We start from the raw sequence: 72,089 nt of genomic DNA on the forward strand, positions 1-72,089 counted from the left end.
GATGAAAAATATCATCTAGGACAAGAAAACAAGTATATCAAATACGACACACACAAACAAACACACATGGGCATGTATAAGAAACAAAACACTCACTAGTTTATAAAATCAATTTATTAAATGAGTGATAATTAGAAAATATTAAATTATTTCAGAGACTAAGAACATATTATATAAGGAGAGAAAGGTAAAATTAAGCGCAAAATTTCAGTTAGAAACAATGCAAGCCCATAGATCATGAATCAACATCTTTTCAACGTTAAAGGGACAAAACACTTATTCAGAAAATCATGGCATTTACTAGTAACTAGATGAAACTGGAAAATATCCTGCTAAGTGAAATAAGCCAGTCCCCAAAAAAGCAAAGGTCACATGTTTTTCTCTGACATGCAGATGCTAATTCACAATAACTAGGGGGAACTAGAGAAGATAGGGTTACTTTGGATTAGGCAGAGGGGAATGAAAGGAGAGGAGGGGTCTGGGGGTAGGAAGAATAATAGAGTGATTCTGACATTATTACCCTGTGTACATATATGACTACACAACCAGTGTAATTCTACATCATGTACAACCAGAAGAATGAGAAGTTATATTCCATTTATGTATGATGTGTCAAAATGCATTCTACTGCCATGATAACTAATTAGAACAAATAAAAAATTAAAAAAATATATAACAAAATATTGCCTTCTAAAAGATTCTTTAAAATAACTTATCAAATCTGAAGATGAAGTGGAGATGTTTTCAGACAAGCAAAAAATGAGAAGTATTTGTTTTCAAAAAGAATAGTAATCCTTTTTTCAAAAAGGTGAAAGAAAATTCTCAACCGGGTGTGGTGGTGCATGCTTGTAATCCCAGAAGCTCTGGAGACTGATGCAGGAGGATCGCAAGTTCAAAGCCAACCTGAGCAATGTAGCAGCAAGAACCTGAGCAACTTAGGGAGACACTGTCTCTACATAAAAAATAAAAAGGGCTGGGGAAGTGACTCAATGGTTACGCAACCCTGAGTTCAATCCCCAGTACCAAAGGAAAAGAAATTCACTAGGTTAAAGAAAAAAGATGTCAGATAGACACACAGATTTAAGCAAAGTAATGAAAATATTCTCTAGGTTAAAGAAAAAGATGTCAGAAACACAGATGTAAGCAAAGGAATAATGAATGTAAAAATAATGAGTATCTTATTGGAAATAAAATAGTCTTCTCATTTCTGATATCTTTAAAAGATAATTTGCCATGTAGGGATAAAATAATAATAAGGTATTTATCACATGCAAAAGTTAAATGCTTAAAAATGAAAGCACAAAGCAGAAGGAACAAATGAAAATTTGCTGATTGATATTTCTAATGTATTAATTTTTATAATGCTATTTCAAAATATATTTTGATAAAGTAAAAAACACATTGTAAATCCTAGAGAAATCAATGAAAATAGTTATGTCAAGTTATATATTGACTTACCTATACCAAATAAGCTAATAGTGTATTTGCAAACTCATAAATAAAACACTCAAAGCAGCAGAAGACAAGAAAATAGAGAAATAAATTAAGAATACATAGGACTTTTACTAGAAGAAAAGCAAGATCACAGACTTAAACATAATAATCACAATAATTACATTAAATAAAAGTGCTCTAAAACACTAAAAGCAGACAATACAGGAATGATAAGGCTCAACTACATGCTTTCTACAAGAAGGCATTTAAACTATGAATCTACAGGTAATTTAAAAGGAAGATTATCTCACAAAAATATCTCACAGAAACACTAAATGTAAGTATAAATCTGGGAAAAGAGACTTAGATTGAGAAATGTTATCACAGACAAGAATAACATTTCTTTTTTTTTTCAATTTAAACTTCTTTAATTCTTTTTTTTTTAATTGTAAACAAATGGGATACATTTTGTTTCTCTGTACATGGAGTAAAGGTATACCATTTGTGTAATCATGAATTTACACAGGGCAATGTTGTTTGATTCATTCTGCTATTTTTCCCTCCCCCCCCACCCCTCCCACTCCTCTTTTTCCCTCTATACAGTCCTTCCTTCCTCCATTCTTGCCCCCCTCACCAACCCTAACCCTAAACCTAATCCTAACCCTAACACTAACCCCTCCCACCCCCCATTATATGTCATCATCCACTTGTCAGCGAGATCATTCATCCTTTGGTTTTTTGAGATTGGCTTATCTCACTTAGCATGATATTCTCCAATTTCATCCATTTGCCTGCAAATGCCATAATTTTATCATTCTTTATGGCTGAGTAATATTCCATTGTATAGATACAGCCACATCAATGTTCATTGCTGCTCAATTCACCATAGCCAGATTGTGGAACTAACCTAGATGTCCTTCCATTGATGAATGGATAAAGAATAGCATTTCTTAGTGTCACACAATTCATCAAAACATCATGGAAATTTACCCAAAGATCTTTTATAAATATAAAACAAAAATGTTGAAAACTGAAGGAAAATTAAAACAAATCTGCAGCTACTTTTTCAGATTTAAGTACTGTTTACTCAGAAATTAATGGTATATTAGGTTTAGAGTGACTAAAAATACAGAATAACTAAATAATTCTGTAAGATATTGGTCTACTTGATATGAACTTTACCTGATAAAAACAGAATACAGATTCATTTCTTAAAAATGTGGAATAGGTAAGTAAATACATACTGACTCCTGAATCAAGTATCAATATATTTAAAAAATTGAAATTCAAGCTGTGATAATAATGATATTAATTAGAAATCATTAACAAAAGCATATAGGAAATTCCCCCAAAAAGATGAGATTCATTACACAATTCTGTCTACACTTCAATGTCAAAAAAGAAAACACAGGGAATTTGAAAAATATTTTGAACTTAATGGAAATTAAAACACAACATTATTAATTTGTAAAGTGCAGATAAAGAAGTGCTTGTAATGAAAATTATTCCATTAAATATTTGTATTATAAAAGGAGACATATTTAAAATAAACATTTAGGCATTAGTATTGATCAGCTGGGTACCATGAAAATACTTGTTAGAAATACTTGTTAGAAATACTTGTTAGAAATACTTGTTAGAAAATACTTGTTAAAAAACTAGAAACAGGCAGAATAGTGTAGTCAGAGTCAGCAGGATGTAGTAGCATAGAGGAGAGGGCTATATTGAAATAGAGTCCTAGAAATTTTCTGAGTTCCCCCTGGGCATTCAGATACATGCTATCGGAGAATTTACATGAGATTACTACCTGAATACAAGAGAAGAATCATACTAAAGTACTAGAACAAGATAGTGTTCATGCAGAAGCAAATTCACTTCTTGTTCCAAGCCAACCAAATAGGAAAACCTGATGATCACAACACTTTGGGCACATGATTGGAAAAATAATATAATTCAAAGAAGGTATGTGAATAGCAAGTTAACACACACACACAAAAGACCTTAAAAGTTGAAAGTTATTGGGGAATTACACAGACTACATATTAATTAGAATAGCTAAAATTAATAAAGACAAGCCATCGAGGTAACGATGCAAAGAAAATAGAATTGTCATACATCGCTAGTCAGAATATATTGAAAACTAACTTGGCAATTTCTTAAAAATGGTTAAAATATATGTACCATCTGATCCAGATGTCATACACCTAGATATTTACCCAAGAGAACACAAACCATTTGTCAATAAAAGATTTATATACACATATCCACAGCATCTTCATTTGTAATGGGCAACACCTATGTTCAATTATTGGACACACAAGATGTGAATCATTCATGCACTGGAGTACTATGCAATAGTACAATCAATAAACAAAACACTAAGCAAGAACAAACTATTAAAATATGTAAAAACATGAATGAATCTCAGAATAGATAAACTGAGTAAAAAAAATCAGACAAAAGAATAATTCTATTTTTGTAGATTAATGCAAATTAAATTAAAAAGTAAATTAATACATAGGTACAATACACAGACCATCACTTATCTGAAAGCAGATAGGTAGATTTTTCAGAAGGGTATAAGCAAAAGAATGCAAAAGGTATGAAGGAGACAATGAGTATGCTCATTGCTGATTGTGGTGATGATTCACAGGTAGAAACATACATCATAATGGAATAAAATTTTTAAAATCTTTATGACTTTGAGATAGACAAAATTTCTTAGCACACATAAAGAACTGATAGCAAATGACAACATTAAATTGGACTTCATATATGATACTATTAATAAAATTTTAAATAGCTGGATAATTATTGAAAATATTATAGTCACATACTTTTTGACAGTGGATTTTACCTAGAAAATATTACAAACATTTCTTCAACTCCAAAATATTAATAAACAACCTCATGCAAATGTAAAAATAATTTAAGCACAAAGTTGAAAACAAGAAGATAACATAATTGCTAATGAACACATAAGTCAACATCATTAGTTTTAAGGAAATTAATTTTAAAATTATAGCAATGTACCATCACTCTCCAGAAATAACTAAAATTGAAAAGTTTGTCCATACCAAGTGTTGATTATTATGTGCAATAAATAGAAATGCCCTAGAAAGCCGATAGGATAGAAAATGCTATTTTGACCATTTTTTTTTTGTAATTTATCAAATAGATAAATATACTTATATATGACTCAACAGTTAAAATCCTTTGTATTACCAGAGCCGGTGGCACAGGCCTGCAATCCCAGTGGCTTAGAAACCTGAGGTGGGGGGCTGGGATTATGGCTCAGAGCTTGCCTAGCACGTGTGAGGCACTGGATTCGTTTCTCAGCACCACGTATAAACAAATGAATAAAATAAAGGTCTATCAACATCTAAGAAAAATTAAAAAAAAATAAATAAAGTGAGGCAGGAGAATTGTGAGTTCAAAACCAGCCTCAGCAACTTAGTGAGGTCCTAAGCAACTCACCCAGCACCCTTGGGTTCAATCCTTCTTAACAGAGGAAAGAAAAAGAAAGAAAGAAAGAAAGAAAGAAAAAGAAAGAAAGAAAGAAAGAAAGAAAGAAAGAAAGAAAGAAAGAAAGAAAGAAAGAAGAAAGAGAAAGAAAAGAAATCCTATGAATTACAACAAATTAAAACATATATCCATACACAACAAGGTACACAAATGTTCATATCTACTCTATCAACATAGCCACAAAGTTGAAATACCCAAAGTTTATCACTCAAGAATGTATTGTCAGATTATGGTATATTTATGCAATGGTACACAACCAATCTATAAAATCAATTATTTAAAACTATTTCTACAACTGAATTAACTTTATAAGTATGTACATAAAGTTATACATTATTATTCCATTTACTTAAAATTATTTTAAAAAGTCAAAATTATTTGCAACAGAAATTATGTCATTTTCCCTGTGGTTATTTGTAGGGAAGATGGACTGAAGAGTACATGAAGGAATATTTGGGGGTTGGTGGAAGTATTTTATTGTGGTAGGGTGGTTTTATGGGTGTATGATTTAGTCAAACCCTTCAGAGTATATATTTGACATGGGTGATTTTATTATATGTAAGATATATCTTCATGAATTTGTGCAAGATTATATGTACATATGCTAGAATAACAAAGTATAATTATCTAATGACATAAAAACATGACTTAATTTCATCTTGATACCCTTCAAATTTAAAAACTCTTAACTAACATATGAAATTTCTTCATGTTACCTTGTCAATGTTTATGGGGTTCTTTCCTATTCATGGAACCCCAACTTCTTACCTCCAGAGCCACATTTAATCTCTTCCAGCACAGTTAAATAGCAGGATCTGGAAAGCAATACAACAAACCATATAACACACTGTGTAATTGAAATGGACTATAATCACTAATATTAAAGACAGTGAATCATTCTAATAGAGCTGTGTTCAGCAAACAATGAAAAATTATGTGCCAGAAAAGCTAATGCTGGTTTTAAAATGAACAGAAATGAAGTGAAATGGAACCTCACTTGTTATTCATGAAGGTCAATTTAACGTGATTATTTGTTCCCAACATCACAGCTTTGTGATTACTGTTGTATACCTTAGTGCTATTTTATCACCTAATAAATGTATAACATAACCAGCTGGTGATGATTTTGTTTAGAATTGAGTCTAAATGCCCCCTAACCAGCATCAAGTTAAACATGCTACTAGTTGCAATGCAAACAAGTTTCAATGTATCCTGTCAAAAACAGTATGGGGCTTTCAAATATTAGATTTTATTTTAATGATTTCTGTGGATAGAAGCAACCATGGGTTACCCTTGGGTGAAATATTGCCTTTAAAAACCAATGATCACTTGTTAACTCTGCTTCTTACATAATATTTGCCTTCAATACAAATCCACTTTGTAGTCTCAAAGAGGGTATGTAAGTTTAGACCCTTATTTATCACAGGATGCTTTCTGACATGGAAACTTGTTGATAATTTTAAAGAAACTTTCAAGAACCTCATACAAAAATTTATATAAATGTTAATTAAAATATGCCTAAACAATTTCATCATCAACAGCTCTCTGAGAGAGCTAGTGTTTGAATGGCAAATGAACTATTTGGTAAATGAAAATTTCCATAAAATTTGGCCTTACCAGCGTCTCAGTAGATTCTATCAAAAATTTTACTGTTTTTTTTTCCTGTGAAGTTCATCCCATTTTGTGCTTATCTCATTTTTAATTTTACTAAAATCCCAGAGAGACAAATTAGTAAGGTGGCAGAGCCTGGCTGAGTGCCTTCATTAGCTCAGCGCTAATAACTTCTTTCAGCACCACGGATAGCGCCTGACATCCCAACTCAAGCTTATCCAAAAGCTAATTATTTTCCCTGTTATAAAACAAAGGTTCTATATCAAAGGCCCATAATGCGACACAGTACACCCTCTAGATGCACTGATTTGCAAAATAAATCAACTGTGTCAGGGAGGAATTTAAGCAGAAATTACAACAAATTGCAATTATACTTGCAATGGTGCACTATTTAAATGCATTATCAGTTGTTCATGGCAAGAAGACATCCATGCCACTCTGAGGGTTGAGGGAAAAGGCTGAATTCTCATCTGTCACAGTAATAAAAATGTACTCTTTTGTTCTTGCAAGTTATAGATTCTATTATAGCTTAGTTCATAAATATTTAAATGATGTGTGAAGAGAGGAGACCCAAGGACCTCTGATAGATGGCACAAAGAAATATATTAATTATACACATGCACACACAAACACATGTGCATACCTAAATACACGACTATTTTTAGACAGATTTGTTTTTGTATATTTTCTCCCCTGAATAGATGTCTCTTCTTTCTTAAACAACTCCTAAAATGTATACTCTCCCTCACTTAGAATAACACAGGCAGTTCATTCCCAAAGGCCACAGAGCCTATCCTTCAGATTACACGATGTCCTCAGAGGTTTAGGATAGAACTGAAAAACAGACCAAAGTTTACTGAACTGGAAATTATACTCAGATGCTAACTATCACCCCAAAGAATTTCCCAGTGGGTCTATGTCTACAAAATTTCAAAACTAGACTTGAGGAAAGAAAATAATATTTCCACTCCCTCTTTCTCAAGACAGAAGCTGTTAATTTGGAGCAATACTTGTATATCTTGATTTCCTTGGGGTAAACTCTTTAGAGGTCTTTCTGACTTCAACTCATTTTGAAAAGGTAGGTGGAAGAGAAAGTAGATGCCTATGTGTCCCCTTGGATAAACAACATGCAACCTAGAAAGTTCTGAGTATGTGCAGGTGATTAGAAATATTCTACACACCTGAAGAAATCTGTGTCAGTTATTTAAAATATTTAATTTTCCCTTTATTCTGTTTCACCTTGATCATGTAATTACAGTTGCTTCTTATTGCACCATCTCTCACACACATATTCTTTTTATTCCTTGACTTAAAAATGAAAAGAAAAAAAAGTTGATGTTCTGTCATCTGTAATTTTGTCTTGTTTCCTCTTTGAACTTGGCTTATGGAACCTCTTTTCCATATTAATGTTGGCTGTTTGTTTTACTCACCACAGATTCTCTCCCTTTAATTTCCCTTGGTTTGTTTCCTAGGTTTTTATCTTGAAATCTTTCGTTATATGCTGGGCAGAAGTCTGCCCCTTGAGTTCATTTGTTATTCTGGTCTCATTCACCTTATTGAGTTATTTTCTTTGCTGCAATCAGTCTTTAAATACAATCTGGTAAAGATACAGCAATGATTTTTGACAACCTGACCTTTCTCAGCTTTCTTACACTTGTTTAATTAGGTACTACGTGCAGCTGTGACTTGATCTTTACAGTTTTCCTCTGGAAAAAAGAGAGATATGTTGTTTAAAGAAGGTCAGATTTGGCAGGTTTTCTACTTACTTCAGTAACTGACATGGGAGCCTTAGGAGCCAAAGGGGCTTGGGAATTCTATACCAGTTTCTTAAAAATAATTTATAAAAATAGTTTTGGAAAAACCATTCGAGTTCAAGAATAAGTTATGAGGGGAAGAGATTTTCACTTCTGGGCTGACAGCCTGAAGTGATTACAAGTCATGATTCTGAAAGTGATCATTTTGGTTCATATTCAATGAAGCGATAGGCCAAAGCTCAGATTTTAATAGGAAAAATATTTCCACATCAAGTAGCTCAAAAATCAAAGATATTATGATATTTTCAGGTGAAACTGGAGTAGACAAAGTCCAAAGTGTTTAGATATTGAGTATGAGTCTGTCTGAATTATTGGAGGAAAGTAATGCAAGTGTATCCCATCAATATCATGTCCTACAAAACAGTGAAGTAGAATTGCATATAAGATAAGGACATCGATTTCAAGTTCCTAAAGCACCACCAACTCTTTGTAATTTTAAGGAAGTCCCTTAATTGTTATTTTAAGTCTTTATTTACATATTTTTAATTAGCATATGTAAAGTGTAGAACATCTTAATATTTTGTGGCATTCAATTGTTTTATCTCATATGTAGGACTCATTAGTATCTTTTCCACATCAGTGAGTTTGGGTAATGGTTCCAATGTAGCAAAAGGAAAAAAAAAAACTATGATTTAGAGCCAGAAATAATGGTAAAAAATTATGTGTTTCTCATCTGTTATTAGATACTGATTCTACTCAACGAGGAATTTCCTTTATGTGTGGTATGTTCTCTAACAACTTTAAAATTTGTTTTTATATTTCATTATATCATTGATACAAAGAAGTGCCTGTGATTTTAAATAAAACACACAGTAACATCTACCTCTGGCGGGTTGTAGCCCATTTATGTTTATATGCGCATTGTTTCCCTTTGTTGGGGACAATATATCTTGAATCCAGTTTTTAAAAAATTCCACTCTGTGCATCAGAAAAGTATATTTTCTCAGAGTAAAATAACTCCATAGCAGAAAATGCTGATGGTCCAGAAGAATCAATCCAATTTGATTTAATTCAATTCAATAAGTAGTTTTATTGCATGCTTATCTTGTAATCAATCCAATAATAGAGTTATGAGAGATACAGAAAAATGTGATGGTTTCTGCCTTACAAGAATGTAATATTTCATTGTAATAATATGATGCTGACATATGCCACATCTCAATAAAACTCTAGGATGGTTACTGATTATGTTCTGAGAGAAGTAATCCTGTTATGCAATTTCAAAGCAGAGAGAATGCAGTAGTAGATGAATTGGTCATGGAACACTATATGGAAAGGCTGGAGTCGAATATGTGATCTGAATGATGAATAAAATATGGCTAGACAGATGTGTGAAATAAAGTAATTTCTGTCTGTATTAAAGATTTTGAAGCGGGACTTTCATAGAGCTCACACAGCATAGCAGGAAAACATTCTTTCCTGGTGAGGAAAGCACATTTGAAAAGTTAAGTTGGGGGAGAAAAATCTCAGTGAATTCTGCAACCATTCACAGTTAGTGAAACTGTTGAAATAAGAAATAACATGTGCTTGTGTTTTTTTATTGCACTTTATTTTATTCTTCAGATAATTAGAAGACAGTGAAAAAAAAAAACACACATTCTTTAATAATGGCCTGACTAAATACTATATTACTACAATGGGATACTATTAAAGAGCACACAAAGAATAAATATGATCTTTTGATAGAGACTGTGTCATAGTTCCAAGATATATTGTTAAGGAGGATAGAAGGGAGATGCCACTTTCAATAGATGTGATAGGAAATATACATGCCTGCACATGTGGACACTTGCAAGCACACCCACACAGAAATGAAGAAGGATAAATCAAATCCAAGAAAAATGATTAACTATAGGATCAGTGAGGAAACAGATCAGAAGGAGGGACAGAGAAGAAAATAATACTATATAAATAATAAAATACTTTATTCGACAGTATGGAGATATCTTAGGAAACTTGGAATGGAACCACCATTTGACCCAGCTATCCCACTCCTCGATTTATACCCAAAGGATTTAAAATCAGCATATTACAGTGAGCAACAAAGCCACATTAATGTTTATAACATCTTAATTCTCAATAGCTACACTATGGAACCAACCTAGGTGCCCTTCAACAGATGCATGGATAAAGAAAGTGTGGTATATATACACAATGTAATATTACTCAGTCACAAAGAAGAATGAAATTATGGTACTTACAAGGTAATGGATGGAACTGGAGACTATCATGCTAAACCTAATCCCCAAAGTCCCAATTCCAAAAAAAAAAAAAAAAAAAAAAGACCGAATGTTCTCTCTGATATGCAGATGCTAACACACAATAAGGGGTGAAGGGAAGAATGGAATTTTATGGATTAGACAAAGGAGAATGAAAGGAAGGAAGGGGATGGCAAAAGGAAAGACAGTAGAATTAATGGGATATTAATTTACTATGTTCATATATGAATATATGATCAGTGTAACTACACATCATGTACAACCGCAAGAATGGGAAGTCGTATTCCATGTATGTACGTCAAAATATACTCTATTATCATGTATATCTATAAAGAATTTTTTAAAATATCAAAAAAACACTTCACGTAATTTGAAATCATAAGTATTCTACAAATTAAGAAAAAATAAAACTTGGTAGTAATTTTTTAATCATGAAAACACAAGTATAGACAACAAAAACAAAGATGGATAAGTGAAATTTCACAGAACTATGAAACTTCTGCACACTAAAACAAACAGTGAACAAGGTGAAATGTAACTTATAGAACAGTAAAAAATACTTGCAAGCCATAAATCGAATGAGTCAATATCCAAAGGAAAAGAACTCATATTACTCGATGGCAAATAACCCATTTGAAAATCAGGCAAGGCACCAGAATGGACATTTCTGGAGGAAGATACACAAATGGTGAATAAGTATGAAGAGATGTTCAACATCACTAATCATCAGGGAAATGCAAATCAAAGCACCATGAGTACCATCCTCTCCCTAACAGAATTACTACTTATCAAAAAAGATGAGATAACGTGTCAGTGAGGATGTGGAGAAAAGAAAGCCCTTGCATACTGATAGCGGGAAGTAAAGTGGTACAGACCTTATGGGAAACAAAAGTTACTCAGAAAACTCAAAAGTAGGACTACCCTATGATCCAGCAATTTCAATATCACGTATATATCCAAAGTAACTAAATGTGCATGTTTAAGAGGCATCTGTACCACCATGCTCTCGTGGTGTTGCAGCATTATTTACAACAGCCAGGATGTGTGTGAGAGTGTATGTCAAAAATGGGAATTCTTCATTCACAATAGTATGGATGAGCCCAATGGATATTGTATTAAATGAAATAAACCAGATACATTTTCTGCATCATCTCATGGTTAGAATTTAAAATACTCAGATTCAGAGAAGCAAAGACTAGAGGTATTGTTGCCTGGTGCAAGGAGGAAGAGCAACAGAGAGCTATTGCTCAAGAGGCACAAGTTACAGTGTGACTGAGTTCTGAAGAGTCAATGTACAGCAAGGCAGCTGTAGTGAAAAGTTGTGTACTGCATATTGAAATTTGTTAAAAGGTAGATCTTTAGATTCCTCACGACAAACACAAATAAAAATGAAAGAGAAGCAAAGGAAAAGAAAATGGTTTCTATATGAGGTGATAGAAAAAGTCATTAGCTTGATTATGTCAATATTTGCATAATGTATGCATATATCAAATCACCAAGTTGTGCACCATAAATATGTGTAATTCTTATTTGACAAGTGTACCTCAAAACAGGCAATTGAAGTGGAAAAGGAAATAAAGGAAAATATTTTAACAACTAAAACAAATTGCAAATCAAGTTGGTAGCATTACAACAAAAAAATAAAAGATACTGGGATAATTTTATAACACAGAATTTCAATTCATCTTTTTTCTGATGTATATATAAATAAAGTCAAACTGTACAAAGTAAGCTTTGAATCACATTTGTCAGTTTTTTTGGAAGTTATTTTTGAAGTGATTTTATGCCTACAAACATGCCTATATGCATTAATACATAAGGAAAAAAACATTAATATTAAAATTGAATCAAAAACATAAATTCATGATATTTTTTCTTAAAAAAAAACTCCCTGATTCTGTCTAATAAAAACCTAAGAGCAATGGCAACACTGTAGATGGAAAATAAATCTATAGTACACAAATAAGGAAGTCCATTTCAATATCGTCCTTGAAACTCTAGCCAGAGCAATTAGACAGACCAAAGAAATTAAGGGGATACGAATAGGAAAAGAAGAACTCAAACTATCCCTATTTGCTGATGATATGATTGTATACTTAGAGGAACCAGGAAATTCCACCAGAAAACTTTTAGATCTCATAAGTGAATTCAGTAAAGTAGCGAGATATAAGATCAAGGCACATAAATCTAAGGCATTTTTAAAAATAAGTGATGAATCTTCAGAAAGAGAAATTAGGAAAACTACCCCATTCACAATAGCATCAAAAAAAATAAAATACTTGGGAATCAATCTCACAAAAGAGGTGAAAGTCCTCTACAATGAGAACTACAGAACACTAAAGAAAGAAATTAAAGAAAACCTTAGAAGATGGAAAGATCTCCCATGTTCTTGGATAGGAAGAATTAATATTGTCAAAATGGCCATACTACCAAAAGTGCAATACAGATTCAATGCAATTCCAATTAAAATCCCAATGATGTACCTTACAGAAATAGGGCAAGCAATTATGAAATTCATGTGGAAGAATAAAAAACCCAGAATAGCTAAAGCAATCCTTGGCAGAAAGAGTGAAGCAGGGGGTATCGCAATACCAGATCTTCAACTCTACTACAAAGCAATAGTAACAAAACTGGCATGGTATTGGTACCAAAATAGAAAGGTGGATCAATTGTACAGAATAGAGGACACAGGACACAAAAACAAATAAATACAATTTTCTCATACTAGACAAAGGGGCCAAAAATATGCAATGGAGAAAAGATAGCCTCTTCAACAAATGGTGCTGGGAGAATTGGAAATCCATATGCAACAGAATGAAACTAAACCCATATCTCTCACCATGCATGAAACTAAACTCAAAATGGATTAAGGGCCTTAGAATCAGACCAGAGACCTTGCATCTTATAGAAGAAAAAGTAGGTCCAGAGCTTCAACATGTTGGCTTAGGACCAGACTTCCTTAACCGGTCTCCCATAGCACAAGAAATAAAAGCAAGAATCAATAACTGGGATAGATTCAAAGTAGAAAGCTTTCTCTCAGCAAAGGAAACTATCAGCCATGCGAAGAAAGAGCCTATAGAGTGGGAGAAAATTTTTGCCAATCATACTTCAGATAGAGCACTAATCTCCAGAATCTATAAAGAACTCAAAAAACTCTACACCAAGAATGCAAATAATCCAATCGACAAATGGGCTAAGGATATGAACAGACACTTCACAGAAGAAGATCTACAAGCAATCAACAAACATACGGAAAAATGTTCAACATCTCTAGTAATAAGAGAAATGCAAATCAAAACCACCCTAAGATTCCATCTCACCCCAATTAGAATGGCGATTATCAAGAATACAAGTGGGAGGCGGCTCAGCACAGCGCTTGGACTCGGAGCAACCACTGGGGCTCCGGGTGGCTGCTTGAGGAGGAGCTGCGTGGCGAGCTGTTTGGACTCAGAACCACCGCATCTGAACACTGGCGGGTTGCCCGGAGGAAGAGGAGGAGCATGGCGGGTCGCTTGGTCTAGGAGTGACTGCATCAGAACCACAGGCGGTTGCCAGAGGAGGAGCTGCGTGGTGAGCTGTTTGAACTCAGAACAACCGCTTCTGAACACCGGGGGGTTGCCCAGAGGAAGAGGAGAAGTGCGACGGGTCACTTGGTCTAGGAGTGACTGCATCAGAGCCACAGGTGGTTGCCAGAGGAGGAGGCAAGTGGTGAGTTGATTGGACTAAAAGTCACAGCTCCTGAACACCGGTGGCCTACCTGGAGGAGGAGCGCGGTGGGTCACTTGGTCTGGGAGCCACCGCTCCTGAACACCCCGGGGGGTACCCAGGGGAGGAGGAGGAGGAACAGGGTGGGTCACTTGGACTTGGAGTGACTGCCTAGGGCTACGGGCGGTTGGCGGGAGGAGGAGACACGAAGTGAGTTGCTTGGACTCCTAGTGACTGCGTCGGAAACCGGGCGGCTGTCCGGAGGAGGAGGTGTGTGGTGGGTCTCTGGGTCTTGGAGCTATTGTACGGGGCTCCAGGTGGTGGCTCAGAGGAGGGGCCGCATAGCCAGGCGATTAGGCACAGAGCAGGGTCCCAGGAGATAGGTGACTTCTTGCTGGAAGAGCTGCACAGAGACACGCCTAGGGGCAGAGCGAAGTTTTCAGGACTGCGGGCAGATTCTCTGGGAGAGGCAGCCTAAGGAGACTAGCCTGCGAAGGGTGAGGCTCCCAGGCCCAGGAGGTAGGTGCAGGCCCCTGGGAACGTTGCAGAGGAAGACAGCCAAGCCCAGGCGGTATTTGTAGATTGAGGGGAACCTCTAGGAGGGGAACTGACCAGCGAGACGTCCTCACCGGGTGAGTCTTCCCTGCCGGGTGAGGTTTTCCCACAGGGATGGTAAAACCAGAGACACAGGCACAAACAGGCCTTGCCTCAGCCCGCAGCCTAGTTCCCCTTTGGATGACCATTGGTCAACAAGTGGAGGCACCTCTGCCCACTAGCAGGGAATATACCCCACCTGAGTGTCACCAACCCTAGAGAGGAAGCTTCTTCGTGGAGCTCCGCATTATCAACTTCCTCCAAGACTTCAGGCTACTGAAGGATAAGAGGGGATATACTAGCAATCTTCAAGGAGATTATAAGTCGATAGAGGAAATCTGCAATATCTTAATGACCCACTGATTCCTGAACAATATGAGAAAAAAAGGGAAGAAAATGTCCCAAACAAATCTAGAAGTTACATCAATAAAATCCAACGACAGCATGGCAGAAGAAATGACAGAAAGGGAGTTCAGAATGTACATAATTAAAATGATTAGGGAAGCAAATGATGAGATGAAAGAGCAAATGCAGGCATTGAATGATGAGATGAAAGAGCAAATGCAGGCATTGAATGATCGCACCAATCGACAGTTAACAGAGCAAATTCAGGAAGCAAAAGATCATTTCAATAAAGAGTTAGAGATATTGAAAAAAAACCAAACAGAAATCCTTGAAATGAAGGAAACAATAAACCAAATTAAGAGCTCCATAGAAAGCATAACCAATAGGATAGAACACCTGGAAGGCAGAACTTCAGATATTGAAGACAAAATATTTAACCTCGAAAGCAAAGTTGAACAAACAGAGAAGATGGTAAGAAATCATGAACAGAATCTGCAAGAACTATGGGATATCATGAAAAGGCCAAATTTGAGAATTATTGGGATTGAGGAAGGCTTAGAGAAACAAACCAAAGGAATGAACAATCTATTCAATGAAATAATATCAGAAAATTTCCCAAATCTGAAGAATGAAATGGAAAATCAAGTCAAGAGGCTTATAGGACTCCAAATACACAAAATTACAACAGACCCACACCAAGGCACATTATAATGAAAATACCTAACATACAAAATAAAGACAGAATTTTATAGGCTGTGAGAGAAAACAACCAAATTACATTCAGGGGAAAACCAATACGGATATCAGCAGATTTTTCAATCCAGACTCTAAAAGCTAGAAGGGCCTGGAACAACATTTTTCAAGCACTGTAAGAAAATGGATGCCAACCAAGAATCTTATACCCAGCAAAGCTTACCTTCAAATTTGACAATGAATAAAATCATTCCATGATAAACAAAAGCTAAAAGAATTTACAAAAAGAAAGCCAGCATTACAGAACATTCTCGGCAAAATATTTCATGAGGAAGAGATAAAAAACAAAGAAGCAAATCAGAAAAGGTTGGAATTATCCTAAAGGAACTGTCAAATAAAGGAGGAACCAAGATGTGTCAAAAAATAAATAAATAAATAAATAAAATTTTAAATATGAACCAAATGACCGGGAATACAAATCCTATCTCAATAATAACCCTGAATGTTAATGGCCTGAATTCATCAATCAAAAGACATAGACTGGCAGATTGGATTAAAAAGAAAGATCCAACAATATGTTGCCTGCAAGAGACTCACCTCATAGAAAGAGATACCCATAGACTAAAGGTGAAAGGATGGGGAAAATCATACCATGCACATGGACTCAGCAAAAAAGCTGGAGTATCCATCCTCATTTCAGATAATGTGGACTTCAAGCCAATGTCAGTCAGAAGGGATAAGGAAGGACATTTCATACTGCTTAAGGGAAGCATAAATCAGCAAGATATAACAATCATAAACATCTATGCCCCAAACAGTGGCTCATCCATGTATGTTAAACAAATCCTTCTCAATTTTAGAAACCAAATAGACCATAACATAATAATAGGTGATTTTAACACGCCTCTCTCACCACTGGACAGATCTTCCAAACAAAATTGAACAAAGAAACCATAGATCTCAATAACACAATCACTAATTTAGACTTAACAGACATTTATAGAATATACCATCCAACCAAGAGCGAATACACTTTCTTCTCGGCAGCACATGGATCCTTCTCTAAAATAGACCATATATTATGCCACAAAGCTAATGTCAGCAAATACAAGAAGATAGAGACACTACCTTGTATTCTATCAGATCATAATGGATTGAAGTTAGAAATAAATGAAAGAGTAAAAAACAGAAACTACTCCAACACCTGGAGATTAAACAATATGCTATTATATGATGAATGGATAACAGAAGATATTAGGAAGGAAATTAAAAAATTCTTAGAGGTAAATGAGAACAAAGAAATATCATATCAAAATCTCTGGGACACTATGAAAGCAGTACTTAGAGGAAAATTTATTTCATGGAGCACATTTAATAAAAGAAGTAAAACTCAAAAAATAAACGACCTAACACTACAGCTCAAAGCCCTAGAAAAAGAACAGACCAACACCAAAAGTAGTAGAAGACAGGAAATAGTTAAACTCAGAGCTGAAATCAACGAAATTGAAACAAAAGAAACAATACAAAAAATTTACAAAATAAATAGTTGGTTCTTCGAAAAAATAAACAAAATTGATAAACCATTAGCCACACTAACAAAGAGAAGACGAGAGAAAACCCAAATCACTAAAATTCGGAATGAACAAGGAAATATCACAACAGACACGACTGAAATACAAAACATAATTAGAAGCTATTTTGAAAATCTATACTCCAACAAAATAGAAAATTTCGAAGACATCAACAGGTTTCTAGAGACATATGAATTGCCTAAACTGAACGAGGAGGACATACACAATTTAAATAGACCAATTTCAAGTAATGAAATAGAAGAAGTCATCAAAAGCCTACCAACAAAGAAAGGTCCAGGACCAGATGGGTTCTCAGCCGAGTTCTACAAAACCTTTAATGAAGAGCTCATTCCAATACTTCTCAAAGTATTCCATAAAATAGAAGAGGAGGGAACCCTCCCAAACTCATTCTATGAAGCCAATATTACCCTGATACCTAAACCAGACAGAGACACATCAAGGAAAGAAAATTTCAGACCAATATTCTTAATGAACATCGACGCAAAAATTCTCAACAAAATTTTAGCAAATCGCATACAAAAACATATTAAAAAGATAGTGCACCATGATCAAGTGGGTATCATCCCAGGGATGCAAGGTTGGTTCAACATCAGGAAATCAATAAATATAATTCACCATATCAATAGACTTAAAGTCAAGAATCACATGATTATTTCAATAGATGCAGAGAAAGCATTTGATAAAATACAGCACCCCTTCATGCTCAAAACACTAGAAAAAATAGGGATAGTGGGAACATTCCTTAACATTGTAAAGGCCATCTATGCTAAGCCCATGGCTAATATCATTCTAAATGGTGAAAAACTGAAAGCATTCCCCCTAAAAACTGGAACAAGGCAGGGATGCCCTCTTTCACCACTTCTTTTCAATATCGTCCTTGAAACTCTAGCCAGAGCAATTAGACAGACCAAAGAAATTAAAGGGATACGAATAGGAAAAGAAGAACTCAAACTATCCCTATTTGCTGATGATATGATTGTATACTTAGAGGAACCAGGAAATTCCACCAGAAAACTTTTAGATCTCATAAGTGAATTCAGTAAAGTAGTGGGATATAAGATCAATGCACATAAATCTAAGGCATTTTTATACATAAGCGATGAATCTTCAGAAAGAGAAATTAGGAAAACTACCCCAATCACAATAGCTTCGAAAAAAATAAAATACTTGGGAATCAATCTCACAAAAGAGGTGAAAGACCTCTACAATGAGAACTACAGAACACTAAAGAAAGAAATTAAAGAAAACCTTAGAAGATGGAAAGATCTCCCATGTTCTTGGATAGGAAGAATTAATATTGTCAAAATGGCCATACTACCAAAAGTGCAATACAGATTCAATGCAATTCCAATTAAAATCCCAATGATGCACCTTACAGAAATAGAGCAAGAAATTATGAAATTCATGTGGAAGAATAAAAAACCCAGAATAGCTAAAGCAATCCTTGGCAGAAAGAGTGAAGCAGGGGGTATCGCAATACCAGATCTTCAACTCTACTACAAAGCAATAGTAACAAAAACGGCATGGTATTGGTACCAAAATAGAAAGGTGGATCAATTGTACAGAATAGAGGACACGGACACAAAAACAAATAAATACAATTTTCTCATACTAGACAAAGGGGCCAAAAATATGCAATGGAGAAAAGATAGCCTCTTCAACAAATGGTGCTGGGAGAATTGGAAATCCACATGCAACAGAATGAAACTAAACCCATATCTCTCACCATGCACGAAACTAAACTCAAAATGGATTAAGGATCTCGGAATCAGACCAGAGACCTTGCATCTTATAGAAGAAAAAGTAGGTCCAGAGCTTCAACGTGTTGGCTTAGGACCAGACTTCCTCAACAGGACTCCCATAGCACAAGAAATAAAAGCAAGAATTAATAACTGGGATACATTCAAACTAAAAAGCTTTCTCTCAGCAAAGGAAACTATCAGCCATGCGAAGAAAGAGCCTATAGAGTGGGAGAAAATTTTTGCCAATCATACTTCAGATAGAGCACTAATCTCCAGAATCTATAAAGAACTCAAAAAACTCTACACCAAGAATGCAAATAATCCAATCGACAAATGGGCTAAGGATATGAACAGACACTTCACAGAAGAAGATCTACAAGCAATCAACAAACATATGGAAAAATGTTCACCATCTCTAGTAATAAGAGAAATGCAAATCAAAACCACCCTAAGATTCCATCTCACCCCAATTAGAATGGCGATTATCGAGAATACAAGCAACAACAGGTGTTGGCGAGGATGTGGGAGAAAGGTACACTCATACATTGCTGGTGGGGCTGCAAATTAGTGCAGCCACTCTGGAAAGCAGTGTGGAGACTCCTTAGAAAACTTGGAATGGAAACACCATTTGACCCAGCTATCCCACTCCTTGACCTATACCCAAAGGACTTAAAATCAGAATATTACAGAGATACAGCCACATCAATGTTCATAGCTGCTCAGTTCACAATAGCCAGATTGTGGAACCAACCTAGATGTCCTTCAATTGATGAATGGATAAAGAAACTGTGGTATATATATGTACAATGGAATATTACTCAGCCATAAAGAATGATAAAATTATGGCATTTGCAGGCAAATGGATGAAACTGGAGAATATCATGCTAAGTGAGATAAGCCAATCTCAAAAAAACAAAGGACGAATGATATCGCTAATAAGTGGATGATGACACATAATGGGGGGTGGGAGGGGTTAGTGTTAGGGTTAGAGTTAGTGTTAGGGAGGGGGGCAAGAATGGCGGAAGCAAGGACTGTATAGAGGGAAAAGAGGGGTGGGAGGGGTGGGGGGAAGGGAAAAAATAACAGAATGAATCAAACAACATTACCCTATGTAAATGTATGATTACACAAATGGTATGCCTTTACGCCATGTACAAACAGAGAAACAACATGTATCCCATTTGTTTACAATAAAAAAAAGAAAAAAAAAGGAAGTCCTATTTTGAAGGTGCAATATTATATTGTTTAATAGCAAATCAATTACTTTTAAAAGTAGAAGTTTCAGTTATAGAGAAAAAGTTTCCGAAGATGAGATAAATGCAAAGTTCTATTTGTATTTATTTGTATCTTGAATCAAACATACCAAAAATAAAGGAAATTTGAATATGCATTGAGTTTTGGATAATAACTGATAATATTAAGGAAATTTTCTTCAGTTTAGAAAACTAGAGCAAAATATTTCCAACAGAAAAGATATGATGCCCACGTAATAAAATAAATAGTTGGTTCTTTGAAAAAATAAATAAAATTGATAAACCCTTAGCCACACTAACAAAGAGAAAGAGGGAGAAAACTCAAATTACTAAAATTCGGAATGAACAAGGAAACATCACAACAGACACGAGTGAAATACAAAACATAATTAGAAGCTATTTCGAAAATCTATACTCCAACAAAACAGAAAACCTCGAAGACATCAACAAATTTCTAGAGACATATGAACTACCTAAACTGAACGAGGAGGAGATACACAACTTAAATAAACCAATTTCAAGCAATGAAATAGAAGAGGTCATCAAAAGCCTACCAACAAAGAAAAGTCCAGGACCAAATGGGTTCTCAACCGAGTTCTACAAAACCTTTAAAGAAGAGCTCATTCCAATACTCCTCAAACTATTCCATGAAATAGAAGAGGAGGGAACCCTACCAAACTCGTTCTATGAAGCCAATATCACCCTGATACCTAAACCAGACAGAGACACATCAAGGAAAGAAAATTTCAGACCAATATCCTTAATGAACATCGATGCAAAAATTCTCAACAAAATTTTAGCAAATCGCATACAAATATATATTAAAAAGATAGTGCACCACGATCAAGTGGGTTTTATCCCAGGGATGCAAGGTTGGTTCAACATTCGGAAATCAATAAATGTCATTCACCATATCAACAGACTTAAAGTTAAGAATCACATGATTATTTCAATAGATGCAGAAAAAGCATTTGATAAAATACAGCATCCCTTCATGCTCAAAACACTAGAAAAAATTGGGGTAGTGGGAACATTCCTAAACATTATAAAGGCCATCTATGCTAAGCCCATGGCTAATATCATTCTAAATGGTGAAAAACTGAAAGCATTCCCCCTAAAAACTGGAACAAGGCAGGGATGCCCTCTTTCACCGCTTCTATTCAACATCGTCCTTGAGACTCTAGCCAGAGCAATCAGACAAACCAAAGAAATTAAAGGGATACGAATAGGAAAAGAAGAACTCAAACTATCCCTGTTCGCTGATGACATGATTATATATTTAGAGGAACCTGGAAATTCCACCAGAAAACTTTTAGAACTCATAAGTGAATTCAGTAAAGTAGCAGGTTACAAGATCAATGCTCATAAATCCAATGCATTTTTATACATAAGTGATGAATCTTCAGAAAGAGAAATTAGGAAAACTACCCCAATCACAATAGCATCGAAAAAAATAAAATACTTGGGAATCAATCTCACAAAAGAGGTGAAAGACCTCTACAATGAGAACTACAGAACACTAAAGAAAGAAATTCAAGAAAACCTTAGAAGATGGAAAGATCTCCCATGTTCCTGGATAGGCAGAATTAATATCGTCAAAATGGCTATACTACCTAAAGTGCTATACAGATTCAATGCAATTCCAATTAAAATCCCAATGATGTACCTTGCAGAAATAGAGCAAGCAATTATGAAATTCATCTGGAAGAATAAAAAACCTAGAATAGCTAAAGCAATCCTCAGTAGCAAGAGCGAAGCAGGGGGTATTGCAATACCAGATCTTCAACTCTACTACAAAGCAATAGTAACAAAAACGGCATGGTATTGGTACCAAAATAGACAGGTAGATCAATGGTACAGAATAGAAGACATGGACACAAACCCAAATAAATACAATTTTCTCATACTAGACAAAGGTTCCAACAATATGCAATGGAGAAAAGATAGCCTCTTCAACAAATGGTGCTGGGAAAACTGGAAAACTATATGCAATAGAATGAAATTAAACCCCTATCTCTCACCCTACACAAAACTCAACTCAAAATGGATCAAGGACCTCGGAATCAGACCAGAGACCCTGCATCTTATAGAAGAAAAAGTAGGTCCAAATCTTCAACTTGTTGGCTCAGGATCAGATTTCCTTAACAGGACTCCCATAGCACAAGAAATAAAAGCAAGAATCAACAACTGGGATAGATTCAAACTTAAAAGCTTTCTCTCAGCAAAGGAAACTATCAGAAATGTGAAGAGAGAGCCTACAGAGTGGGAGAATATCTTTGCCAACCATACCTCAGATAGAGTGCTAATTTCCAGAATCTATAAAGAACTCAAAAACTCTACATGAAGAATACAAATAATCCAATCAACAAATGGGCTAAGGAAATGAACAGACACTTCACAGAAGAAGATGTACAAGTAATCACCAGATATATGAAAAAATGTTCAACATCCCTAGTAATAAGGGAAATGCAAATCAAAACTACCCTAAGATTTCATCTCACCCCAATTAGAATGGCGATTATCAAGAATACAAGCAACAATAGGTGTTGGGCGAGGATGTGGTGAAAAAGGAACACTCATACATTGCTGGTGGGGTTGCAAATTAGTGCAGCCACTCTGGAAAGCAGTGTGGAGATTCCTCAGAAAGCTTGGAATGGAAACACCATTTGACCCAGCTATCCCACTCCTTGGCCTATACCCAAAGGACTTAAAATCAGCATACTACAGAGATACAGCCACATCAATGTTCATTGCTGCTCAATTCACCATAGCCAGATTGTGGAACCAACCTAGATGCCCTTCGGTTGATGAATGGATAAAGAAACTGTGGCATATTTATACAATGGAATATTACTCCGCAATGAAGAATGATAAAATTATGGCATTTGTAGGCAAATGGTCGAAATTGGAGAATATCATGCTAAGTGAGATAAGCCAATCTCAAAAAACTAAAGGACGAATGATCTCGCTGATAAGCGGATGAGGACATATAATGGGGGGTGGGACGGGCTAGCATTAGGTTTAGGGTTAGGTTTAGAGTTAGGCTAAGGAGAGCGGTAAGAATGAAGGAAAGAAGGACTGTGTAGAGGGAAAAGAGGGGTGGGAGGGGTGGGAGGGGTGAGAGGGGTGGGGGGGAGGGGAAAAATATAATAAACATCATTACCCTATGTAAACGTAAAAAAAATAAATAAATAAAAAAAAATAAATAAAAAGTGAAAAAAAAAATAAATAAATAAAATAGCATTTTATCCATTGTCATATTGATATATTCAATAACCACCCGTTAAAAGGTTTCCTAGAGAAAAGGAAGAGGTTAGACTTTGTATAATTAGAAACACAGGACGCTACCAAGCTTATTAATAGCAAAGTTTTACTTCAGAATATTGGTGAATAAAGATTGGTGCATGAATATAACTCAAACTTTGAATATAAACACTAAGATTCACAAGATTAAATTTATTGATTTAAAAATTTCAAAAAAAAAAAGAAAATTTAGATGGCACAAGATTGATAAAGTATCAATAATTATTAATGATGAATTATGTGCATTTTAACGTTCATTCATATACTATGTCCACTTTTGGGTATATTTGACACTTTTCAAGAAAATAGAAAGGTAATGGAGGAAAAGGGAGTTCACGTCTCCCTATTTTGTGTGACCAATTCCAGGTGGCAATATTGGAAACATTCTGTGAGGAGGAGTAATATCCTTCCAAGTGTTTTCTCAGTCCTTCCCATTTCATCATCCAGTATCCAATGTGCCAATAAAATAATTTATTTTAAATTCTTATTATTGCATTAATAAGTCATGCAAAAATATATATTAAGAGTTCACTATATAAGGTACTAAAGATGTATCACTATACAAAGCGAAACCCTTCCTTTGACTCACGGAGCTTGCATTGGTTAGGGGAGAAAATGTTTAGAAACAAGCAAACAAAATGAATGACAAGGAATTTCAATAATTAAAGGAAGAGCTGAGCTAACACTATTGGAAAAGATGATGTGGTGATAGGGAAGAATGGAGGATTGTCCCTCAAGGTTCTGGGTCTCTGATGGCCACACAACTTTTCTTCATCATTCAGTCAAATCATACTCTTGGTGGGTGAAGGAAATTTGCAGATATATTAATGACCCAAATCAGTTGACCTCAAGATTGTCCTGATGGTCCCAAGCTGGTTGGTGGCCAAAGGGAAAGTCAGGGATGTTGAAGCATGAGAATGACGGAGGCGTTGCTGCTGGATGGAAGACAGAGGTGGCCATGTAGCCACCAATGTGTCAACAAAGCTGAGGACTACACCTGCTTGACAAGCAGCCCGCAAAGAGGGACCTCAGTCCTATAACCACAAGGAACTGATTTTGTCAAGAAGCAGAACGAGATTTTAACAGAGGTATTTTTTTCAAAAGAAAATTTAATTCAATTTTCTATTTTATTTACAAGTTCCAGAGTAGAACTCAAGTCTGGTGAAATTTTAATTTTAGCCTGGTGCTACCCTAAGTAGAGAACAGCAGTCTGGCACATTGTATCCAAGGTTCAGTAAACATTCGGCGGGAAGTGGAATATTCTCACCTTTGGAAAAACTGGCTCCTAAGAAATATGAATATAACATTTGTTAAAGAAGGTGTTTGAGACAGGAGAACAGGTTTTCTTTCAGGCAGCCAAATAATTTAAGAGTGGAGAGAGTTCTAATGCAACAATTAATTGGTATGCAGATTTAATATATCCTAGGTGCTTCTCAGACATGGGGGCACAGTTGAATAAAAGTCAAGGGTAAAGGGTGGGGCATCTCAGCCTTAGTTGATCAGAAGGTTGGAGATGCAGAAAGTGGCAAATCAGAGGAGACAGAGTCATTGAAGGAGGACAATCTTTTGAGTCAGATGCAGATACAACATGAAGGTACAGCAGAGAGTGGGTAGAAATGCTGGAAAGAAAAGAGAAATTCTGACCTGTAGGGAAGTACCTAGTAGTCATTTAAATAAAATTGATAAGTATGAAAATAGATAGATTTGTGGAGACAGAAAAAAAAAATGAGAAATCTAGGAATTGAACCTAGAGAGAGATGACCAGTTTATAGTGGACCTGTCCTGCCCAGGCTTGCCTGAGTGGATTTCACATTTCTTCCTAACTCTGTGTGTTTCCTGAATTATCACATCGATGACTTGACCAGAGTCACAGTGAGGGTATTTAAACCATGAATATCAATAAGCACAACAAATCATTCCAAAGTCCTCCAGCACCTCAGAGAGCCAGTTGCTATCCTATCATACAGAACAAAAGGGACAGAGGCATGAAGAGTGAGCTCAAAAAAAATCCAAGGTAGTTGATTGCCAGAGAAGAAATTAACACAAAATGTATATGTATCTGCCAGACACAGTAGGGCATGCCTGCAATTCCAGTGGCTCAGGAGGCTGAAGCAGAAGGACCGTGAGTTCAAAGACAGCCTCGGCAACTTAAAAGACCCTTCAACAACTTATCCAGACCCTGTCTCAAAATAAACATAAAAAGTGCTGGGGTTGTAGCTCAGTGGTTAAGTGCCCCTGGGTTCAATCCTTGTTACAAAAACAAAATAAAACAAAATGAAACACAAAACCTGGGTATCCACTGTGCAGATGGTTCAGGATGTCTGAGAAGTGTGACTGATTTTGGCAACTGTGGATTTGTCCCAAAGGTAAGAGAGAGAGTCAATGAAGTACAGCCAAATGGCAAGGAATGGAACAAAGATTATATGCTGAGAAAACATCGTTAGTTGTAGAATGTTATTATTTCACTCAAATGTTGTGACTTTGTTGATTGCTTGCTGGGATGAGAATCAGAAGGTCTGAGGTCCTTTATGTTCTCAGTATCAATTATCTTTCTGGTACTGAGTTTATTGTTTGTAAAATCAGGGGTTTAGACTGAGTTTTCTATGAAGCCAATTCTAGTTGAGAATTGATGTTTCAAGACTTCCTAGGAATCAGTTAAAACAAAAGAATAAAATTCAGCATCTTCATACTCACCTCAGTCTCCCTAGACTACACTTTTATAATTGCATCCTTTCTCCCAGGAACTCCATATCTACAGCCATCTCTTCTAGGAATTAAACACATGCATCATCTCATGTTTGGTTGCAGGTATTATTTAAAAGAGGAATGAGACAGACAGTCAACTGAAGCTGATTAATGTACTGTCTAGGGAGTGGGGGCAAGAGAGGCAAAGTTGTACCCCTCCCCCCTCAACCACTTTAAATCAAATTATTCAATAAGTGCTATTAAGAAGACTGGAGTGACTCCTTGTGGTTGAAAAATTTGACTTTTTTTCATTTCATGCTAAATTTTTAAACATCTTGAAAGATATTTCCCTTGAATTTTTATCTAAAAAGTCTTTGCTTCTTTTCTGTAAGGCCTTCAAGGGATGCTTGCAAGTATGGAATCTGCTTGGGAACTGATGGACTGGTCAGGTTTTCTTTCAGTTTCTGGTACTTAACACTTTGGTCTGCTGCTAGCTTCTCCGTCTGATACTGGTCTCAGAGATCTGTCGAAGGATGTTCTGGGACTTGTGACTGAACAGGAGAATGGGAAATCAAATAAGGCTTCCGCATTCCCAGAGGGAGAAGATGGGGAGCAGGGAAATCTGAGTCCTGGAGTTGGAGCAAACATACCTAACAGCTGTCTCTCAAGTAGTTAGGTGGTGAGGGGATTCATGAGCTGCTCCGGTTGGGATATGGTTTGAGTGGCCCCCAGAGGATCACATGTCGGAGACTTTTATCCAGTGAGGCAATTTGGGAGCTGATGGAATCTGGAAGAGATGGAACCTAGGGGGTACATCCTTAGGTCATTGGGAATGCTGGTCTTAGAAGGGATTAAGGTAACTCTCATGAGAGCGTTGATTTAAGAACTTGAGTCTGACCCCACCCTGTTCTATGGCTTCATGTATCAATTTGAGATCATGTTCTCAAACTCTCACCATTGCTATCTGCCATGTGGTGATACAGTTCTGGCCCTAGCCACAACTAAACTGATGCCAGCACCATACCCTTTCATCCCTAGAAATGTGAGCTACATATACTCCTTTCCCCTTATAAGTAGCCTGCTTCAATTCTTTTATGTTAGTAATGAAAAGATGAGTAAAACATGAGCCCTAACCTATCTAGATGACTCTAAGCTTTCTGACTACAGTGCCTGATGACACAAATGGCAGAATAAAAAAGCATATGAGAAGGTAGAACTATTAGAAATATTGAAAATATTGGCTCTCCCATGACCATGATTCATCACTAGCTCCTGTGAGAATGTCTACAAACAGCTTTTTTATGTTGATACGGAATTCAACAGGGTGATCTGGAGAAGTATAGTGTAAAGAATGGCCAGAATTTTAGTCAATAAAACACCCAGAACTCATCCAAGGATGTATAGATAGAGCAAATGTGGAAAATTTAGGAGGATGCTATTATTTAATAGGAACAACTAAGTCAAAGGATCACTAAAGGCCTTTGATAAGTGGAATGGTCAGACAGACCAGGGAAGTGCCAGGTTTGTGTGCTGTTAGGAGGGCAAAGTTAAGGTGTTGTAACAGTGTCAAGTTCACTAAGGGTCAAAAAATGTTCAATGGATGAGAAATTAGGATATATTTGGTTTTTGTGGCTTAGCCTAATAATTTTTAGTTAAATCTGGATGTGGAGAAAGGAAAAAAGGGAAAAAACTTAAGAAATAAATATAATGAAGCAAAGGTAATTTTTTGGTGAGGGGTGATTTTCTTTGAATGGAAGAATTAAAGATGGTTGCTAGAGTGGAATACAAGGTGAAGGAGGTTATCTGTTTATTCATTTATGTATGTTTGTTTGTTTGAGACAGTGTCTCACTAAATTGCTGGGACTGACTTTGAACTTGTGATCCTCCTGCTTCAGGCTCCTGGGTCATTGGGATTACAGGTGTGTGCCAATATACCGGACTCATTTACTTTTGTAATGCAGGATTTTACAAGCAAATTGGTTGTGAATGCAGTGGATTAACGTTAGGGATGGGAAGCAAGATAGTAGAGGATATTAATGAATAAAAGGCAGTCAAATCCTACAAGATATCAGAAATTTCTGGGTGAAAGTTAGTGGGGTTCGTGGATTCATATATGACCAATATTTATAACTAAAATTTGAAGTGAACCAATAGAGGATTAAAGAAGGTAATACCTTCAGATAGTACTTGATATAACTAAAAAAGAACTTATTCTTCCAAATAACTTTCAGGCATGAAATGTCCTGTTTCATAAACTTAAATTCTTATTATTTATTTGTTTTTGTTGTTGTCGTTGTTGTTGTTGTTTGTTTTTTGTTTTTTCCTAGGAATCAAACCCAGGGCCTCATGCATGCCAGGAAAGTACTCTACCACTGAGATATACCCCGAGTCCTGACCGCTTTATTAGAAATATTTAAGAAGAGAATGGATATACTTATTTGCGGGAAGAAGATTGGATCAAAGGATAATAAGAAACTTCAAAACTATGTACATATTATTATTTTATGTTAACCATATCAATTGCCCCCATTGACTGAACTATATATAAATTATTAATTACTATTATTTTCAATTAAATTTATTCAGTTATTCTTTCAACAAAACTTTATTGACCACCATTTTATAATTTGGAGATATAAAAATGATGTAAAACACACTTTCTTGTCCTTAAGGAATTTATATACAATAATGCAGAGAAAATCACATAAATATAAATGTAATGTGAGATATTACTCTGCTTGGCTTGTCTTAAGAAAATGTAGATTTGCAGTTTAAATTACAGAATTTGTTTTCTCATAGTTCCAGAGACTTGAATTATAAAGTGAATGTGAAAGCAGGGTTAATTTTTTGTGAGGTCACTCTCGTTGGCTTGTAGATGACAAGTACTCTATCTTTCCTTCCATGGCCTTTACTCTAGTATGAGAGAGAGAGAGAGAGAGAGAGAGAGAGAGAGAGAGAGAGAGAAAGAGAGAGAGAGAGAGAATGTGTATTGGTTTGAATCTTTAAAGCCTCCCAAGTGCTCATGGGTTAGATGATGCAGCAATGTTCAGAGGTGAAATGATTAGATCGTGAGAGCTAATACCTCATCGGTGGATTAATCCATTTGATAGATTAATACTTTGAATGGACTACTGGGTGGAACTATAGGTATGAGGGATATTGCTGTAGGAAGTAGGTCCTTGGGGATATGACCTGGATTATATCTGTCCATGGACTGTTCTCTCTGCTTCCAGGCTGCTATAAATGAAGTAATTTTCTCCACCATGTTCTTCCATCATGATGTTCTGCCTCATTTCAGACCCAGAGCAATGGAGCCAGCAGACCATAGACTGAAACTCTGAAACTATGAGCCTAAAATAAAATTTTGTTCCTCTAAGATGTGAAGTATTTTGGTAACAGCAATAAACAAAGGACTGACATGGAGACAAAGAGTACAAAGGAGAAATATCTGGTGCCTCTTTTTTTTTTTTTTTTTTTTTTCTTTTTAATGAGGACACCAGTCTTAATCAGGGCACCACCACTATGGCCTCAATTTTTGCCCTTAGTCTCCTCTTTACAGACCCTATCTCAAAAAAAAAAAAAAAAAAAAAAAGGCACATGGGCTGTTGCCACTTCAACATATGAAACTGAGAGTGATGCAATTCTGTTCATAAGACATAGTTACAACTGCTGTGAAATTAAAATGAGCAAAAGAAGAGGGGCTATTTAGGTTGTGCTGTAGCAAAAAGGCTCTCCTGGGGGGTGACTTTGAATGAACAAGTGGGCAATGTGGGAAAAAAGGCTAGGGAAGAGCATTCTTACCCAAGAACAAACAAACAAATAAAAATACATGGACTTTAAAGTAGTTACAAGCTAGATTTTTTAAAAGAATATCAAGAAGACCAAGATAAATAAGAATAAAGTGAATTTTATTTTTAAGTTATATTTAAACAACGCCAAGAACTTGCTATTTATATATATATATATATATATATATTTAGTAAATATCTACTGAATTTCCAATATATGCTATATCACACAGTCATCCTGAGTATAAAAATTGTGAATAAGACATGCCCCAAAAACTCTAAATAAAGACCAAAGGTGACCACACTATGACATACACATACGGACTTTTTCATCCAAAGACTGTTTTATAAAAAGTTAAATTGGGTGAAAATTTTCTTGTTTTCATTTTTTTAATTTGTTCTAATTACTTGTATATGACAGTAGAATGCATTTATACATTTTGATAAATCATACATTAATGGAGTGCAGCTTCTCATTTTTCTGATTATACATATTGTAGGATCACATTGGTCATGCAGTCATATATATACATGAGGTAATAATGTCTGTTTCATTCTACTATCCTTCCTACTCCCAAACCCCTTCCCCTCCCTTCGCTCTCCTCTACCTAATCTAAAGTAACTCTATTCTTCCCTGTCCCTGCTACTTATTATGAATTAGCATCTGCATATGAAAGAAAATATTTGGTCTGGTTTTTGGGGTTTGACTTATATCTCTTAGCATGATATTCTCCTTCTCCATTGATTTATTGAAAAATGCCATAATTTCATTCTTATTTAAAGTTGAGTAATATTCCACTGTGTGTGTATATACTGTGTGTGGAATATTACTTTATCTATTCATCTGTTGAAGGGCACCTAGGTTGGTTCCATAGTTTAGCTATTGTGAGTTGAGCTGCTATAAACATTGATGTGGCTGCATCACTGTAGTGTGCTGCTTTTAAGTCCTTTGAATGGAAAATTTCTGATGTGTAAATTTCCCCCACTACTCCACAGCTGTGTAAATTTGAGCAAATTACTTCATGTTCCTAAACCTCCAACTCCTCATTTATAAATCATTATAGTAAAGTTACATTTCTCATAAACTGGATTAAATATCACTTAGTTTAATTGAAGCAAACTACCTAGCAAAGTGTTGGCAATGAACATGCACTTAATAAACGGGAGTTCTTTTTCACAAGGTACTCCATATACCTTTGGAAACATTGATTCAAACATAGTTGGGCCAGTAAAGTAATTATGAAGGAGAACACTTTAGATTGGAAGTAAGGACAATTTCTGATTAAATTCAAATGAGTAAGTAAGGTTCTACAGAGAAAGGGACCTCAACTGTGTGCCACAGATCACTAATTTTTGGTTCATTCTTCAAATTAAGTTGTAATTCCTAATATCATTCATGTGGATGAAGACAAACCTCTGATCACAAAATCATCTCTTCCGAGCCAAATCTTTTCTAATAGTTGGGGTCTGAGGAAAATATGACATAAGCAAAGACTTAATGACAGTAGTTTGAAGAAAATTTAAATCATGTATGTGTGAAGGGGAGGTATTGCTTTAATCAATAAATTAAAATATATGAAATTTATAGTACAATTTGGGCTTAAGCATAAATAACAATGACCACCTCTCTCTCACTGATGAGAAAATTTGCTGACCTAACTTTAGAAATGAGTGAAATGTACAAGACTATAGTTAAAATGAACAGTACCTCACACAGTACTCTTAATGTTTTTAGTTGTGAATGAAAATAATACATTTTTTTTATTTATTTTTATATGATGCTGAGGATCAAATCTGTGCCTCACATGTGCTAGCCAAGTACTCTACCACTGAGTCTCACCCCAGTCCCCACACTACCGTCTAGTTGATGACATTTCTTAGAGAGATTTGGGCTAAGGATTCTGAAGAATATTACACATGTATCCTGGAATCCAGTGTGACATGTGTGGATGTCAAAGAATGGGAGCTAGGTTCCCCTTTGTTAGAGTTGAAGTAACAAATATGAAGGCTAGAATGATTTGTCAACTCAGGGGCTAAAGTTGGAATCAGCAGTATGACCTCAGATTTAACTTTTTATTCAAATACAGAGTAAACACAGTGATATTTGTAGAAATATACATACACAGAGTTTAGTGTATATACTCATACAGGTCCTTAGTCTTTAAACTGAATGGGCCTGAAAAGCAATGATGTCTCAGGTTGTGTTTTATAATTCAATTCTTCAATAAAAGAAACCAGGGCTTATTGAAGAAGTGGCTGATTCTAGAACCAGAACAAGGAATGCATATGATGTGCAAGACATATAAAAAAGAGTTTACTTCCAAGAGCAGGAACCTGCAGCATTTTGTAATGTGTTAAAAAGTAGGATAGTGCAGAAACTCACTTCAACACACACACACACACACACACACACACACACACACACATATTGGTGTTATACCAAAGGGACAGTGGAGCTTCCATTGATCAAAGTTGAAGCATTTGATCAAAAAATAAGCAGTATTATATTATAATCTAAAGTATAAAATACATTTGCATGAATTCATACTGATAAAAATAAATAATTGAACAAATGAATATGTGGAATATAACCAAGCTCTCATTCAGAAAAATTATAAGTAGTTCATATAATAAACAGTCTCTAAAGCAGTGCAAACTAATTCATCATGAATGAAGTGCAAAAAGTTAGGGAGAAGGGTAACTCTACAGAGGGACCCTGACAATGTTACCTCAAGTCAAGTGATCAAAGTGAAAAGACATATTGATTATATACACCTTCGATATGATGTGAGGAGAGTGATAATATTTCACCTTCATGATCTATCCTTCATAAATAGACTGTGTCAGTCTAGCCATAAGATAAATTATCAGATAAATTCCTCCTGAGATGTATTCTACAACTTATCTGGATTGTACGCCATGAAAGTGTCAAGTTAATCAAAAAGGAAAAGAAATGGAGATACCATCACAACTGAGACTGCTTAAATACTAGAGACTATTAAATGTAATAGTGCGTCCTAGATGGAATCCTGGAACAGAAAAGAAAAGGACATTGGGGGAGAACTGAGAAAATCTGAATTAACCAGATTTAATTAATAACATGTTAACACTGATTCCTTATTTGTGGCATACATGCCACACCAATGATAGTAAGAGAACAATGGGGAAAACAGGGTAAGGGTATGCTGGAGATCTCTGCATATCCTCAAAATGATTCTGTAAACCTCAAATTAAATGTTTATGTAAAGAAAGGATAAAATCTTGAAAAACAAGATATTATAGTATCAACTCAGAAGTTCAAACCAATATTGATTCAGCAACTCTAAATGAGTTTTCTATGGAACAATAAGTCCTTAAGATGTCCTAGGAAAAAAATCAAATCATTTATTTGGACGAATAATAATTTTGAGACAGGCTGCATATTGCAAGAGTCTTCGGAGATTCACAAAGCACATTAGAATATTAAAAATTCTAAGAATCTTACAAAAATATATCAATTTAATATTGCTTACCCTAACATTTCCCAAACTTACTGTAAATTTTTAATTTTACAGTCATATCTTCTAACAGCTGTGGAGATATTCCCTGGAATGTACTTTGGGAAATGTATGGTATACTGGTGTGTACACTGTTGAAATTAAAAACGAGCCTGTTATGGAAAAACATGTGCTATTCTTGAGTTTGAAGTTATGGTGACTGATAAAGGGCAGAATAAATTTTGGATTGTTAGTCTGCCAAACAGAAGGCTTTGGTAAAATGAACTTATTTAGAGTTTGAATAAATATCATGTTAAAGACAATTGGTATGGCTGAATACAATATAAATAATCCAAATCATAAAAAATTACACTGACACATGAAAATAACTTTAGTACAAAAAAATCTCCTTTGGAGTTAGAGATATCCCAGAATTCATCTGGTGGGCACTGAGTCCCCAGTCCCTGAAGCTAAAATTGGATTACCTACTGAAAATTTGGGTATAAAGCACAATGTAAAGAAGAAGTGGACTCATTTGGAGAAGATGGCCTTCAGAATCTCTGTATTTTATAATTCCTTTTATATACTCACTCATTCAAAAATATCATCAATATTTTAAAGGCGATTAACACTATGCTTGGATTTTGTTATAAAAATTAGCTTCCATGTTTCCTTTGTGATCACATCTAAAAGGAAATAAGAAAAAAATGAGAACAGTGAAAGAATGCAAAGGTATCCCTCACCATATTAGGAACTGGGAAATTTTTCAGGGAAAAGATATCCAATAATGAAAGTTGTCACTTAGATTGCTCTGTGTGCCAAGGACTGATCACTATTATATACTGAGTCATTGAATTCTCATAATCTTAGGAGGTAGGTTCTATTATTATCATCCTTTTTCAGACATGAAGACACTGTGGGACCCAGAGGTTAAGTGACTTGCTGAAAATGACTCACTTATTCAGTGCCATGTGATCTATCTTGATATCTTGAACTATTAACCATTATCCACTACTGTCCCAACTAACACTTGAAGGATCAGTAATTAATGTGTGCATATGTGTGTGTGGCAGAGAAAGGGACATAAGTTAAGAAGAAAATGAAGAAATTAAAAATCTACAGAGAAAAGGAAAAACATGTTCAATCTATGGGAATTGTGAACCACTAGGGAGCATAAAATAAATGTAAAGTAGTTTTGAGTTATATCCTAGATTGAAATACTTGACACTGGCAAAAAGATGCATGTAACTGCTCCCTTTTATTTTCATTATCCTCACCGAAACACACACACACACACACACACACACACACACACACACAAACACACAGTGTATATATGTGTGTAGAAGAGGAAGCTTAATTTGGAAAACTAAAATGCGGTACTAACTGCTTTTAAGGCATATCTCATATCTTTTCAGAGTTTCACAGGTCGATTCTTCCTTTCTTCTATGTACCTAGAAAAACTGATTTAATGAAACAAAATAAAGAACATAAAAACTCCATCTATCAGCTTAATCATTCCAGATTTCTGTAGCACTTAGGGACTTGGGAGAGGGATTGCCTAGGAGGACAGACTAATGGTGATGGGGACACATTTGGTCAAGTCTGCCAGGGTCCCCAAAGTCTCAGGCTGCTGAAACTATGTATTTGAAAGTGATTGAGTTACTCCAGCAATTATGAAATTGGATACCATTCAGGCCTGCAAGACTCTTTATTAAATCCAGTGATTCAGAGTTTATAAGGTCATAAATCCTATCTGTAAAGGAATAATTTGGGCTCAGACTGGTTGTCCCTGTTTGAAAATGGAGTAAATGTTCAAAGGACTGGCCATTTACCAAGGTGTTGGAAGGTGGGGGTGGGAGAAAATGTCTTTTGACCCCTAGAGCTCAGGAACCTCACACTTTGTAAGCCCCTTTCACAAAGTTGAGACTGTCTTCGCTTGAGTGAAGCAGAGAAGGATTTCCACTTGCTTAAGGAAATTGAGCCTTAAAGTGACAGTTTGGCTCAAACAATTCCTAAGCTGTAGGTGCTGAGATGGGGAACATACTCAGGCCCTCAGCTCCATCACCCCGAGAGCCATAGTGGGAACTAGAAAATCCTGCTTTGAAAGGTGGACGAATCCGTCATAGACATCAAAACTAGGGATCTGGTGACCGGAATGCAAGGAGGAAGCTCTCATCTCTAAAACCTGTGGGTCAGGTACAGCACTAATCTCCAGAATCTATAAAGAACTCAATAAACTTTACACCAAGAATACAAATAACTCCATCAATAAATGAACTAAGAAATGAGCAGACACTTCACAGAAGAAGGCTGACAAGCAATCAACAGATATATGAAAAAATGTTCAACATTTCTAGTAATAAGAGAAATGCAAATCAAAACCACCCTAAGATTCCATCTCACCCCAATTAGAATGGTGATTATCAAGAATACAGGCAACAATAGGTGTTGGAGAGGATGTGGGGAGAAAGGTACACTCATACATTGCTGGTGGGGCTGCAAATTAGTGCAGCCACTCTGGAAAGCAGTGTGGAGATTCCTTAGAAAACTTGGAATGGAACCACCATTAGAACAGCTATCCCACTCCTTGATCTGTCGGGGTTTCGGCCGGACCCCTGGCCCTAGGTGTGGCAAGGCTAAGATGGCGCCTGGCAGTGAGCCAGAGCAGTTAACTTTTGCACAAACAACTGACATTATTTTGAGGAAGTTCCAGGGATTGGCTAAGCTCCCTGATGGACAGTACAGGTCCACTATATGCCTGCCTTCGCTGCCTGTATATGTTAATGCTCTCCCCTCGTGCTCAAAGGCTGATTGGTTACAAGTACTGTATATATTGGAGTGTAAGTTCCTCAAAGGGGGAACAAAGAAAGAGAACAAAGAAAGAACTATGAGGAAGAAGCGCGCAAAATAAAGAGCTCAAAAGAACCAGGCCTGTGTCTTATCTCTCTGCGGGCAGGGAGTGCGATATTGATCTATGCCCAAAGGACTTAAAATCAGCATACTACAGTGATGCAATCACTTTAATGTTCATAGCTACTCAATTAGCAATAGCTAGATTGTCGAACCAACCTAAATGCCCTTCAACTGATGAATGAAAAAAGAAACTGTGGTATATATCACAATGGAATATTATTCAGTCATAAAGAAGAATAAAATCATGGCATTTGTAGGGAAATGGATGCAGTTGGAGAATATCATGCTAAATGAGATAAGCCATTCCCAAAACACCAAAGTCCGAATGATCTCCCTGATAAGCAAATGATGATACATAATGGGGGGTGGGAAGGAGGCAAGAATGGAGGAAGGGTGGATTGTATAGAGGAAATAGAGGAGTGGAAGGGGAGGGGGAAGGAAAAGTAACAGAATAAGACAAACATCATTACCCTGTGTACATGTATGATTACACAAATGGTGAGAGTCTACTTCGTGTACAACCAGAGAAACAAGTTGTACCCATTTGTGTACAATGAATCAAAATAAATAAATTTTAAAAAGAGGAAAAGAGAGAAAAATACAAACACACAGAGATAAAAAAAAGTAAAACCTGTGGGTCTGCCTAGGCAGGATCACTTAGTGTCTACTCAGGCATAAGAACACAAGGAGGGACACAGCAACCCTCTGACACTGAGCCTCAGAGCTGTGACCAAATCCAATTGTGTGAACAAATCCAATCAGGAACAGGGAAGTACATCTCACCCCCAATGGGTAGGCATTGCCCATTTACATGGAAAAGAATCTGGATATGGGGAAGGAAGAAGAATTTGGAATAAAAATACTATGCCACCTAGTGGATAGAATGATTGTAAACCAGGAAAAGAGAGTGTGGGAAAAGTATGTCTCTTTCCAGGGATGGTACGTTTGAAGCACACTGGGGGAGCCTCAGGGTAAGAGAGATTGATCTGGGGACTCATTATTTAGTGCTCTGAATATTTTAACAAGATTTTTTTATGGTTTGTTTCTAAATAAAGTAACTAGGCCCTTTAAGGCTGGAGGTAGGAAAGTGACATAATCGAACTTAAATATTCAAAAGGTGAAGCCAGATTTCAAATGGAAAATGGATTATAGAGGTTCAAGACTACAGGGAGAGAGAACCCAGTTAAGATGTACAGTCAACAGGATAGACACTGGATGAGACCTGGCATTAGAGAAAGTGGGTATCTCATGATTCTCAAAAGATATTTGAAGCTGTGGTGAAAGATCTTAGAAATCAACTAGGAGTATAGAGGATGTGGGTGAGGGAGATGGTGATGGGCATCATGAATGGATCTCAAACTTCTGACTTGAGTAGCTGGAGGGATTGAAATGGGAAGGACGGGGAGGAGCAGGGGTTAATACCTTGCTCCATCTGCTAGGATTGCATTGAACTACTCATGACCCCTGCTTCAAGACCAATTTGTCCTCCTTCCAAGCAACATAAGAAGTATTTTTAAAGTATGTTATTTAATACAGTAAATACATATAAAGTAAAGAGAAGAGTATCCATTACCCCCATATTCCAAACCTCCAACTTCTAGTTACACTTCTATGGTTGATCCTATTTTATAAATACTTATACACCCATTCCCTATTCAGATTAAAGTAAATATCCAGGCATGAGATCATTTATTTTATAAACATATCAGTATTTCCAAGAAAAATGATTCTTTTTACACATAACAAAATATTAGTTTGGAATTAAAATAAATTAGTAGAAATTCCTTAATAACATAATGTTTAATGTTCTCTAATTGTTTTTCATATCTTACAATGAATCATATATCACATAATTTAAGTTAGGATCTTAAAAAAATCTATGTATTATAATTGGCAAGTGTGTCTTTCAAATCATTTTCAATCTATGGGATCCCCCTCCACACACTATCATGCAATTTAGTTTTTTCTGCAGTCAGAATATTGTACAGTATTCTCCTGTGTTTCTTATCTTTTGATTCATTGTACACAAATGGGGTACAACTTTTCATTACTATGTTTGCACATGATGTCAATTCACACTATTCGTGTAATCATACATACATAGGGTGATGATATCTGTCTCACTCCACCATCTTTCATACCCCATCCCCTTCCTGCTCTCATTTCCCTCTACATAATCCAACATTCTTCCATGTTTTCATTTTTGAGAGAGGGTTTCTCTAAATTGCCCAGGTTGGCCTTGAACTTGCAATTCTCCTGCCTCAGGCTCTACAGTCGCTGGGATTATAGGTGTGCATCACTTAATTGGCTTTCTCCTATGTTTCTTGTATATTGCATAAATCGTTACTTTGACAAAGATTGATCAGATTTTGGTTTGACTTTTTCACAAGGCTAGGAAGCAAAATAGAAGGGACAATATGAAAAAAATCATTGTAGTTGAAAAAAATAACTGTACTGAAACAAATAATTTTTTTCTTTTTTTTCTACTGACATATCTAGAAGATTTATTAAGTAACCCCATATTTCAGTTATCATGGTGAAAAAATGGGAATATTTATGTTCAATAGTGATATGAAATTAGTGATCCAGAGTTTCTTCCTGGGGGTCATGCCTAAAAATCATCTGAGTTTTTGCTTGTTTCTAAATTCAAATGTCTAAGTCCAATGTTAAACAACCCAAACAGAATTCAGAATTTCTGGGATGGGACCCAGGTATTCGTATTTTTAAAAATCTTTCTATGCTTCTAATATAGAACTTTGGCTCTGGCACATAAACTAAAATGTAAGTCCCTCCAAGACAGGGACTGAGACTGATTTCTGGATGATACTAAGTAAATATTACTTTAGTGATAGCATGAATGAACAGGTAGTTGAATGGATGTATAACTGGTAGGATGAATAATGCATAGACTATAAATCATAAAGGGTTTGATAATGCTCTGAGAACAGACCAATGCTAATTTCAGGATTAATGTAATATATGTTGTTAACACAGCAAACTGTTAAAATGTTTCTGATGTGGGTAAAATGGCAAACATAGACAGGAGTGTGTTAAAGGAATGTTGGACATAAGTTGAAAGAATTTGTTAGATTTTTAATAAAATGGAATTCAGAAGTTATCACAAGTGAGTGACAAAACATCTGAGCAGTAATCTTGTGAGTGGATGGAAAGTTAAATAAAAAACAAGACCATATTCTTATTAGCAAAACTATTTGCATAAACAGAAAACTGAGCCAAATACCTTTGTTCTGGATATGATGAAAATTCAGGACCAGAACAAAAAGGGAGAATCTCACCAAACACACAAACATAGCCCTAGAATATTGTGAAATTAGGGTTGAGGAAAATATTTTTAAAATATTTTCATACCTTACAAGTAGTAAGTTGGCATGGACAATGGACCAGTCCTATTCTAATTATCTTTGTTAACCATAGGACTGTCAGTTTAAAAGAACCAATTCTAAATGATATGTGTGTGGGTATGTGTACCTCAAACACATTTGTGGTATGATCATGAGGCTCTAAGAGCTGATAGATCTTTCTGCAATTCAACTGTGTCTACTGGTATTGTCATAGGCCCTATTCCCATGTTCTCACATTGCAAGTGTTAGCCTTTGCTATTGCTTTTATTTGATTTGATTTTGACATTTAATTGGTGAAGATCACAAGCACTGATCTTTCTACCTCTCATACTTCCTGCTATTACCTAAAAGAATTTTTGTGAAATCAAATGTAAAGCAATATGTGAAAGCATACTACACTTTTATTAAAAATGCACACATTGGAGGGATTATTAATAAACTTATTAATCGTGGTCATCATCATCATCATCATCATACTCATCATGATAGCAGTATTGCAACTAAGGAATGGTGACAAATCTAAAGCAGCTCTGTTGGAAGGTCAGTGGCAGTCATTCCCCCGTCAGGTGATTTTCTTTATTACATATGCAGAGACCTCAGGCTAATTATTTTAGAAATCTTACAATACAAACATATGGATCATCATGGTAGGCAGGCAATGTAATTACCCAACTGGGAAATAAAGGTTAGAAGACCAATAGAAGCATTCTCTGCTGTTGACCACCTAAGAATGGAAGAGTTTCTTCTTGGAATCTCTTTCTCGCTTTCTCCCTCTCCCACTTTCCCTCCCTCCAACTCTCCTTTCTGCCAGCAGAGGAAATGTGAGAAATGTCACCATAGAGTCCGAAGAGCAGTCAATCAACTCCAATAGTGTAGAACCCTCTGCCAGCCTGGGCGTTTGTTTCTTCAGCTGGGCATGGTAATTAGGAGGATGTAAGCAACAAAACCCTCAGCGGAATTTTTTCCTGCTTCTTTTTGCTGCAGTACTAGTAGCTTAATTTTTCTTTCCCTGTGGATTTTTCTACATTTTTTTTATTATTATAAAGATCCCTAGCTACTTCAGTTCCTATTTTCTATGCTTCTAATTACTAGATGTGTGATCTTTGGCAACTCATTTAACTCCTCAGAACATTTGTTTTCTCCTTTTTAATATAGACGCACTTTCTGTCCTACCTCATAAGGATCTTAGTGGCTCTAATTAGAAAAGATATTTGAACACGATTATAAGTTGAACAAGACAATCAAATAATGAGGCATAATTACTGTAATTTAGTGTCTGACCCAGTTCTTTATCCAACTTTTAAAGTCTTCTATCATACATGTGAAATCTTTAAACATGAGGACTAATTCACTAGTGTCTAGGTCTGTAGACAGATTCTTCTGATATACCACCCCTGAATAGTTGGTAATAGCTGCTTGTAGTACCTCTAAGAAATAATTTTAAGTTCATTTCTAGACTGTGGAAAATAATTCCACCATATACTGGAGGTACATGGATGAAATTCAGACCAAATGTGTTTTATATCACCTGCACCAACAATTCAAAATTACAAATTACATCACAATTACACATGTGCATTTGGAAAACTGGAGGATGTACCAAAATTATGCTTGCATTTCCCCCATGAGAGAAATGTTCTGGAACTAAACAATATTTCATTTCTCTTGTTAGATGAAACACATTCTCTGATCTTACTTAACCCACAGATTCCCTGTAACCTCACTCGCGTCAATCTCACTAACTTTTCTACTATCTTGTGGGCAACAAGCATTCTTATTGCTGCCTTAGAGTTTTCCAGTAGGGCTCTGACTTGTGCTGCATTCATCTTCAAGAGTCAGATGTTTGAGCCCTGCATAATAAGATAGTGGAACTCTGAAGACCAAAATGTTTAGGTGCTCCAACTTTGGTATGCTAAGGTTTTCTCATTTCAAATCCAGAAGACTAAAGTCTAAAAATGTCAATGTTATTATGCATTGATCGTGCCTTGTAGCAAATGCTTCATTAAATGAATCATGGCTAATATAGTGTAGCCAGCTCCAAGGTTGGGAAAGAGTCCATTCCACTCTTTTTCTCCCTGTAATCTTTCAGCACTGTCAGGATCCAGCCAAAAGCAAAGAAAGAGCAATGTAAAATGAAGTGAGTAATTCACCATTTGTTGAGGGAACATAAATTAACCAGTTGTTATGATGTCTCTTTTTTTTTTAAACTAAAAATCTCCACAGATACATATAATGTGGAGAAGTGCATCTTTTTTCCTGTAATAAGACATGCCTATGCCCCCATCCTCCCACATCCCCCTCAGATCCCCTCTAATTGAGCAAAGTGGACTTAATTTGAATTAAACTGTCAAAAATTCTCCCCTTAAATTGATGCATTTACTTCCCAGCTAAAATGGATTCATTTCTGTGCAATATATAAGTATTGATAGATTGTATTTTGTGAACTAGAAATATTTTGTATGGATGTAGCTGCTTTAGATTTGTCACCATTCCTTAGTTGCAACTCTGCTATGATGATGAGTATGATGATGATGATGATGATGATGATGATGATGATGAAGACCACGATTAATAAGTTTATTAATAATCCCTCCAACGTGTGCATGTAATTCAGGTATGGAAACAAGGAGATGGTGGGAGTAGAGTAGGTCTGTGGAAGACATAGGAAGCACGAGGATGGATGAGGGACAAGGCCTGGAAGAAATGCCTTTGTTTGCATTAAGACAATGAAATAATAATACTCGTTAGATTTTTTTGTGACATGTAAAATTTTCAAATTAAATATGTAAAACCAGTGTTTTTAAGGTAGATGCAGTTCACCTTTGAAATTCCCTACACCAGACATTTTATTGACGCCTTCTTTTAATCAACATATGACTTTATATATTCCAATGGTCATTTGCATTTTACAAAAATTAAAAATAAATTAGGGAAGCACATTATGAATTTAATATGAAATTTTTTTTATATTATCAACAAGGCTTTGTGACTTCATACTAGATTGTTATCCTCACATTTACCCAGAAGGAGACTACAGAAAAATAATGTATTCAAATAGAGTAACTAGTTATATCTTTAAGGATGTTATAATTTAATTAGAGGTCATAAATTAATTGCTATCATACTTGAGGCAAAAAACTATTTAGTACTTAAGTCTAGGGTTGTGGGCTATAAATGATGAAGAAAACAGAGAAGGGAAATCAATGTGAATTTGTGTAAATCAGGAAGCTTCATCAATGAGGTTGACTGGGAAAAGATGGAAAATAATGTCTCATGCTTGTTGAGGAAATTGGAGTAGTCACTAGTCTGCCTTTTGGCATTTTTGACTGATGTCGAAGATTTTAAAAGAAAATTAACTAAAAAGAAAGCAAAATACCTGTTTACAAATCACCAAGGGAGTACCTGATTCTCTTTGCAATTTCCAGAACATGGGAGAATGAAAGAGCATGGCTTAGATGTGGAAGTTAAACCAGGCTTCTGAATTCCTCTCCCAATTTAAATGTCTATACAGTGTGGGAACCCATGCATTAAGACATGCCTGCAAAAGGAACATGAGCAAACAAACTTCTGAAGGGAAGGCTCCTCCTTCCTCACCCAGCCAGGCACGAGGGTCTGCCTTGCTGTTCCATTCTCAGGCAGACAGAGAGAATAGCATGACAGCTTTATGTGCCCCAGATAGCCTGCTCACCACACAGGGAAAGAACAAGCAACAGAGTTTAAAGAAGTTTTCATTTGTAAATGTTGATCATCATTATCAACTGCCCATTTGTAGTTGGTAAGATCATTTTATCCTTGAAATTGGAAGAAGAAAGGAAGCAGATGACTAGAAATGTCAAAAGTATGACAGAAATTCCTTTATTCTATGCACTGAGGTCAAAACATGACATGAGAAGCAAAAGTTTCTCCGTAATTGGGGAAATGACTGGTCCCACCCAACTGTAGCCATTTTAAGGAATTCTAGAAATGTGATTTGTGCATGTGATCTTTGATCCCCACTAGCACCAAACAATAACTTGACTCTTTTTATATCAAACATCCCATCTGTTGACTATCAAAAATATGTATTTTAGCATACTTTTATAACACATCTTAAACATAAATCCTTTGAGAGTTCTATGTAAAAATTTCTAGAGAAATGAGGCCCAATGTTGAGGGACATAAATGATGTTGGTTATGAGAAAAGATTAAAAAGATACCTGGGCAAGGCCCAGAAATAAATCCATGCATTTATAGTCAATTGATTTTTGACAATGGTGTCAAGAATACATAATGGAGAAAGAACAGTCTCTTCAATAAATTGTGTTATAAACACTGGATGTCTACATACAAAAGAATGAAATTAGACTGTTACAGCATGCTATATATAAGCATCAACTCAAAGTAGATTAAAAGCATAAATGGAAGGCCTGACACTATGAAGCTACTTGAAGAAAACAAAGAGGAAAATCTTCAGGACAATTTTATGGGCAATATTTTTTGGATATGGCTTCAAACTAAAGGTAACCTAAGCAAAAATGGAGAAATGGGATTAAACTCATCAAAAAAAAAAGCATTTGTACTGCAAAGAAAACTGCAGAGTCAAGTGAAATAAACCAAATCCAAAAAATTAAAGGCTAAATGTTTTCTCTGATATGTGGATGCTAATTCACAATAAGCTTGTCAGATAGGGAAGAACAGAGTTACTTTATATTAGGTAGAAGGAAGTGAAGGGAGAGAAAAGGGTAGGTAGGAATGATAGTAGAGTGAAACAGAAAGTATTACCTCATGTACATATATTCCTGCATAACCAATGTGATACTACAATATGTATAATCAGAAAAATGAGAGAGTATCCTCCATTTATGTATGATCTACCAAAAGGTCTAAATGCATTCTACTGTCATGTACAACAAATTAGAACAAATAAAAAATTAATTAAAAAAGACTACTTATAGAATGAGAGAAAATATTTATAAAGCATACTTGATAAGAGGTTAATATCCAAACTATATAAACAACCTAAATAATTCTGTAGTAATAAAATTTCAGAAAAAAAAATCTGATTTTAAAATGGGCAGAGAATTTTCACAGACATTTGTCAAAAAACCATATGCAGATGGCCAACAGGTCTATGAAAAGATGTTCAATATCATTATCGGTGACATGCAAATCAAAACCACAATGAATTATCACTTCGAACCTGTTAGAATGACTGTTATCAAAAAGACAAAACCTATGTGTCAGTAAGGACATGGGGAAAGAAGACTTTTGCTTGTTGTTGGTAGGAAAGTAAATTTGGATTGCCAGTATGGGAAAGAATATGGAAGTTCCTGAAAATACTGGATGCAACTTCCATATGATCCATACATTTCACTATTTTATGTATCCAAAAGAGTTGAAATCCATGTGTCAAAGGGATATCTGCCACCTCATGTTCATTGCAACTGTATTCACAATAGCCAAGGTGAGTGGTGGTGTACAACTGTGATCCCAGCCATTTGGGAGGTTGAGACGGGGGCATCACAAGTTTGAGGCTAGCCTGGGTCATTGAGCAAGACATTGTTTTAAAATTTCAATAAATAAATAAATAACTACAAGTCCTAGGGTTGTAGCTAAGTGGTAGAGAACCTGCCTAACATGTGTAAAACCTTGGGTTTAATTCCCAATGCTATGGGGAAAAAAAAATCAGAAAAAGAAAACGTGTATAAGTGGAATTATGCAGCCATAAAAATAAGTCAATCCTGGTATTTGCAATAATGTGAATGAACCTGGAAGACATTACATTAAAGAAAATAAGCCAGATACATATAGCCAAATATTGCATTATCTCACTCATACAGAGATCTGGAAAATCTGATTTCATATGAGTAGAGGGTGGAATGGCAGTTGACAGAGGGTTAGAGAGACCTTGATCAAAGGATATAAATCTTCAGTTAGATAAGAGGAGCAATCTCAAAAGATGTATTGTACTATATGGTGACTATAGTTAGCAAAAATATATTGAAGCCATCACAAGTGATATTAAGTGTTCTCACCACAAAAATGATAACTACAAGAGCTAATGCATAAGTTAATTAGATAAATTTAGTTAATACACAATGGACATATACTTCAAGATGCATGTCTGGTGTGGTCCTGCAATATGTATAATGAGAAAAATGAGAGATTATGCTTCATTTATGTATGATCTATCAAAATCTATAAATGCAGTCTACTGTAATGTACAACTAATTAGATCAAATAAAATGAGAAAAAATTTAAAAAAGATATAGTGTACATGACCAATAATATTTTATCATTAAAAATAATAAACATTTGAAAAGAAAATATCTAGTAATATAAATGAAGATGGGAAACAGATATGATCATTATCTTCAAATAGTTACAGCATTATCTTCAAATAGTTACAGCATTATCTTGTGAGAAAAAAGAAAAAACAATTACCTAAATTCCCTATAACTCAAATAAAAGTAAAAGTAGTCAAATCACATCACAAGGAAGTGAATGCTCAAATATGAGAAATGGGTAACCACTGATTTTTTCCTAACTTGTCAGAGATGATGTATAGAATTATTCTTCAAAGACATAATAGTCTGAAAGTTTTCATAGGTTACCATCTAACTGAAATCCCATGATCCTGTAAGTCTAAGGATATTCTTTAAACTTTTAAACTATTCTTAAATTTACCTACAAGAATATTACTCCCACATCTTTAAAATTTTCCTGAGTCAATAAATCTAGAGAATAAATGTTATCCTTCATTGGAAGAGGAATGTGGGTTCCCCTCTGGTTGCTGAACACCCATTTGACTTGGTTGAGTCTGGCCCACACTGAAAAGAAAAAAAAAAATTAAGGTTTCTCACACACAGATTCATTCAGTCCTGTGGATTTAAATGCTACCTTTATGTTGCAGTCCAAATTTATCTCAGCCCACAGCTTACCTTTGAATTTCAGATTGATAATGATAATCGCTACTTAGAAATTTTCTCTTTGACATGACAGACAACATGATAGGATGTTTCCAAAAAGAAAAAGAATATGAATGCATACTTCACCCCAGCCCACTGTCTTATAACAGGACACTTCCCCAATATTCACAAACTCAGTAAATGGCACCAACATTTTTTTGATAATTGAGGTCAAACACATAAAAGTCAGTCTTGAGCCATTACTTTTTCTTATTCTCTACCTGTTTAGAGCAGTTCGACCTCAAAGTTACATTTAAATTTGTCTAATTTCTCTTTGCCTTGCTCCAACCCTAATCCAGGGTACCATCTTAAATCTGCTAGACTATGTGCTCCCTTCTACAACTGATCTAACTTCTTTGGCTCCTGACTTCTCTGATCCATTTGTCAGGCCACAGACAGAAGAGGGAAGAAAGTTAAAGACAATTACATGCTTGAAATCATTGTGCTTACAAAAAACTAATGAACAAAGTCACATTTTGATTAGGGAAAAAAATATGGTTATTGTCTTTATCTCTGGAATTCAGTGACCTAGCCAGTGTTCAATGCAGTAGGACCTACTCAACAAATTCAATTCAATTTCATTCAGAAAATAACTTCTCTCTAGAATTTAGGATGAAGGCAGGATACATTTAAATTTGTCTTTGAGTAAACCAATAAAAATTGGCTCTTATTTTATACTAGACAAACCAAACTTTCTTCATTGTTTTCTTTCTCTTCATGTTCTCTCAAAAATCAGTGATTTCAAGAACTGTAAGGGAAAAGCAAATCATTCTTTAATTCATTCATTTGCAGTACTCATTTTTTATGCTATTGTAAGGGTTTGGCAAGTTATACCCCCAAACCTGATGCTTTGACACGCTGAGTGGTCATAGAATCTGTCTTAGAATGCAGGAACCTCTGACTTTCTCTTTTTACTCACTCTCATGGCACAAGGACAGACTTTCTGCAAAGTTCCCTTAACTGCCTGAAGTTCAGATCTGCCAAAGAAGAAAATGTTACTTTTAGTCCCTTCCCAAACCTTTATTAACTAGACACTATCACAAGAAGCTAGGTTAACTTTTGTCAACAGACTTGGACAGTTTGGTCATATATTGTTGTCCTTGGTTTTGGTCCTAAAGAGAACACTGAAAAAATATTATCTGTTCTGTGGACCAAATGGACTTTGTGTGTTCTTCAAGTCCACTGTGTTTCCCTAAAAATCATCTACTATTCCCCTAAACATTGTCTACATGCCCTATTCACTCCTTCCCTGTAGAAAAAGGGAATAATTTAGGACCAGTGAATAATCATGCTCTTATAAAATTCCCTTGAGTTGTGATTTTTCCCCTTTTGAATGTTCATAAATGTGCATGCCTTTTCTCCAATTTAATCCTGTCAGTTGATACTTGCAAACCTTCCGAATATATAGGGGGAAATTTTCCCTTGATTCCTACACTACTATGAAAAAAAATGTTCATGATCTTTGTTGAAGATGGCACTGAAGCATTTATTCAAGAGACACTAATGCAATACAGTAAGCATAAGTGAATATTAACAGTCAATGAACAGTCAGTGGATGGAAATCTGCTAAGAGCAGACATGAAGGTGATGGAAGTCTTGTTGAAGGCAGTCCACAGCCATGATATATGAAAAATGAGAGAAGGAATTTGATCAGAGAGCAAGGGTGGTCAGATACCATGGTGGGGTTCTGTTCCTAAAGTTACTTATCAAGATTCTTGTTACAACTGACCTAAGTAGGTCAAGGACAGCTCAGAGGTTGGGACCTACTCATATGGAGAATTGAATCTGATTCGAGTGTAATCAACGAAAGAGGCTTTGTCACACACATATGTTATGGTTTAGATATAAGGTGTCCCCCAAAAGCTCATGTGTTAGACAATGCAAGAAGGCTTAGAGGTGAAATAATTGGGTTGTGAGAGTCTTAACCTAATTGGTGAGTTAATTCACTAATAGGGATTAAATAGGTGGTAACTCTAGGCAGTTTCCTTTGTGACTAAAGGAGATAGGTCACAGGGGATGTGCCTTTAGGGTTTAAATCTTTCCTTCTTGAATGAATTATCTCTCTGCTCCCTGATGTGATGGCTTGAGTTACTTTCCTAGGCCACATTCCTCTGCCATGGTGTTCTATCTCACTTTGGGCCCAGAGCAACAGAGTTGGCCATCTGTGGACTGATACCTCTGAAACCATGAGCCCCAGAATAAACTTTCCTCCACTAATTGTTCTTGTCAGGTCTTTTTGGTCAAGCAAAAGACGGCTAAAATAACATGCTTTTTGAATATGTATATCAGGTTCTGAACTAGAGAACAATGAAGCAAGGTTTAACGAGTCATTCACAGGTCTCACCCACACAAGTAGCAAAAGCCAGTGGGAAATACAATTATTTAAAAATAATTTGCTCATTCAACTTCTTGAAGCAGTAGAAAGAGCCTAGTAAATAAAGATTTGCAGAATTCAGTAAGACAATGGAGGCAATCACCAGGTGAGGCTTTTGTTTTTAATACAAAATAAAACAGTTGTCATTGAAATTAATTAGTCAATGCCCTAATAACTGATTTCCCACATTCCCTAAACTTAGAAGTAAAATGTATTTAAATAAAGAAAAATTATAATAGAAATGTAAGAGTAACAACAGAAGGAAAGAGAAAGTAGGAGATTTTTTTGAGTTCCTACTATGCACCAAGAGTCTTCATTTATTGTCTTACTTTTTTTCTCGCATGTCAAATAGGAGGTGAAAGTAATCATCCTACTTTTTTTTCACAGAAAATGAAAGCGCAGAGGAGGCAAGAAACTGGCTCAAGGTCTCCTACATAAAACGTGGCAGTGCTGAGGTTAAAACACGTTCATCTCCTCACTTGCCTCTGTATGCACGATTATATCCTATTCTGTCTTCCATGAAGGGGGCCCTATTCCTGGGTTCCCTATAGAAGAGAGTAGAAGACCTTGGAAATAAGCCAGAGACTGAAAGCAGTCCCTGCTGTTCCCAGTCCATGATACTTTTCATATATTTACCAGTTGAGTTCTCTTGCAAAACTTTTCAAAGTCCTCTGGGACTTTCTCTAATTATGTCCTCCTTCCCCCAGCTTCCTCCCTTCATGTCTCAGCCTACTTGGCCCCTCTCAAATGGGAATTAATCCAGCCTCAAACAAGCTGTCACTAAGTGAAGATTTTACCCTGATTATTGCTTAAGAGAAAGAAGCTGCCTTCCCCCTCCTCCTCCAAATGCCTTATTTGCAGACTAGAATTCATGGGGCATGTGTCCAATTGATACATTTCCTTTCAAATTGCAGAACCAACACTAAAGTGGGATGCAAATTTAATTATTCCACATGTACAGAACAGAAACAGAATCTCATTGTTAAATTTGTTCTCCTATGTTGGAAAGATTAAAAACAAAAGATGTTGAAGTGGTTTGTGTGAGCAGAATATATTTCAGTTCATAAAAATGTGAGGCAATGAAATAAGGGCACCAGAGGACATATTTGTACAACATGGAATTATCTTTATTTTTAAATTGTTCTTCTCAGAAAACTTTGTTCCTCTCCTGTGCACCCAAAAACTTGTTTAATCTTCTTCCCTGTGCTGATTTATCCAAATAATCTCCTGCAATTATCTTATCGTTCTCCAAGTCCATCTATTTATATCTTATCATTAATTTGAATTTAATTATTAAATGAATTAATTAGAACACAAACATGAGACCAGTGGTTAAGAGCAGCCTTAACCTACCTAGAATCAAAACCGGCTTTTTGGCATCATACTTATATAACCTTAATCAAGATACTCAACATCTTTACACTTCTGTTTCTTGCTCTATTAAATGGGGGTAGTAATAGTAACCACATTTTAGGGTATTTTTTGGAGTAAATGAGTTAACTCAGGTCTCGTGTCCAATGCTTGATAAACAGTGAAAAAGTTGTAACTGTTACTAGAGTAGAACCCATCTTCTGCCCGACTCCTTCCCTGCTTAGCATGTCTTTCAAATCTTAAATAAAATGCTGCCTTTGCTATAAAACCATTTCCCTAGTCCATCATTAACTTTTTCCATCTTTAAGTCACCACAAAACTCTGTCTCATGTCACAGTTTATTGCATTCTTTCTTGGATTATTTCTTTGTATGTTACATGGCTCCTCCCAATGTCCTAAAAAGAAGTGACAGGACTACCTCACTCTTTCATGGAATAAGGAGAAAGTAAGGGCTTGTCCACTGATTGTATGAACAAAAGGACAAGGAACTTTGTAATTAGAACCCTTGAGTGCTTTCTATGTTCTTAGGCCCTACACCGAGAACACATTATCTCTTTTAATATGTGCTGCATTCTGGAGGTACATTTTTTTAATTGGCATATATAGATACAGAGATGGAAGTTCAGAGAACTTTAATGACCTTGACCAAGGACACATGGGCAGCAAAAGACAACATGGCCATTTGAAGCCATGCAGCAATGTCTGGCTAACTATAAAGGTTATAATTTGTAAACACCTGGCCGTACTGTCCTCTTGACTTCTAGATTTGGGTGAGGACAATTCATGAAATGGTGTTATGTGACATTGAAACTTGGAATTTATTACAATTTATTGGATTTCTTACAGGTTGAATTTTTTTTAACTGTAAATATTACAAATTGAAAACTTTGTTATTGAGTACATTTCATAAATCCGAGCTTGAACTGGTGGGAGGTAATGGAGAGAATAGCATTCTTCTCTACCCACCTCAAGGTGCACCTGTCTCTGGAAAAATGCTGCTCTCTTGATGCCTTCAGGTTTTCTCCCTCTCAACTTGTCTTGGATCAAACCCCTTCCTCCCTTCCTCTTTGCTCCAGCCAAGAGAACTTCTTAAAGTTCTTTGCTCCAGTGGCTTTCTTTATCCTTAAACCATTGCAGCCATGTTTACTCACTCCTCTTGAGATTCATGCCTCACCAATTCTCAAGCTAACCATCTCCCTGTGGAAAGAGTTTCCTCCATCATCACATTGATCTTACTGCATTGTGCTTATCCATTAATTTCCCTGTAGTCTGAATTCTCCTCAAGGATAGGCGATAACATATCTACCTCATTCACAATTAGATGCCCACATAGCCCTGGGGTGCTTAATGGGAAATAAGAAAGTAAAGTGTAGAGAGAAGAGGAAAAGGGGGGTGGGGGAGAAAAGAAGAGAATAAGAACCCAGAAACCTGACTGTCAGTTCAGAACACATATTTCTCTCTACAGATACAGAAAGAAAAAAAGAAGAGAAGGGAAGGGGAGAAGAGGGGGAAAGAAGGGGATAAAAAGATAAAGTAATCCAATTTCAAGTTGTTTTAAGCCTTTGGGTATTTGAAAACATCCTGACAGATTCTAGGAAGCAGTTGAAGGCCATTCCACCTTCCCTCTACTTGCTCTACCCTCTCTCTGGTCTTTCAATCTGTGCATTAAAAACGAAAAGATGTTAGGATGAAATTTTCTTGAGATCAGGACCAGGTGGAACTTAGGAAAAGAGACTTCCATGGTGAATCATGTATAACCCCAAAACACTAATTAAAAAAAATAAAATAAAAACCTGTAAGGAAATATCAGAAAGAGAAGGGAACAGGGGGAGGGAAAGGGGAAATGTTGGGGACCAAATTAGAGCAAATTATATTCCATGCATTTATAATTTATGTCAAAATGAATCCTGATGTTGTGTATAAATAAGAAGAACCAATTTTAAAAAGAAGAAAAAGAGAGAGAGAGAGAGAGAAAGAGAGTGAGAGGACTTCCCTAGAGGGTGCAGAAACCGAGCTCCTCTCCCTTTCTTCCCACTTAATACCTACTGCTCTTTCCTGGCATCTTAGTTTAGGCACAGAGCTTCCCAAACTTCGTTATGCCTAAGAATCACCCAGAGCTTCTGAAAATACATCACTAGTTCTTAATTTACATTTCTGAAAACTCCCGGTGATACTGATGCTCCTGTCCTGAAGTGGAAACTTTGAGTAGCTCTGGTCTTGACTAGCCAACCAATGGATTAGCGTCACAGCGGGTGGCAAGGTGACATCCTAATAACGTGGGGTTGACATGTGGATGGATCTCAATGCATTTGGTCCTTGGAGAATTTTGTTAATGTTCTGAGGCTCTGGGGAATCCTGAGCACATACTATGAAGGAAGGGGGGCTGCATAGCTTTGGAGAATGATGGAGGATTTCATTAAGCACATTTATTTTTCAGATTGTGTCTGAAAAACCCTCATTTTGAGAGGACTAAGTTACATTGTTCCAGCACAATGCAAGGTTCAAAGAGTGCTCGATCCTGCCCCGCTTAGACTTGTGTTTGAAGAGTCAAGCTCTGGCTCATTCTCCCCTTGTCCTAAGAGTTTCAATTTTCTGTTACATCGATTGTTATGACTATGCTTACCTCGTAGGACAAACAATAAACATTCTGAAAATGTGATATATCATTGCTAATGCTCACCAGCAGTGACATCACAAGGTAAATATAACTATGAGTCCCCTTTAATTGATGAGAACCTTGAAGTTTAGATGCTCACTTAAGGTCAAAAGTTTGTTATTGTTAAAATCAGGACTTGAGTTCATGGTAGTCTGATTTGAGATCTTTTGCTCTTAAACCCTAGGCTATAGTAAATTGAATTATTGGTATTATCTGATGTGACTTTAGGGGTACTTAAGGAACCTTAAACAAGCTGTTCTGTGAAAGCAATCCTATTATTTTTCAACCCAGACTGAAAATCCCAGTCCCGCACTTGGGCCCAGACTTTGGTATTATGAGGCTTCGTGACTTGACTTCCTTACTGTGTCTTTATAGCTCCTCTGCCCCAGAACAGCGAAAGCAGCTGAAAATCATGTATCAATTATAGATAATCGTGTCTCCATTTAGCACATGCAAGCGATCCCTCATTGTCTCTGTCACATAAAACCAGCCCTCAGCTCAAGCCATTTCCTTCAGACAACACAGTTCCACTTCCTCCCACCCTGAGCTCAGTTAGATTAACATTAATGATCTTCCCTTACAGATGGGTCCCAGAGCAGCAGGACCTGCCAAGCCATTTTCCACTCAGAATGATTCTTGTCCTGGCCTTTTGCTTGCAACATGGCCCCATCTCAATTTGGAAGTAGCAGCTGTTTAACAGATGCTCCCCCACTTAGATTTGGAATGGTGGCCTTGAAAGATGCAGAGGGAGGACCTGGTAGGCCAAGGAAGACAGAAGAGCTTTGCAGAAACACCACAATAAACACAAGAAGTCAGGGCATAGATCCCACAAGGGAAAAGCACCACGGGGCTTCAGAGTTGACCTTGGGTGATGAGGAAAGAGTTGTCTTTTCTCCTTTCTCAGGAGGAATGTGTACTGGTATTTAAAATAACTACTTCTTTTACCTTATTTATAAATGAAAAACAAAGAAAATGTACAAAAATGTACAAAAGGTATAAAACTTAAAGTCTATGTGTCCAACTTCCTTTCTGCATTCCAGAGTTGACTCTGGAATGTTTTTAATGTCTTCTATATCCTTCTAGAATTTATACAAATATCAGACCATTTAATATAAAAGTACACTGTTTTAAAATGACTATAATATATATATATGTACACATATATATTTATAATATATAATATTCTGTACATTGATTTAGCACTTTATTGAAGTATAAAGTGCCTCAGGCAACTGAATGTGTTTTAAGTTTTTAATTCCTTGAAATTTTAAAAACTGAATGCTCAGATGTGACCAACAGAACAATATCGTATTCCAGAAGTTCCTTTCTCTATTTTGCTTTTACATTTGATAAAACAATTTACCCCATTTTAACATATGCAAAACTACTATTTTCTTCTAATAGTTGCAGAGTACTCAACTGTATGGAAGAGTCATTATTTATATAATGAATTGACTATTCATGGAAATTTAGGCAATTTCCTGCTTTTACTTATACATACTGCATTTAAATGCTTGTAAGTATATCTTTGCCTACCTATAACTATTGTTTAGAATATATCCTTAAAATAGAATTGCAGTAAAAGGAGTATCTGTATTTTAATTGCTAGGAATATACTACCACAATTATTCCATCTTTAGAAAAAAAACACCCTTCACAAAAACCTATATGCCAAATTTGTATCTCATTTATAGAATGTATGTCATTTAAAGAAGTAAACATTTTATCATTTGGAGATAACTTCTTATTTGTTTCAATAAACTTTTGGAAAATTTTGCATAGGTTTAGATAAGGAAGAAGGGAGGTGATTTGAAAAGACATAATGAAGAGATAGCCTGGAATTAAATATTGGCTCAGCTGATTTTCTAATAGAGAAAGAAGATCTCTTTCAGTTTGGTTATGAAATCTTCCTCCAGCTTCGTTTGGGTAGCTCCAAAGAACTCTTCACTCCTCCTATAGATGAACTGGTGGCCCAAGTAGAAGGGGTGTCAGGAGTCTCATCCACAGGAAAGAAGGCACGTGAACACTGTGACTTTCCTAAAGGCCTGGATAGCCAGCTGAGGGAGCATTGGAGCTGATGATGCTTCCTGTGCTGGTGATTGATAGGCACTGTGGGATTCATTCATTAGAGTCCAGATTTTCTGATAAAGGGAATTGATCCTTATGCACTGTCGCTGAGAGTAAAACTCCTTCCTTTATCTCTCCATGCATTTCTCACTACCGACAATCACTGAATAATATCTCTACTCCATATATATGGGAGGAAAATGTTCGTGAAAAATAGTCAGTGTGAGGGATGAGATGTCAACAAATAGAGCAGCAGATAACATAGAAACACTCCTGCTGTATCCATCTCCTCCTCTCCCCTGCTGTTGGTTCTGGCTGTACCTGTGACATCATCTATCTCAGCAAACAAACAACCAGAAAAATTATTTTGTTGAGGTACTCTCTCTACCTAGCACCTCCTATCATAGCTTTTCCAGCAAAACTCGGCAAGGCAGAGGTTTTCTGAACTGAATGGAGACTTAGAGAACATGTGATTTTGGGAATTCTCCTAAACCTCAGAATGCCTTGTGGACTGTGTTTGAATCTTTATTTCTAAGCACCCAGTATTGACAGGCTCTGCACGAGAAGGTCTGGAATGAGGCCTCAAAACATGTATCTTTAACAAGGTGACACTGGTGCAGGAAGACCTCCAGCTGGCATTTAGAAAATGTCCCTTGAGTTCAAATTCCGAGTTCATAGGTTAGGAAATGATACCCATGTCCTGGGACCCCAGGTCTAGTGACCATTCCATGACATTGTGCCAGACACACTTTCGTATTCACTGTTCAAAAGTCAGAACATCCTTCATGTGGACTCAAAGTATGTTCTCACAAAACACTTACAATTTACAAGGGAAATACAGTCACTTAACAGTGGGCAGTGCTGACAGACACTCCTCCAAGTGGTCAGAGTCAACATTATCAGTGGTGAACTGATCTGCATTGGTACAGATGGGACAGCAGGATGAGACCTTGAGAAAATCACATCACATTCATGGAATTCTTGCCAATGCATTGATATTCTAAAATTAATCATAGGAAACATCTGGCAAACCCAAAATGAGGAACTTTTGACAACATAACTGGCCAATATTCTCTGAAAATATTAAGGTCTCTGTCAGAAAACCAAAAAAATGTTAAAGGTACACAGAAGGAGACACAAGGAGTTAATGCAGCATGTGATTCTGGATTGATTTTAAACCAGAGAAATATATCTGTGGAAAAAGTGGCAGGATTTAATAAAGTCTGTAGATTAGATACTCATATCACACCAATATTAATTTCCTGATTTTGATCATTGTACTATGGTTATATGTTAAAATTTAAGATATCTGGATAAGGAATATACAGGAATTTCTTGGGCTACTTTTGCAACATTTTTGTAAGTTTGGAAGGTTTTCAAAAATGCAAAAATTAAAAAATAGAAAAAAATGAAAAAAGTAAGAAATATATTTCTAGATCCCCATAAGATTTTAGAGACAAAGAAATAAAAAGATACTGATTTCTGTTTCTGAAATCTAAAGAATATAGGCACATTTGGGACATTACAAACATTTCACAACTGTAATTGATGTCTTTGGACAAATTACTTAACCTCCTTGGGCTTCAATAGTTTATGAAATAATATCATTGATGAAGATGATGAATTATCACATTATCCTATTTAATTAGTATTCCATAAAATTATTTGTATAATTACCTTAGTAAATAGAATACGTTTCAGATGGAGAGGAAAGTGTATGTAGAAAAATAGGTACTATTGGGCTTCCTACAACATTAAAGCACTAATTCTGCATTGGAGATAATGTATGACAATTTAAATCTTAGATTTAACTTCTTTTCTAGACTAGAATCTGTGTATAAGTTCATCTTATTGACTGCTCAAATCTAGGCATCTAGAGTAGTTTCTGGCACAAACTTGCTAGTCCTTTAAATGTCTATTGATTAAAGGGGGATAAGGAAAGAAATAACCCAATCTTATGTTTCTGCAGGGCCATACAAAAATCCTTCCTTATCCTAAGTCCTAAATGTTATGAAATGCCAAAACCTGTGCTGTTTCACTGTTCTTTCCCCACTGTTTGCATTTGGCTATTGTTGTTTCAGGCAGTATTTTAGCTATCTTTGTGGTGCTTCACAAAGGTTATAAAAACACGGATTCAGAAACACAATGCTTATGCCAGAAGAGGTGTACAAACAGAGGCTGGATAGATCTAGCACTTGTAGGCCTATGGAGTTGTAGTCAGCTCTGGGTCCTGGAGGAATAAAAGCAGGCCTGGGTAGAGCAAGGGGTGATGGCAGGCTTGAGGAAGGACATCCGGACACCCGGTGAGCAAGCAGACCTTACTGGCAGACACAATGCAACTGAAGGAGGTGAGCCCAAGGCACATGGAGATCCTGCTGAATCTGCAGGCAATAATCAGACAGAAGTGGAAAACACAGTAGGGCTTCAGGTTCAGGAATAGGGCTCCAGTTCTATTAGGTTCAGAAAGAGAAAGGAAGACAATCAGCCTGAGAGAAGACAGGCGATGCTTGGGTATGCTCTTAGGATGAAACTCAAACAATGAGAAACAAGGCATAGAAGCTGTGAGCAAAACCAGGGTCCAGCACTGACCTTTCTTGGTTCTAGATAGAACTCCAGGTACTGGAACAGGGGCTTGGGTCCAAGACCAATTCCTCTTATGGTTGGGATATGAGATGTCCCTAAAAGCTCCTCTGTTAATGCAGTAATGTTCAGAGGTGAGATGATTGGATTATGAGAACTATAACCTAATCAATGCGTCCTAGTTTGAATGACTGACAACCATAGACAGGTGGAACCTGGTTGGAGGAGGTGGGCCACTGCGGGCCTGCCCCTGAAAGGTTCATCCTGTGGCAGCTTCCACTTCCTCTCTCTCTCTTTGCTTCCCAGCCTCCATGAGGTGAGCAGAATTCCTCCACCACACCCTTTTTCCATGATGTTCTGCCTCACTTTGGGCCCAGAGAAATGAAGTTGGATCACCGTGGAATAAATCTTTGAAATTATGAAACAAAATAAATTTTTCCCCCTCTAAGCTGTTCTTCCAAGTCTTTTGGTCACAGGACGAAAAGCTGATGAATACAATTTCAGAAATAACATTTGCTAAACAGTAGAGGTGAATCTTCTCCATTGGGTGGTATTAGAAGGAAGGACCCTTTCTTGGTGTGGTGGTGCACACATGTAATCCCAGCAACTCGGGAGGCTGAGTTAGGAGGATCAACTCACCCCAAAATAAAAAAAAGTAAAAAGGACTGGAGATGTCTCTCAGTAGGAAAGCACCCCTGGGTTCAATCCTGATAGGAAGGAAGGAAGGAAGGAAAGGAGGAAGGAGTAGGAAAGCACCCCTGGGTTCAATCCTGCTAGGAAGGAAGGAAGGAAAGGAGGAAGGAAGGAAAAAAGGACAGACTCTTAGGAAGGGAGGTAAATAAGTCATTCACAAATATCAAATTGTAACTTTAACTATATCCTCCTTAGTTGGTGCACAGTGACTGAAAAAAAATAAAATCATAACATCATGATAGTTCCTCTTCGATCCTCTTTCCTAGGACTTAGGAGAGTGAAAAACACTTTGAAATGACTGATGAGTGTTCGAAAAACAACCACTTACTTTCTCAATTATCTCAGTGCTTTCATTACCTCCAAGCACATTTTTAGAGGTGTAATGATCCACAAGGTCTATTTCAAATGCTCATTCCTAACACGCACACTGAACCAGACTGAATTTGCCACCCCACCCCCTGAAATTGGAAAGACACAGATGCTGAGCCCAGGATGTCCCCACTGCTTTTGACATGAGGAGGAGGTTCCCAGGACTCTGAAGAAGGCAAAACCTATAAAATTCCTGTCTTTTGTCCTAATGAGACCCTTCCCTCTTTTAAATGCTTTTCCTCCTCCCAGAGCCTTTGAAATACTTCGGTTTCTTCTTCCTTTCTTCAAAGCAAGCTTTGAATAGAATCTATTTTCCTATCAATGTGACTCTGAATATTTCTGGAGCAGCAAGCATTGTAAGCCCAGCCTCTCTTCTCACTGGTATTGAGTCATGCAGTAACCACACTTATGTACACGCGTGCACACACATGCACAAACACAGAGACATAGTTATAGGCTCTATAGTTTGGTACCTGCCAGTCAAAATAGGTAGATGACATGTTCATGAAGGAAATGTCCCTATGTTATTCTCATAGATAAAGGAAGGATAGTGTTTAGTAAGGGATTTAACGTTAACTTCTGGAAGGTGATCTCCTTGAATAACTTGCTTGAGGATCTTGAGTCACACTGGATAATCTAACAACATAATCTGGGGTAAGTATTCTCCACACTTCATGGTGGGAGATAGCTAGGCCAAGAATAACAATAGCATTACTTAGAATGGGAGTTTTGGATCATACAGGATCAGTAACTATATTCACAAGTTGTTCATTGCTGGGACCAAAAGATCTGACAAGAACAACTTAGAGGAGGGAAAGTTTATTTTGGCCCATGGTTTCTGAGGTTCAGTTCATAACTGACTGATGGTTGACCAATTCCCATGGCTTTGGGTTTGAGGTAAAGCAGAACATCATGGTAGAAATATATGACAGAGAAAAGCTGCTTTGTTCAGGATAGCCAGAAAGTAGAGAGACAGACCTCCAGGTGCCAGGGGCAAAATACAAACCCCCAGGCAAACACTCAGTGACCAACTTCCTACATTCTTCCCCTACCTGCCTACTGCCATCATTCAGCTTAGTAGTCCTTACCAGTGAAAAATCTATCAAATGGATTCATCCACTGGTTAGGTTACAGCTCTTCCAATCTAATAATATCATCTCTGAATATTTCTGCGTAGTTTCACACATGAGCTTCTGAGGTACACCTCATATCCAAACCATCACATTATGCCTGGAGACTGAGATCCAATGTGTGAGCCATCAATTAATTGATCATATCTATGCATTGTAGCCCCAATGAAACTCTAAATAACAAGTCTTCTTGAGCTTCCTTGGTTAGCAATATTCCATTCCTAATTGTATGTAGCAAGACTGGGAAAAGAACCCATCCATATTTTGCAGGCAAAGGATAAATGGAAGACATATTTGATATTTCCCCAAATTCTGTCCTACATGCTTCTTTTATATTCTGAATTAACTCGGTATCTTTTTAAATGTAATAAACTCTAACCATGAGTATGAGAGCTTTTATTGATCTCTGTGGTTCTTTCTAGCATATTGTCAAAACTGAGTGTGGTTTTAGGAACCCCCCTGCTAGAAAATATGTCAAGTGGCATTGTGGTAGGTGGTCATGTATGAAAAATTATCCCTCAAAATTCCTGGTTGACTGAAGCTCTCTTGGTCAGTGTATCTGTCTATTAAATTATCACAACAGAATAGTATAGCTTGGATGGATGACAAAACATAAATTTATTTACAGGAGTTTTGAACTACAATGTGAATTCAGGGTTTATTTCTAGTGAGGTCTTTCTCTTGACTTGCAGTTTTCCATGTCTTGCTGTGTCCTCATATACTCTTGGTATTCCTCTCCTTTTAGGCACATCAGTCCTAGTAGATTTGGGTCTCACTCTTATAATCACTTAATCTTAATTACATCCTTAAAGGCCCTTCTCCAAATATATTCACAAGGAGAGCACAGGGGGATTCAACATACGGATTGAAGGGAGGATATAATTCAATCTAAAAAAGATGGGAATGCAGTTTGTTAGTCTTTATATCTTCTTATTTAATAACCTAATGCATTTCCACCTGTACCAACATACAATATCAAACAATATTAAGAATGATAGCAGATATTTTGTTGTTATCCAAAATTTAATCTCAAGTATTTCATGGCTTTCTAAAAATTAGATAAGATAGTTTAGACCCCATATAAACTGGCTAAAGAAGAAGTGTCCAGGATTTAGTTTGAGTAGGTAATGTTCTTGATACGTAAAACTAGATTTCTGAACCAACAAACCTACTGGATTTGGCAGGATCAGCAACCCTATGTTTGTCACTATTGGAATAAAATCTTTTAACTTTTGTCCATCTTTGTACAAGGACTGCCAAAGTCTCCAAAATGCAAATGGACATTTCTGGAGTCCTTGCTAGCATTATGTGTCCCGTTTTTCCTTTTCTAACTTTAGTCCTTGTAGGAGGTCTTTAAAATTATATAGAGGGACATGAGAGGGAAAAGGGGGCAGGGATGTGAAAGATGGTAGAACATCATGACCCCATGTATATGTATAATTACACATGTGGTATGAATCTACATCATGCACAACCATAGAAATGAAAAGAGGTATCCCATTTGTGTACAATGAATCAAAATGCAGTCTGTAAAAAAAAAAATTAAATCTATATAGTTTAAGATTTGATCCCATTGGTCAATTTTAAGGCAGGGTCTTTTGATAGAAATAAATTGGGGATCACCATTTCTAATCTCAAATATTTTGTCTTGCATTATCTTCTAAAAGTTTTCTAGTATAAGTATTTCTTTGTCAAACTCAAGTTCATGCTTTAATCCTCTGCCGAGAAGCCACTACCTCCAGGAAGTCTTAATTCTCTCATGTTTAGCTGAGATATTACTTTCTGTTGTACCACAATTCTATATCCTTGCACTATCATGTTACTTATTCCCTGGCATTGTAATTTTCACCATTAAACTCTTCTCTTTCTCTCTCCTACTAGATTGAATGCTAACTAATGGCAGAAAATGCTCCTGCGTTAGTTATCACTGAATCCTGAGCATCCAGCAACTAGCCTATTTATGTTTATATGTAATAAATGTTCACTATTTGTTAAACACTGAATAAATAAGTTTTCTAAATGTCAATTTTGGTTTAGTCTTTTTTAATAAGGTACATTAAGTGCCTCTCAATTGCCTGATATTTCCATTATAATTTGTGATTGATGTTTCTCTTTGTACTTTAAGTCAGCAATAAACCAAACTGTCAGAAAATATTCTCTAGTGAGTATGGCTATTTTATTGTATGTAGTAATCTTGAATTTGCACTTGTGTTGTCTATGGGTGGAGGCTCTGGTCTAAATGTCAGATTGAAACAAACTAAAATTGCCATGCACAAACCTGGAATTAGGAAGATACAGATGCTGATCTCAAGAAATCCAGACTCCTTTTAACATGATAAGGAGGTTCAGGGACTCAGAAGGAAGTAGAAACCTGTGAAATTTCCACATTTTTTCTTAATTTACTCCATTCCTCTTTTAATAACTCTCCCCATCCCAGAGTTTCTGGGAGATAGAACCTTTGAGGTATTTAAGTTTCTGCTACTTTCCTTCTAAGCAGATTTTGAATAGAATCTATTCTCCTATTATTTCTGCAGCTGGTGTTGTAGCCCAGCCTCTTTTTTACCAGGCAGTATTTGAGTTGTGCAATAACGAGATGCCCTGGATTTATATAACAGATCTATCAACCAATTCTGTGATTTGATGACTATAATATAAGATTGTTCATTTCTATTCAGTGAGCATCAAGGAAGCTAAGTATTAGCAATCTCACCAGCAATCCTGAAATCAGATAATCTTGACCTCTTAATGCAACAGAACACAATGGCTTCTCCTCTAGGTAAGTGTAAAGACAATGAGCACAACCAGAAGAAAAGAAAGGAGCAAGGAAGGGGAGCACTGGAGCTATTTCAAAGCATGCTCTCCTTAAACTAAGCAAGGGAAGGATTTTATCTGGGAACTTATTCACATTTATCTAGGAAAGTACATGTGGGGTGGGGGGACACACCTTTCTGAGCATGCCCAGTTTAAGGTCATAAAGCACATGTTCACAAAGGAAAGATAGAGGATGCTTTCCTGAGAAGGCCCAGTTCAGGGTCCTAGGTCACTTGTTCAAAAGGAAGATGATAGACACAAACAATTCTGGACAGAGAACTCAGTATTATATTAAGCAAAGTTTACCCTCGGTCACATAAGAGAATGCATCTGAGTGACCCGGTGACTTTGGCTGGTTCTGCCTTAGTTTTCCCAAAGACACTTAGCTGAAACAAAAAGAAAGAACAAACTATGAAGCCACATTAACAGTTTTTTAAGGACACAGAACCTCTTTTCTTCTTCCCACGTCTAAGTATGGCAATTACTTATAAAGGTACCTGCCACGCTTCACAGCTAACAGGAAGCCTAGCCAAGTTTACTCTTTTGGCTAAATGAAGAGTGAGCCACAAAATTATATCCATCACTAGTGTCATATGGACAAAATTTTGGGAAGTGAATATTTTTTCTGTTAGTTTTCCGTTTCCCCACAAAGAAGACTGATATGAATTCTTTTTCTTTTTCTTTCACTTTGCCTTCTCTCTTCCTTCTGCCTGCCTTGACTCTCAGCTTTTCTACTCTATTATTAAGTGGGACTTGTCCAATTAAAGGGCACAAGGACCTTCATATTTCATGGATGCTCAACAGTGATCAGGTTGGCAGGCCCAAGAGGAAGGGCGAGTCCCTGAGACACAGGCTGCAGGAGCTAACAGGAAAAGACAAGCAATAAAAAGAGATTGTGAAAGAAATCGATAGGCTCACACTGGCCCCGCATGTCCACAAGCATCTTTTTGTGGTTGGAGAATCACTTCTGTGATTGTAGCCATCATTACTGCAGTATTTATCTATCCTTGTCTCCAGTATCCAATACCTGGCTAGAAGCAGGAGTCTATTTGGCTCTGGTATTTCAAGCTCCCTGAATTCCCTGTGCAGTTCTGATTTCCAGTCTTTTCTCATGTTCCCTCACTAGGAGCCAGGGCTACATTTTCTTTCGCTTTCTGACCAGGGGCCAGAAAGAATGTGGAGAGAATTCTAGCGTTCTTAGGAGTTGGCACAGTTGGTCTAAAGGATTTTAAAAGTTTATTCTAAAAAATTTCCAAAATTTTGTGGCTAAATGAACATTTCATCTAAGACTGAAAACTTGCTATTGGCTTTATAAATATGTATTTATTCAACAAATATTTATTGAACACATTGTGTCAAGCATTACTTTATGCTTTGGGTTTTATTGATCGCAGCTACCTATCATGTTAATTTTAGATAAATCGTGCCGGGTGAATTTTTAGGCCCTGTATTCCCTGTAGCAGCATAGTCCCTGAGTCTGCATTCTATTGTCATCTATCTCCGTGTTTCTCAAAATGCAGAGCACAGTTCTCTGGCTCAGAAAAACCTACTGGAGTGTAGTAGTTAAGAACATCCTCTGGAGCTGGATCCTACCTTCGACACCTACCATCTATGATATATCAAGAAAAGCATTTCATCATTTGAGCAATCCCCGGTAAAATAAGTCCTGAATAAATATTAGCTATCAGAATCATTCAAAGTTTTCATGAAAATGCATATACAGAGATGTTTAAACTATGGGCTGGATGTCTACAAGATGACTTGTATTTATTTAAAAGTATAGAATCATAGATTTTGTACCCTCCCCTTTCGTTTCTCATTTCCCTTTTCCTCCTATCAATGATTGTGTTTAAATCTTACCTCACATTTTTCAAGATGTATAATTTAGGCATTTTTTAAATTTTTTAAGCCTCAATTTTTTTTCACAGGCAAATCTGGGAACAATATTTCCAATGCCCCCCAGTAATGATGAATGAGGCAAGAATTAAATAGCATAGAAGAACAATAAAATGGAGGTTATTATTTGCTTGCATTTTGTAAGTATTGCCTTATGGCATTTACCTCTCTAAGCCACTCTGTGAAGTAGATAGATATCATCATGCCCATTGCCAATGAGGAAACTGAGACTCAAAGCCGCTAAGCACACAATCTCACCTGGTAGGTGGCAGAGCCAGACTCTGAAAGCATAACTATTTTCAAAATCCACATTTTGAACACTTTGTCAGTAGGTTAGTTTGCCTTCTAGCTTTCCTGGGGGTTTAGTAGTTAAGATTCACCTGTAACTGAAAAAGAAGAAGGTAGAGAGAACATTTTCTAAAATCAAGAAACAGGTAGGGAATTCTCAATATTTATGTTCTTCATCAGTGTGATTTATATTTATTACCCATCTTCCTACAATATTGCCAGACAGTTTTGGAAAGAATACCTTATTAAATCCATAACAAGAAAGGTTGCCAAAGAACTTTCTGTGTTTCCATTCTATATCTTTGGTAACAGAGTGTTTCAGGTAACTTTATGGGGATAATGAAGGTTCGATGTATTTGTATTACTTAATTTACTGTTTAAAATCCTATTCTTAGACCCTACTTTGGTGCTATTCAGTAATATCAGTATACTACCAATAAGTGGTAAGCAGTAAAGGTCTCTGACCTGATGGCACTTAATTATAAATGAGAACGCAGATGAAGAGAATAAAGAGATCAAGATTATGAATTTGGACTTCTCAGTGCTCATACCCCTAGGGGGATATCAATTTGAATAACTATTCACACTTGGAAATAACTTCATAAGAGCTAAGGAAACAAAGTAAGAGACTAGAGCTCCTGGGTGTAGCACATAAATAAAAGGCATGTTGAAGACAGTATGTAGGACAGTTTTACATTATCTACATCGCCCTTCCCATCTCCTAGCAAGCAGAGCACAGAGCGATAATCTCCACTTGGAGAAGGAAGAGGATAGGACATAAGATTCAGACTTTGCTTGGACCCCAATACAGGGCCTATTCCAGTGAAACCAAGCACTGATTAGACAATCAAGGCCCTGAGTTATTCCAGGAAGGTACCTAAGATGGTGTCTCAGATCCCACTCTAGTGCCATATAGGCCTGCCTAGTAGACTTAGTCTCTGGACCCACCCCACCATCAAGCTGACCCAGTTTCCAGGTTCTGGACCAGACCCAGTACCAGAACAGTCCTCACAGACATACTCCATAGAATTACTTTTCAGGTCAGTTCTAGAATTTCTGAGATCCAAATCACTCCAGTACCAAGTTATAGGGACAATTCCAGGTTGCTGACCTGTCCCAACACAGACTGGCCCCAGTAGCCCTAGTCATTAAACTGATACACCTGGAATAATACCTGAAAGCATTTGTTCCAGGTCTTCACAGACGAGTCCCCTTGCCCCAGGCCCCATTTGTACTCTCAGTTTACAGATTATCTTACAGCCAGGTCAGTGTACATAGCCCCACGCTTTAGGTCCACGCTAGCACTAGATTGTCTCCCCTGGTCTCAGGCACAAGGCTGAACTTACTAACTATAGCTCCAATTTTCAGTGCAATCCCTACAACTCTATCCTACAGCTGACTCAAGATCCAGACTCCTCCATATAGATCCCCATAATAGGTTGGTCCCTGTAAATATAAGACTTAGGACTGGCTTTCCAGACCCAAGTTCTTGGTCGGTCTCCATGGACCTATGCCCTGATCAGCCCATATGTAACTATTATTCAGGTCAAAAGCTCCAAAACCAGTCCCCACAGCTCTAAAATTCAGGCAAGTCTTGTGAGTCCAGACACCAAGCCAGCACCCACAATTCCAGGTTCCAGACTAGCTCTTATGGATCCAAGCTCAATGCTTGACCCAGTTCTTGGACATTCTCAGGTTCTAGGATAAACCCAGTAATTCTAGGCTACAGTGGTCTAAAGGTCAGACTTACTCCAGCAGACTCATGGTCTATACCTACTCCAGTAGACCCAGTGCCAGACCAGCCAACATGGATTTAGGCTCCAGAACCACCTGGAAGGACTCAGGATTCTGCCAAACCCACATGAACTCAAAACCCAGTTCTGCCCCCTTGAACTTCGGCTCCATACCCATCTCAATGGACCCAGGCATGAGTCCAGTCCCAGCACTTGACTGACTCCTCCGAACTCAGGCTCAAGGCCAGAGTATCAGCTCAACAATTTTGAATACAGGCTTCAGGATAGCTCCAGGTAATCCAATCAATAAACTGACCCTGATAGATCCAGGTTCCAGGCTCAACCTCACAGTACCCAACACCAACCTAGTCTTTCCAAGGGCTCTAGTAGCAAACCTATATATGGATTTTGTCATATAACCTGCTGAGAATCACCAGGCAGGCTGATAGTTAAAGGGGTTTCCAAGAAAAAGTCAGGCTGAAATATCTGGAATATCTTCAAATGCACAGATACCAAAGCATTACCATAAGAATCAAGAAAAATCAGGTAAGGCCAGAGTGTAATGGTAAGGAAATTGCCTAGCATGTGCAAGACCTGGGTTCTTCTCTAGGACTGCATGAAAAAATATATATACACATGACAACACAAAGGAACAATATAAAGCAGGAACAGTACTGACCATAAAGAAATGGAGATTATGAGTCACCTGACAAAGAATTAAAAATAATTTTAAATGGTCTACAAACTTCAAGAAAACACATAAACAGGACAATAGTAAACAAACAAAATGAGGAATTTAACAGAAAGACGAAATTTTGAAAAGATCAAACAAACTGTGAAGCTAAAAGTGCAATGAAATAAATTTTTTAAAATGCAATATAGAGTATCAGTAGCATAATTGATCAAGCAGAAGAGAGAATATGTGAACTGAAAGATTTAGGGGACAACATCAAAAGATTAAATGGTTGAGCTACAGAAATTGAGAAGGACAGGGAAGCAAAGAGGTAGAAAGTATATTTAAAGAAACAATGCCAGAAATTTCTTCAAAGTCAAGGGCAAATATGAATACAAGGGTTCAGGAAGGTCAAATGTCTCCAATCAGAATCAATTCATACAAGACTCCAGCGAAAAGTATGATAATCAAACTGTCAAAATTCAAGAGCAAAGAAAGAATCCTGAAAGCAGTAAGAGGAAAGAAGTTAATCAGAGAAAAGAAGTCATCACATTCCAAAAAGGCTAGTAGTGTATTTCTCGGCAGCATTCTCAAGGACAGGAGAGAGGAAGATAACATTATCAAAATGCTGAAGGGAAAAAAAATGCCAACCAAGAATACTTTACCTGGCAAAGTTGTCCTTCAGAAATTAAAAGGATATGAAGAACTTCCTAAACAAACAAAAACTGAGAAAGTTCATCACCATCAGAAAGTCCTGTCTTATAAGAAATGCTAAGGGAATTTCTTCAACCAGGAAAAAAATTTTTAAAAACATACCATAATTTAAAAATCCTTTAAAGAATCAAATTTATTTGTAAATCAAATTTTACAGCCAAATTCAGTATATTATAATATGATAAGTGTTTATAGAACACAAGTCTTTAAAATGAAGGCTAAAAACAAAGCTATAAAAATAATGATAACTATAATAATATTTGAAGGTGTATAAAATATAAAAATATATAAATTATGAGATTTAAAGTATGAAATAAGGAGGATGAAGTATAAGTGGAATTTTCTTTTTTCATTTTTAATCAAGTCAAATTTGAACTGTTAGCAGCCTAAAATAGTCTTTCATAACTAAAATTTATACTTCATAAGCCTTAAAGTTAAAAAGAAAACATTTATAGCACACACACAAAAGATACACAGTAAGGGTGCAAGAATTCTAATGGAGAGTATCACCTAATCCAAAAAGGAAGACAGCAAGAGAAGTAAGCAATAAATAATCTACAAAAAAAGCCAAAAACATTTTTTTTAAAAAAGCATGGCAATAGTGAGTCTTCAGTTATCAATGATTATCTAGAGTGTAAATATTAAGAATCAAAAGACAGAGTGCCTAAGTGGACTAACAATTAAAAAAAAAATAAAAACAAGACTCAACTCTATGCTATCTATGAGAATCAGTTCACCATTAAAGACTCACCCAGACTAAAAATGAAGGGACATAACAAGACATTTCACACAAATGGAAATCAATATAGAGCAGGTTTATCTATAGCTGTATCAGATATAATGCTCTTGAAGCCAAAATCTATAATAAGAAAGATTATAAAGGAGTCAATTCATGAAGAGAATATAACAAATATAAATATATATGCACCAAACATCTGAGCACCTAAATATGAGACAAATATAAGTAGGTAGGCAGGAAGAGAGAGACTATAATACAAAAATTGTAAGAAGCTTACAAACTCCACTTTCAGCAGTGGAAATATCATCTAGACAGGAAAATGAACTAATGAAATGCTTTAGAAAACCACAATAGAAATATAGGACATTACATCTAAAGAAGCAGAATTCTTTTAAATAGTACAGCCACAACCTTCCCATACTTTAGTAATCATGAAAAATATAATAGTCTCAACAGACCAAGGATGAATAAAAGCATTGAATCAGTAGTAAAAATTCATCCAAAGAAAATCCCAGGACATGATATCTTCACTGCTATATTTTCCTGTTATAGTTTGAATATGAGGCGTTCCCCCATAGCTCCTGTGTTCATGCAGGGACATTTGAAAGTGAAATGATTGGATTCTAAGAGTTACGACCTCATCAGTCCTTGTAGTTTGAATGGACAGACGGGGTGGTAAGTGTAGGCTGGGGTATGAGGGCATAGCTGGAGGAGCTGGGTCACTGGGATGTGCCATGAAAGGGGGAAAGGTTCATCTTCCCTGCAACCTCTTCCCTCTTCCCTCCCTCTGCTTCCTGAAACCCCCATGAGTGGAGCCCCTTTCCTCCCCTGGGCAATTCTGCCATGATGTGCTGCCCAACCTTGGGCCGAGAGTGAAGGAGCCATCCATCCAAGGACTGAGACCTCTGAAATCCTAAAACAAACAATCAAACAAAAAAACACCTTTCCCTCTCTAGGTTGTTCTTTTCATGTTTTGGTGACCGTGTCACAAAAGTTGATTAAAATAGCTACTAAATATTTAAATAATTTATACAATATTTTTAACTCTTTAAAAGAATTAAAGAGATAATACCTCCAAACTCACTTTATGAGGCCAGCATTAGAAGAGGTATTGGTCAAAAGATACAAAATTTTAATTAGATAAGAGGAATAAGTTCAAAAGATCTGACATACTACACGGTCTCTATTAGTATTAACAATGTATTGAATTCTTAAAAACCACTAGGGTAGATTTTTAATGTTTTCTTCACAAAAAATGAAATGATACATGTAATTCTTAGTTTGGTAGCTTGTAATCATTTCATAATGTATGCTTGAAGGCATCCTGCTATATATGATCAATATGTACAATTAAAAATTTTTAATTAATAATGATTAATTAATTTCAAACAACTAATAAGGAAAAGTTGTATTCATAATTGATTTTTTCACAAGTCCCATGAAGGAAATACACTTATCATCTAATATCCTAAGACATCTTTGAAGAAATAGGAGAAAAGAAACAAAGAATAAAATCTTCATCTGAAAATTAAAAGAATGTATTCAGAGATGGGTCTAATTGTAGCTGCTAAGGTCTGCATGGTAGTGCTTCAAACACATAATGCTATAAGTAATTTCAGTGTCTTCATGAACACCCACCATTGACTTCACCATGTGCAACTGTATCCTTGGACTACACATTAAGAATATTTAATCTATAGGATAAATCATAGAAAATACATGTCTTCCAAAACCAGTGTTGACCATAGTAAGATTATGTATTTTTTTTTCTGATTTAGACAGGTTGGCTATCATATTGACATCCTCATCATTTCCTTATAAAACATTACAAGTGTTCTCCCATCAAGATTCCTTACAGAAACAATCTTAGAATAGTTATTTTGAGAAGATACCACAGTGTTTTCTTATTACAGCTTCTTTCTTATCCCAGGCTACATTTCACAGATCAGAATTGGGCACCTCTGTCTCAAGATAGCCTTACACAAAGTGGTTAGCAACACATAAAATAGTCTGGATAGAACTTAAGCAGGACTGGTCAGGTTCCTTCTCTAAGTTACTTAATTAGCAAACAGAGAGTGACATTGGTGGCCGCAAAGAGGGCAGTGTTCACGGAGGCCGTGAGGTAGAGCAGGGAGTGGTGTGAGACAGTTTTGAGAAAGACATAAGATGACAATGAAGTGAAATGATCAGCAGATGCTATGAGAAAAAAGGGAGTAAAGAACAATGAGGTCAGTCTTACTAACAAAGGAGGAAGAGAGAGAGATAAAACAACTGGATTACATTAATTTGGAGACCTAGAGTAGATATGTATGCATGCACCAGTGAGTGTACGTGCCAAAGTCTCTGGAACTTTGCATGGGTTTCAATCTTTGAGAATGTGAATGAGCACTCAGCTGGCATGTCATAAGGGAATTTGAGATGCAGCTGATACTAGGCTCCTAGGTGTTTTCTACTTATAAGAGTCTACAATTAAGACCCCAAGTCAATCACACCCACAACTCACTGCCTTTATTAATGATGCATTGCTAATCCATTACCTGCATCAGCCTGACTTCACTATTCTAAGAAATCATTTCCTCCACAGGTAAAAGAATTAAAAATAATTTTATTGCTTATTCCAGGATCTTTGCAAAAAATATATTCAGATAATTATCAAAAGGTTAAACTCTTATACAGCATTAAACGACAGCTTGCTTCACAAGACTCCTCTGATCTGAACACTTAGGTCAGGATTCTTATCCAGACCAACTGAAACTTCTACATGGAAAGACTCCCAAAACTTCAGAAAAATCCTAATTTTTTTCTTCCTAACCCCAAGAATTTACTGAGAATCTGATGATATTTTCCTTCCCACAGTAAGAATAAACTGAGATTTTTCTTATCAACAGGTTGTTTTTCTTCTTCCAGTATCAAAATACAAGGTGTGTGAGACCAATTGGTGGTGGGGGGACACATTTAACCTCCAGAACATGAAAGGCCTCTTATACCTTT

Source organism: Sciurus carolinensis, chromosome 14, assembly GCF_902686445.1.
Source record: "Sciurus carolinensis chromosome 14, mSciCar1.2, whole genome shotgun sequence".
Classification (NCBI taxonomy): Eukaryota; Metazoa; Chordata; class Mammalia; order Rodentia; family Sciuridae; genus Sciurus; species Sciurus carolinensis.